A 72,089-nucleotide genomic window follows, 5' to 3' on the forward strand; every position below is an offset into this window, starting at 1 on the left:
GTTTAGGGGTAGGAATATGAAATATTAATTCATTTTTTTAAATAAAGAGAATAAATCATTATCTCTTCTACAGACACCTACTGCCTAACACTCTACATCTAACTCCTTTTTATGGGCATGCTGTTTGTGTACATGAAATAAAACACACTTTATAGAAACCAAATTCTTCTTGTAGTTTTCTAGATAACTGGTATCATAACCCCTCTCTATTTAAAAAAATCGGGATCTATTTCATCACCCTATATTACTAGTGTAATGAAATACTTTCATTTAATGTTCTCATATCCCCCCCCCCAGTCCACAACTGTAGATTGAGTAGTGTTAGAGAAAAAGTCCCTGAGGTCTAGTAGAGGGACATGTTGTAGACCGTTAGCCACTGTATATAAGAAAGCTCTAAGCAGCCAACTAAATTAGTTGAAGTATGAAACTGGCAAGCAAAATCTTCATCATTATTCGGTGATTGTAGTAAAGAGCATCTGTAATTTTCAAAGGCTACCTAAAATCAATGCCAAAGTGAAGATCAATGCTAGTCGTAGCCCTGAAAATGCAGCACAGTCCTATGGCTCCCTTTCTATAACAAATGTTTTATTATGCCTCCCTTCCTTACTTAACATGGAATTCATAGATAATTTAAAAATTTACACACACAAATTTAGGAAAATAAATATAATGCCCTAATTGTAATAGCAAAAGGGATAGAAACAAAATAATATGTAATAAACGTGTATTCCAGTATGTAAATCCATGAGCACGATTACACTGGAAGACATGATGATGTCATGTCATTGCATGTATACCGAGGAGCACACTGAATGCAGTAGCTAACAATGCAGGTTGTATTGTACTGATTGATACATTGAGGAAGCATGATGGATGAAGGTATAATTTTTCCAAATTGATGAGCAGTTCTTGGTTAAGTTCTGAATAAAAAAACCACATGTTTCGCTCGATTATGTAGTACCATGTATATGATCATTGCATAAAAGAATGCAAAAAATATTTTGTATAAAAAAAAAAGAAAAAAATACTTTGTATTTACATGTAAAATGGAATTAGTTTCTAGGCCTAAGTAATTATAAACAGGTTTTTACCTACACAAATCATGTGGGTTGTCATTTCATACTTAATTTGTGTAGTCCTGGTCCTCATATTGTGGTGTATCTGGCATGTCTGACCCCCACCCATTAAATGCCACTTGTGTCCCTTCCAATCATTTTGACAACCAAAAACATCCCCACTAACCACCCACTAACTACTAACTAACTAACAAACTAACTAACATACTCACCAACTACCCAGTAACTACTAAAAAAGTAGTCCTGTCTTTGTTGAAAACATTATTGGTAGGAAGAGTATAAATACATCAATTGCTTGTAGGTGTATGACTCCCACAAACAATAGGCTCCTCTTGATGGTTTTAACAGGGCTAATTTTCTCTTTTTGACTTTTTCATATACTAGGAACTGACTATCTTTAGGTCTTTAGATATTGCATCCTCCAAATGCAGCCAGTTTCTGAAAACTTCTGATAAAACCCCATCTCCTGGAAGTGTTTATGAAAAGGTTTTATAGATAACTAATCATAAAATAAAACCTCAGTGTGGTAGGCAGAATAATGGTCCCCCAAAATGTCCATGTCCTAATCTCCAGAACCTATGAATATGCTACCTTACTTGGCAAAAGGGACTTTGCAGATATGATAGAAGTAGGGATTTTGATTATTCTGGATTATCTGATTGGTCCCAATGTGATCACAAAGGTGGTAATAAGAGAAAGGGGGAGGCCAGAATATGAAGGGTCAGAGTCAGAGGGAGATTTGAAGATGCTGCTCTGCTGGCTTTGAAGATTGAAGAAGGGGCCATGAACCAAATAATGCAAGGTGCCCTCTAGCAGCTGGAATAGGCAAGGAAGCTAATTCTCCCTTGGAAATTCCAGAATAAATGCAGTCCTGATGACACCTTGATTTTAGCCCAGTAAGACCCATTTTGGACTTCTGACCTCTGGAATTGTAAGATAATAATTTCGTGTTGCTTTAAGTCATATACTCACTGATTCCACCTTAACCTCAAAGTCAACCAGCTTCATCCATACCCACAACTGTCTTTAGTTGCTGAGTATAGTTTACTTTAATTGGACTTTCCCTGTTTGTTGGGATTCAGCACCAATTCCAAACTGAACAGGCAAGCCAAATATAATGGTAGTTATGCTTTTCTTTTCCGAAGCAGGTATATCTCAGAATGAGAAATATGGGCTGCTCTTGTCCCTTGTTTCTATAATAGCCATTAGGAAACATTTAAGCATAATTTGAACGAAGTAACATAGTTTTCTTTATAGACAGACTTTATTAACAGCATTCAAATTAGCTTCATTGGGTCAGGGACTGTTTTATTTAACTCTGTATCCTCAGTCCCTCACAGAGTACATAGCACAGAGTAGGTTTTGAATGGATGGATGAATGAATGAATGGGTGTTATTTATAGCTTATCAGGGAAGTATCTGCCTTCTAGTATCTCAGCACATCACAAACTTATTTCTCTGAAATTATTTAATGCTCTTCTCTAGATTTTAGAGAGATTATATATAAAACCAATCAATTTGAACAATATGTTTCATTTACAGTCTTTAATTTGCTGGTAGGTCTCCTTATCTGATTTTTCTTTTTCCTTTGAGCCTCTGCTTTTCTCCATTTTCCCTTTTCTCCTTGAAGAAATGACCCATTCTTAGGGCTACAAATATTTCCTCTTTGTGGTTGATTTTAAAGCACAAGTATTAATAGAAAAGTTTCACTGATAAGATAAAACATTAAAAACTACAATAAAATATAAAGTTTTGGGTTGTTATAGATCCAATATTATTAAGTTTCTCCTGCTATACAACTTAAAACTTGTTTGTTCATTATAAAAAATTTATATTACTACCTTACCATTCTACCTAATCTCCAATATATTTGTAGTTTAGCTCAAAAGATCCATGTTCCCACATTGCAAAAACACATTTAGCACAAATGAATTGACTCCTTCCTTCATACAACCACTCTGTATGATTAATGAATTAGTCTACTAAACCTTGAATTGAAGAAGAACAATCAATGGAGCAAATATTTTTGATCCATTAGGTACAATGTTAACTCTCAAGCAAGCCTCTTTAGTGAAGCTGTATTTTCATATAATGTTTTCTGTGTGTTATTTGACAAGAAGAAAAATTCTCAGCAAGGTCATGGTACATGAGTATTAATAAGCATTGAAGGCCTAACAACATTGGCTGTCCAACCTGTGTATATTAATGTGAATTAATGAGGTTTTCTTCTCCTAAGAGGAAAATAGGTTGTCATAGGTTAAACAATGATGAGCAAAACACAGGCAATGTCAGCTTGATAGAAAGCCTTCAATTTAGAAGAGTGACCTTTAAAAGAGAATGCGTAAATAATCTCAACATAATCACTTGGTACAATATTTTGGGTTTACAGTTTAGGTAGCAATAAAGTATATTTATTGATTTGATTTTTTAAAATTTTGCCCTTTGGGAAATCACCTCAGTACAGAATTAAAACAAAAAGACAGTGATGACAAGAAAATATGAACAACTGAAACAATCATAGAATGAAATAATGGTTTGAAAAAGTCACCCTTTTAAAAGACATACTACTGTGGAAAGTCAAGTATTTTCATCTCAGCTCCAAATTACACAGAGCAAGTAGAAAGTAGTTGTTGGTGTGGAGCTATTAAACCAATATATTTTTATCTTTAGTAATCCCTAGTTCCAAGTTGATCCAAGGCTTCTGTTGCTTAGAATCATGCAAAGAGGATTCAGATTGCATATTTTCTTCCATAATATAGCAAAGATAACCATTCTTCCATCCAGACTGAGCATTAGGCTTAGTATCCCAAAGGAAAGGAGAATGTCATGCTCTGGAAGGCTGCCAGAGGAAAGTGGAAGACCTGTTTCTTCTGGTTCCAGAACATGTGGGAAAGACCTATGTCTGACTTCTCTTCTCCAGGCTGATAAATTTGTAAGAAAGCAAAAAAAAAAAAAAAAAAAGAAAAGAGTAGCTTTTATACATTCTCCTTTTGGAATGTTGTCATGAGGCTGCCACTCAGGGTGGCTCTGTGTCAGCATGGGAGACAGTAGTGTGGCCATGGTTGAGGAAGGTGGATAGAAAGATGAGTCTGGGGCAACATTCCTGGTTCCCATGATCCAACTGTATCTGGAAGAGATCTTGCTGGGAACTTGCTCAAAGTGGTTTGCTACACTGGTAGGTGATGCTGGACCCTCAATGAGAGTCACCTCCAGACTCCATGAAGACATCTGCACAGCAGGCAAAGTGTGATTAGGGGCTGAATCACTGAGGGTGGGCAGAGGTGGGGGGGTCTCACTAGAGAGTCTCACTAGACCATGTTTGAGTAAAGATAGGGGAACTTGTATTCTTCAGTCATACAATTTGGCACACCCAGATCACATCCGCCATCCCTCAGCACAAGAATGGCAGGCTACATGGAAGGGATAATCCCTTGAATTCTGTAATCTTTCCCATATACTCAGATGTCAGCTTGGGAAGAGGAGGGTGAGAAGACCAGCTCTGATAAGGAGCTAAACTATGAGTTGATTGAATATTTTTACATTATAGAGACTATTTAAACTGGAACTGTTAATTGGAAGTTTTTAGATAAATCTCTGTCATCTCACTTCTCCCCAAATGGGATGGAATATTGAGAAGAGTATTAAATGAGTTACAGAAAATAGAGAAATTAGACTTTTCTTTGCTCATTTCAGGAGCCGTGTAAATTTGAGAATTTGCTAGTGAATTTGCTGTACTTCTCCCCACTCTCAATCCCCTTCACTTTCAGCTGATATTTTGGCTTCCTTTTTCACTAAGAAAATGGAAGAAATCCAAAAGAACATCCACAAGTTTCCATTACTACAAATACTCACCTACAGACTTCTGTGACCATATAATCTATTTTCACTTCATAACTATAGAGGAATTGTTTGTTGTCTCATCCATGGGCACCACCTCTGTTAGGACACTAGATCCTGTCCCTTCTTGCAACAATTCTCACTTCTTTTTTGAGTCATCAGTTCTTTCCTTGCTATGGATTATTCCATCATAAAACAAAGATGGTGCTATATCTGTCCTGTCTCAGTCAGTTTTAGCTGCTGTGACAAACTATCATAGACTGGGTGACTTAAAAAAACGAAGATTTATTTCTCACAGTTCTGGAGGCTGGGAAGTTCAAGATCGAGGTACTGGCAGGTCTAGTGTCTGGAGAGGGCCCACTTCCTGGTTTGTAGATGACCATCTTCTTGCTGAGAACTAACATGGTGGAGAGAAGAGAGAAAGAGGGAGAGAGAGAGAGAATGCAAGATCTCAGTGTTTCTTATAAGGGCACTAATCCTATCATGAGGGTTCAATCCTCATGATCTAGTTACCTCCCAAAGGATCCACCTCCTAATAGCATTACACTGAGGGTTAGGATTTCAATATTTGCATTTGATAGGCGGGATGGAGAGGGGGACACAAATATTTAGCCATGCCAATTGGAAAAAAAACCCAACAAAAACAACAACACTATTACATCCTCTTAATGCAATTTCATCCCCTCCAGTCCCATATCTTTTCTTTCTTTACAACAAAACCTCTCAAATACCTCTAATTTCTCTCTTACAGTTATTTTTAAACATGCTGCAATATGTTTTCACCTCAAACATTCCACTGCAACTGCTTTTATGGAGGTAACCAATGACGCCCATGTTACTAAAATGAGATGGTTAACCCTCCGTCTTCATCTGATTTGACCCGTCAGCAGCATTTGGCACAGTTGATCTTTCTCTTTTCTTCTTTCTCTTACATTAATGGCTGCCCCCCTCTCATTCTCTTTTGTTTGCACCTCCTCATCTTACAACTTCTCAGTGATGTAGGTCCTAAGAATTCAGTGCTTTAATGTCTTCTCTTTTCTAGCTACACTTATTCCCTTTGTGATCACACCCAGTCTCATGATTTTTAATATCATTCTTCCGCTGGCATCCACATTTTTTGTCCAGCATGAAACTGTTTTCTGAACTCCTAACACCTACAGTAAATTGCCTATTCACCAACTCCACTGGGATATCTAATACACATCTCAAACTTACCATGCCCAAATGAAGCTCCTCCTTCTCAGGTGATGATAGCTCCATCCTATGGCTATTCAGACCAGAGAGCCTTGGAGTCATCCTTGACTCCTCCTTTTCTCTTAAAATTCATATCAAACCCATCAACAATTCCTAGAATCAAGATCTTTCTCACTATCTTCACCACCACCATTTCCCACTGTTTCCACCTTTGTCTCCCTAGAGTCTATTCTTAATATAACCAGAATGATGCTTTTGAGTGTGAGGTCATGTTACTCCTCTGCTCAAAACCCTTCAGTGGCTCCCTGTGTCCCTCAGAGTAAAAGCTAAAATTCTAACCCTGTTCCCTAGGCACATACATAGTCTTCCAGCCCCCTCTCTCCCACCTTTTTACCTCATCTTCTATTACTTTCCCCCTTGTTTACTCTGTTCAACCTCACTGGTTTCCTGTTTTTCAGACACACCAGGCACATTCTGATAGGGCTTTTGCATTTGCTGTTCCCTCTGTCTAGAAAGCTCTAACCTTAATATCTGCATGACTCAAACTCTCACCCTATTTGTTTTTATTTCTCAAATGTTGCATTCTCAGTGGCACCTTCTTTGACTACCCTATTTAAAATTGCAATCTCCAACCCCCCTAATCTGACATTCCCTATCCATTTTCTGGCTTTGTTTTTCACCACAGCTTTTATGACCTTCTCATATCCTCTGCAACTTATTTATTTTATTTTTAATAACATTCTACCTTATTTTTAATAGTTGTGTAACTATGTCAAGAAGTAGAGGTTGACTGTAATTTGCTAAAGAGAGCATTCGGTTCACAGCTAGACAAGGGCAAGGCTAAGTACACTTAGAAAGAACTCTTTTATCTGAGACAGTGTGAAGAAACATAGAATCTGTTTCTTGGGCAGCTAGTAGAGGGAAATTTCCAGGGGATCTAAGGAATACCATTCGTTTATATAGATATAAAACAAGAGGTGAGAGACCTCATGCAGAAACCTCTGCTGTCTTCATTCTACCTGGGTTAATTAAATTTATATTTACTGCAAATTTAAGTTTATTGTCCTGTTCTAGGAGTGAGAGTCCTATAGAAGTCCTATGCTCCATTTTATTAGTGATATCATACTCCATCTAGACCAGGGCATAGGAGGTAGTGAGGACTACAACTAAGACTCACCAAACCACAGTGGTTCTCCAAAATTAGTGTGGGTAAGAATCACTAGGAGTAGGCTGGTGGGTGGAGAGCCTTGTTAAAAATGCACAACATTTCCTGGCTCTACCATAAGTCCCTCTGAACCAGGAGTTTTGGGGGCTGGCTTGGTAACCTGCAGTTTTAACATGCTGCTACGGTGTTTCTGATGTAGGTGGTTCACCTACCTTCCTTTGTGAAACTGTCCCATTGATTATTATCACAGAATTGAATTATGTAGTCAGAAGAAATCTGAAAGAAATTTCTAGAGAATTTTATGTTTTGGTAGAACTTCGAAGGAGTCAGGGATCCAGATGGCATTATTTCTTTTTTCTGTTGATTATTATTATTTTTATAAGAGCAGATGAGGAAATGGAATAGCTGGAGACATTGATGATGCCAGAAATCTGGATTTCACTTCCTGTATTACTGTTCATAAAGTTGGAACAGAGTCCTAGCAGGGACTAAGTTTATTTTACAAACACCGAAAGAATCTGTTGGACTGAAAACTAGCACCTGATCAAAGTCAATATTTGAGATGGAGAGAGAAATTCCTGTGAAGACTAAAACTAGAAATTATGTAGTTTAAGAGAAAAGGAAGCTGCATAGTAGAGAGTATTTGTGAAATAACAAAACATTAGACCTTTCTTTTGTTTGAATTATTTACAACAAGCATATAACGCTTTTGTAGTAAAATATTTAAATGAATACACAGATAACTAAGAAAATAGGCGCAGGCTGCATTTCTGGTCAAGTGGGACAGTTACAGGGACGTGAAAGTTACCTAAGTTTTGGTTTGCTGACATGGCAACCCAGGTAGGAGCTGCTCCATCTTGGGCCTAGATAATTATTTCAACATGCTGTTTCTCAAATTCCTTCAGCTTAAAATATCCAATATGCCAAGGTGCCATATTTGGGGTAGCATGTCCTGAGCCCTGTCAAAGACATTTCAACTCTGGAGGCTTTCTATCCCATTTAACCAGATAGGAGAGCATTCTTATCCCAACTAACTAGCTGATTGAATTAACAAGTTGCTCAATCTCTCTGGACTTTATTTGCTCATCCGTGAAATCACAGAAGTGCATTATATGATCGATACAAGACTCCTACCTTAAAAACAAATTTATGAAATTGAAATATGCATCTTTAAAATTAACTTCCAGCTCAGAGACAGACTTTATTTCTGTTTCCCTGCCAATCAACTTTAAAAAAATATAATGTTCATTAAAATGAGACTGTTGGTTATTAAAATTCCAATTGTATTTTTAAGGAGAATCTATGTATCTTACTGAGATGTTTTTTAATTTTTGGCCTCAGGTTTTAGCTTGTTGACTTTGAATTTTCTATTTCACTTTTGAACACTCAATTCTACATATACACTTTGTATTTTAATAAAATTAAACTAAATGTATGTCACTTCACATGTAGGAATGAACAAGCAAATAAACAGTAGATAGCCACATATTTCAGTAGATTAAACTGAGCTGAAAATCCCTAATGCTGGCACTATAATAGGCTATTGATCTCAGATTGCATTTTTCTGTTTCTCTATAATTGAATTTTGTTCTCAAATGAAAGAGCGTGTTCATTTTCAGGTTGCATTTAGTGAAATAAAAACTGCATCTGGGATCAGTTTGATCACGTGCTCAATGGAGGACTAAGGCTTTCATTGAGTTAAGCATGGAACACTGTGACTATTAAGAAAAAAAGTACACCATCTTCCTAGAAGAAATTTTTTTCCAAAAGAGCTAAAATTTAGATCTTTACTGTTTAAAAAATTCTGCATAATTATACCCATAAATCAGAATGTATGCAAAACTAAAGAACTTTCTTCCATGAGTGAAAACTAATGGAAGATATGCTGTAATCACATAAATTAACCCATTTATAGGAACTAAAAGAAATTAAAACTAAAGGAAATAATTTAAAAATAAAAGGATTTTTAAGTAGAAAATAGTTGTCTGCCAAAACTAGATGTGATTTTCTGTCTTAAGCTAGACCTTCCTTTGATTTTTTTAATAGTAATGAGATGGAAATTTTAGGAAGCTAAGAGAGACAGATTATCTTTGCATGCCCTTTATTCTGTCACTTACAATGCTCCCAATAATATTCAGATATTATTCACACCACTTTGTCCTCTACCTGAAGGTGACAGTCTTCAACTGTCCAGCATGTATGTCCTGTTTCCCAAAGTTCTTAATTTGTTCTTTGGTGATTGTGTGCAGATAATAGAGGGTCTGATTTGCATCCAATGACCTGTATAGGGCATAGGGTTACTGTTGAAACAAAGTGGGGGTGTTTCTGACCGTTTTTATTACTTTCTCTTAGTGGAGGAGGGGAGAGACATGTCAATGGTGAAATTCAATTACAGAACATTCAGTCTCAGGACTCATTGTTCAGGCCTCTAGGAAAACTTCCCTACTTCTCTTGCCCAAAGTCCTTGAAACAAAATGCTGTGAAGGTTGTGTGTTGTGGTGTTGTTCACATTGGAAAGGACACATCTTCAGGGCATGGGGAGAATGCTAACAGAGGAAACACTTAAGTGAGAAGAAAGGCAAATGGACTTATCAAATACTTCCTAGCGGACAGCGTGAATGCAGAAGATCCAAGCAGTGCCTAGTGCCCTTTTCTTATTTCACTTGTGTTCCAATGTTTGGGTTTGGAAGTACTCATGAGTTAGTGAAGTATTCTCAGCGGTTGCACATGGTGACTGAGGGATATTTTGCAATGGTAAACAATTTGTTTTATTCTTAAATTCATATGCTTTTATGTTTAGATATAATATGCATTAAGTATGATACCACATTGACAACTAGATGGCTATTGAAGGCTAGCATTGGGAATAGTTTTATTTTTCTAAAGTATTTCATAATATTAATTAAATTTTTTAAAAATTAAACAAATCTATTGACTTTAAATAATTTCTATTTAAAAATTAATTCCATTAATAATTATGCCTTTTAATTTTAAGAAATAGTTTTGAATATTTTAAGATGAAAATAAACTATCTGAAGATATATGAGGAATAATTTAATTTTTTAACATTAACTCACATTTTTATACAAATATATCCACATTTGAATCCTTTGAAAACAATTACATTTACTTTTTAATTCCTTAAATCATTGGGGATGAGTACATCAAGATTGTGATAAAAATAGAAAAAAGTGGAGTTTTACTTTTTAAGCACTTCACTCGAAAGTGAAGTTCAGGAAAGAAGAAAACAGGGGAAAAAAGGAATAGAAAATTTACAATGAGGCAGTTTGCTTAAATTTTTAAAAGCTAGAAACAAAGCAAAAAGTTTCTTTTGAGTGTGACCCATATAAAAATCATGAGTAGGATTATACATTTTTATTTAATGATAATTTAATTATTGGCCAAAGCAAGGCAGATAAGCAAGAAAAATATTCTCATCAAATCCACAATTTGAGGGCTTCCCTGGTGGCGCAGTGGTTGAGAATCTGCCTGCTAATGCAGGGGACACGGGTTCGAGCCCTGGTCTGGGAAGATCCCACATGCCACGGAGCAGCTGGGCCCGTGAGCCACAGCTACTGAGCCTGCGCGTCTGGAGCCTGTGCCCCGCAACGGGAGGGGCCGCGATAGTGAAAGGCCCGCGCACCGCGATGAAGAGCGGTCCCCGCACCGCGATGAAGAGTGGCCCCCACTTGCCATAACCAGAGAAAGCCCTCGCACGAACCGAAGACCCAACACAGCCAAAAATAAATAAATAAATAAATAAAAGAGATGCTTAAGAATAGGTGCAGAATGGCTCCCCTTGAATTTAAAAAAAAAAAAAAAAAAAAAAAAAATGATGAAAAAAAAAAAAAAATCCACAATTTGAATAGGTTGTATGAAATCCCTGAAACTTCATATTCTTTATTAAATACAGATGGATTTAATTACTGGTTAAAATGATGAGAATGTATGTTAGCTTCCAATTGTACTTGTGTCTGGGTTCCTCAAACGTTAAGGATGGCTCTTTCTATCCCTTCTATTATCTCTAAGCTCACTCCTTTCAGGCTTTTGTCCCCACGACTTCCCTGAAACTACACCAGACGAGGTCACTAATATCCTGCCTCTTCCTAATTCCATGGTCAACTCTCAGTCCTCATCTTAATTGGTTTAGCAGCAGCTAATACAGCGGATCAATCACTCCCCTCCCCTTGATACACGTTTTTATTTTCTCCTAAGACAGCATACTTTCTTGTTTTCATTCTAACTTATTGATGAATCCTTCTCAGTCTCTTTTTCTCTCTGTCTTCTTAAGCCTGCAGCGCCCCAGTGCTCAGTCCTCAGCCATCTCCTCTGTGTCTGCTCTCATTCCTTAGGTGAGCTCATCTATTCTCATGCTTTTAAACACCATTTTTGCTGCCAACTTCCAAATTTATATCTCCTCTCCAGCTTTCCTCCTGAACTTCATATTCAAATATTCAACAGCTTAATTGACATCTCTCCTCGGGTGTCTATGTCATACTTAAAATGCCCGAAATTGAACTGCTTATACTAACCCCAAAAGTTGCTCCCTCTGCAGTTCTATCTCAACTAATGAATGATAACGCTATCCTTCTGGTTGCTCAGGCCGAGCAACCTGAAGTCAGTTTTTGACTTCCCTCATTCTCTTATACTCCTCGTCTTGCTCATCCCTCAGGAAATCCTGCTAACTCTATTTTCAAAATATATCAAGAATCCAACCAGTTTCTATTATCTCCATTGTTACCACCTTGTTCTACCCTACTTTCATCTTTCACTGCTTTAGTCTCCTAACTAGTCTCCTGTTTCTACCCTTGCCCTTCTGTGGTGGTTTAAAATATATTCACAAACTCTGACTCTTCAAAAGATAGAGCCTAACCCTCTCTCCTTGAGTGTGGACTAGACTTAGAAACTTGTTTCTGATAAACAGAATACGGCAAAAGTGACGGTGTGCATCTTCTGAGAACTGGGTCATAGAGGACATTGCAGTTTCAGCCTCTTTCTCTTGGATCACTTGCTCTGGGGGAAACCAGCTGCCATGCTCTGAGGACTCTCAAACAACCCTCTGGAGAAACCCCATGTCAAGGAACTGAAGCTTCTTGCCAATACCAAACAGGGAACTGAGACCTCTTGCCAGCAGCTGTGTGGGTCAGACTCTTGGAAATGAATCCTCTGGCCCCAGTAGAGCCTTGTGATGACTGTAGCCCCAGCTGACATCTCAACTGTGAGAGATGAGAGACCCTGAGGCAGAATGACCCAACTTAGCTGCTTCCAAATTCCTGACCCACAGAAACTGAGAAACAATAAATGCTTATTGTTTTAAGCTGCAATATATTTTGGAAATTTATGTAGAAATAGATAACTAATACGTCTTCTTTTAATCTACTCTCAAAACAGCAACTACATGGATGCTTTAAAAATATGTCAGATCATGTCATTCCACTTCTCACAGCTGTCCAATGGCTCCCCAATTTCCTTAAGGTAAAATCCAAAGTCTTTAATGGCTGTTATGGACTGAAGGCGTCCCCCAAAAGTCTTGCATCGAAACCCTACTCCCTGATGTCATGGTATTGAGAGATGGGGTCTTTGGAGGTAATCAGGATTAGATGTCTTTATAAGAAGAGAATCAGTGCCCTTATAGGAGTCCTGAAAGAGCTTCTCTCTGCCATGAGAGGATACAAGGAGAAGACACCATCTGAGAAACAGGAAGTGAGGCTTCACCAGACACTGAGTCTACCAGCACCTTCATCTTGGAGTTCTCAGTCTCCAGGACTGTGAGAAATAAATGTTTGCTGTTTAAGGCATCCGGTCCGTGGTATTTTTGTAGCAGCCTGACCAAACTAAAACAATGACCCACAAGATCCTACAGGATGTGACCCCTTCTCCCACTCTGTTTCCTTACTGACCTCACCTCCCTCTTATCCCCCTCACTTATTCATCTCTAGCCACCTTGTTCTGTTTGATGTTCCTCAAACATCCTAGGGATACTCCTACCTTAGAGCCTTTGTACTTGTGGTTCCTGCCAAATGGAAAGCTTAGATATCTGCACAGCTAACTCCTTTATTTTCTTCACATCTGCTCAAATGTTACTGTTTCAATGAGGTATACTCTGGCCACATTATTTAAAATTGCACCCCATCCCTACTCTGGGACTCAGCATGCCATTGATCCTGCCTTAACATATGGTACAATTTACTTTTTCATGTTTATGTTATGTACTGCTTATTGTTTTACTGTTTCTCTCTCCAAAGAGCAGAAATCTTTGCCTATTTTGTTCATTTATTGATATATCCCAAGTACCTAAAATAGTGCCTGGCCAATAGCAGGTGCTCAATGTATATTTGTTGACTGATTTCCTCTTTTTAGAGTCTCACTTTTTAAGTACTTCCTTCAATACCAGAACCCACTTAATTTAAAGCACTGAATCCTGAGGCTTGTATGACCCATTTGAAGCTTTTGAAGGATATATGCAAACTTCATGAACATGGCCTTCATCATTCATTCATTCAACAAATATCTTTTTCTTGAGTTTATATTAAATGACAGGCATTTTGCTTGGTCCTGGGAATGCAAGCATAAATAAATCATAGCTGTAGTCTAAAGAAAATTACAGTTGAATAAGAAGGAAAAGATAACAAACAGTTCATGATAAGAGACGGGATAGGGTGGTAATAGTAATTAGTTTGGATTTAGATATGTTAAATTAAAGGTGCTTTTGGGATATCCAGGTAGAGATAAATGGGTCTGGAATTTATGAGAGAGGTTTGGGCAAGACATGTAGATTTGGTATCATTGTCATATAGGAAGTGAATAAGTTCTCTCAGGAAGAATGTACATAGTGGAAAAAGGAGATTAAGAGTCTAATTTTGTAAAACATTTAGAGTGGGAGAGAATATAGTTAAAGGGGTTGTTTCTTTTCCTTCTGGACATAAGGTAGTATTGCATTTCTCTAGCCCCTGTGAAGTTATGGCCATACAACTTGCTTTGGTCAATGGCATGTGAGCAGAAATGATGTGTATCACTTCTTGGGAGAAGCTTTAAGAGGCAATACAGGAGTCAGCTGCTTCCCTTTTCCTTGCCCTGATGATTATAAAATGTGTTGAGATGGAACCTCCGTCGCGTTGATTCCCTGAGTGATTATCAATATTGAAGCCCCTTAAGACCTGTCCTGGACTCGTAGTGTGAGTGAGGACTATATTTTGTTGGGTTGTGCCAGTGTTTTGTTCATTATCATACTATAACCTGGTCTGTCCTAATGATTCAGAGAGGGTTTAAAGAAAAGGAGACTTTCAAGGAGATTAGGAAAGAATGATGAGAGAAGTTTTCAAGAAGATAAAGATATCAAATACTTCATTGCAAAATAAGAGATTGAAAAATGTTCATTTGATTTGGCATTTAGGAGGTCATTTGTAATTTTGCAATTTTTAAGTCATGCAATGTGAAAAAAACACAGTCCCTTTCAAATGGTTAACAATTAAAGAAAAATATTCAGGTCTGGACTGCAGGAAAATTGAGGCTCTTACTGTTGCCCTTCCTTGCCTCTCATTTACTTTGCAAATATCAGCAATTGGCTTATGAGTCCACCAATTTCTCCCTTCTCTTTTCCCTGATCACTTTGAACTTACGTATCTTCATACTCCTTCCTTCTTTCCCTCCTTCCTGTCTCTGTTGGGGCCCTTTAGATTCTATAATAGCTTCCTCCATCTTTTCTTAGTAGAACTTCTTAAAAGAGAAGCATGTAATTTTAATTGGCACTTCTTCACCTCTTCAGCCTATTGCAAATTGACTTTTGACCTCATCGATCTAGTGAAATGGCTTGTGCCAAGGAGATTTTTCATAAAAACCACATATAATTAGTTTTTAAACCTTCTGCATAAATCTCTTTAATTTTGTATTAGGACACAGTGCACGATTATTAGCTGAGTAGTTCATTTCGTCTTAGCCAGAGAGAAAATTGAACCTGTCAGTCAAACTGCATGGAATAAGAACTAACATTTTTATTAGCAGTAAACAGAAACTTGTACAATAACAATATTTTTGTGTCACTTGAAATATTACCATTGGTTTCAAGTTTTGAAAGTATGCAAGGTGTTTTCTGTCCTTGTTTATGTTAGTTGGGATTTTGATTGCAGGCAGCTTACCTTTCATTTTTCCCCCTTCTGGCTTATGGTCACAGTACTTGAGCACAATATAAAGAAGCCTTGTTCAATCTGAGACATCTCTGTAGTAATGCAGTAACATTACAAAATAACATTTCCCCCCTCTTTACAGATGGAAACTCAAAGAGGAGGATAAATTGCCACATTCACATTGCCACAGGGTATGAGTGTGTGTTTACTCAAACCTAGGTTTTCTGACTCCAAATTTAGAGCTGTTTTACTATCCCCAGCCACTTAGATGCAATACATGTACATAAGTAACAACATAGATACGGTGACTCTTCAAAGGAAATTAATTTTGTTCTTAAAGATTTATTTATTGATTGATTGATTAATTGATTGATTGATTGCTATGTTGGGTCTTCGTTTCTGTGCTAGGGCTTTCTCTAGTTGCGGCAAGAGGGGGCCACTCTTCATCGCGGTGCGCGGGCCTCTCACTATCGCGGCCTCTCTTGTTGCGGAGCACAGGCTCCAGACGCGCAGGCTCAGTAGTTGTGGCTCACGGTCCCAGTTGCTCCGTGGCATGTGGGATCTTCCCAGACCAGGGCTCGAACCCGTGTCCCCTGCATTGACAGGCAGACTCTCAACCACTGCGCCACCAGGGAAGCCCCCATTTGTTTAATTTTTAAATGTATTTCTTATGCACCAAACTATGAGCTCACTGAGGGCAGGGACTCTGTCTGCTTTGTTCACCAATGTGTCATCAGCATTCAGCACAGTCTCATGTGCACACTGGATTCTCAATAAATATTTGTGGAATATGATTACAGTCTTATGTATTTCCGTGTATTTCAATGATGGTGGCAGAAATATGAGCCTGAAGAAAATTTGTAGAGTCCAAATTTGAGATGAGTTAGAGATAAGGAATGTAAAATCTCAAAAATGGTGGAGGTGGGACTATGTCTTTGACAAGGCTGAACTCTATATTTCTGCCCCATTTTATTTTTGTACAAATTATTTTAAACAAGGAAGAAATTGAAAAGATCATCATAGAAGCAAATAACTTGTCTTCATGCAGAAACCAGTAGTGATAGTGAAGGGAATCAGAATATGCTACCCCAAAATATGCCACTTAATAAATATAAGGATTATTTTGAGCCTGAAGGCAATTAAGAAACAGTACATGCAGAAAGAGGTCTCTGCCCTTCCCCTTTCTGTCTAAAAGCATGACAAAAATTTCCCTTTTGGAAGATCTTCCTCTTCCGTCTCCTGTACCGGTAGGAGAAAAACAACTATTATCACTGGAGTCAGAAAGCACTGAGATGGATCTGCATGCACAACCCTTACTAAAATAACCTCTATTGTCCTTTACTTTCTTCCAAATGTTTACCTTTGCACAATTTACCATGCTAGAAACCCAAATCCCTTTTCCTTTGTCTTATCAATTCTCAACAAATTTATTGCCTTTTGTTAAACTGGTATGGAAGGACCCTGCCCCTCCCCCCCCAAATCTAACGGCTTCTGTAGGTTTTCATTTCTTTTCTACGAAGACCTCCATGCACATAAAAAATTAAAATATTAACAAATAAAATTTGTATTCTTTTTCTCCTGGTAATCTGTCTTTTGTCACTTTAATTCACAGGCCTCAGGTACTAAACCTAAGAGGGTAGAGGAAAAAAAAATTTTTCCCCCTACAATTGTAAGTCTTAGATGATTTCTAGCTGTATGAACAATTAGAATTATGGCTCTTACTTTCTGGATAAGGAGATGAGGGCTTGCCAGGTCTGGCCTCTTGCCTGATAGCCATAACTTTGAGATGTCTGTTTGCACTGCATTAAATTTCTTTGCTATGCTGCATGGGCTCCTTTGCTAGGACCTCCTAGCCTTTCACTGTTTGTTTCTCTCCTTTGTCTAATGGGTACATGTGGCTATTTAAATTTAAATTAATAGAAATTGGCTAGTGGCTACCCTATTGGACAGTGCAGATGTTGAACACATCCATCATTGCAGGAAGTTCTATTGGATAGCACTGCCTTAGGTTGTTCCTAAAGGACTTGGACTGTAAGTAGACATAACAGTACAGCTTCTTAGCCTTGTGTTCAGGTGGCTATATTACCTTCTTGACATCTACATGAAATTTACAGTCACATAGACTGAGCTAATGGAGCAATAATCCATATTTAATTGTCACATACTTTTGACAGATAATGAAACTGATAAAATATTAACTACCCATATAAAGCACTGAGGAGCAGAAGTTGTTTGGCTTAGATATAAAGAAAGAGGAGATGATATTAGTACAGTGTTCAGAGGAAAGGGAAATCAACTGTAGATATGTCATGCCACGGTTGAGTTGGCTGATCCTGGCTGGCCAGGTGGGTGTCCATTTCCTCCCATGCCATTCCTGACCTCCCCAGTGAAAGAGGTCTAGATGAAACAGCACAACTGTTTTGACAAAGATCTAGAAGCAGTAATAGTTGTTTGGTGTATGAGATTGATCTAGGAATTGTGTGGTTGATAGTGCTAGCTGCAATTACTAATAAATGAGGCTAAATGTAGCAAAATCATATATCTTTTGTTTTGCAAAACTTTCTTAAAGAAAAGCCATAGGTGAGGTTAGAGAGGTTAAGCCTATGGTATTTCCTCCAGCAAAATCTCAAGAAGAGATAAACTAGGTAGTTAAATAATCCTAAGGGTTAGATTACGTGAGCAGTCCAACTTGCTTTAAGTAACTATTTAAACAATTCTTGTTAAATGAATAATCTGTTTTCTATTTATAACTTTATTCAGGTTTACCACCATAGTGAATGTTCAGTCAACAACTTTTCACCCACCATGATGACTCTTGAAAAATGATACCATTTTGACCAGTGATTCTTCTTCTTTTTACCCCCGAAACAACTTGTTCACCAAAAGATACATTAAATAAATATACTATAAAAAGTGACATTTGAACATTATGGTATCAGGCAAAGACACGTTCAACAGTTTACTTGACATAATTTCTGGACAGAGGTTATCATATGGAACATATTTGAATTGCCTGCCATTTATGGATGAATCCAAAATATTTTGCTTTGTTGTGTAGGGGAGGGAAAAATATCTGTCCACTCTAACCTCCTAGGTTCTCTCTGGCTGGGGCCCTGACTCACAAAAGACAGATTAAGAAGGGAAAAGCATACAAGTTTCTTTCATATAAGTTTTATGTGACATGAGAAGCTTCAAAAGGAGTGAAGACCCAAATAAATGGTTAAATCTGAGTATTTTTATACTAGGTTAAATGAAGAGTGGAAAGTTATGGAAAAATGTGATAAGACAAAGGGTATGAGCTAAGGCTATAAACTGGGGGAAATTAGCAAGGGCTGTTCATTCACATTCCTCTCCAGGTCCTTCCATCTTTAGGGATAAGGTTGATCCATTCCTCTGGGTATAGGGAGGGCACCTCTCACATGAGGGTTACATGACCTGCTTCAGGAGAGAAAAGAAGGTCAAAGAGGCCTTTCTGGGCCTGCCATTTGTCAAAGTCCTTCAGTTTAAAACAAGCTGCCAAGGCACCTGATTTTAGGGTAGCATGTTCTGAACTCCATCGTGTGCATACTTTAAGGAGAGAGTTGAAGATGTAGTATCTTCTGTGAATCTTCAGTCTTTCATGCCCTCCCATACTTAGCCTATATTTTGCCCAAAAAGTGTTTTTTTTTGACATATAATTTTAAGTGCCGTTTAAGTGCAAAATAATCATGAGCCTCCAAATCTGAAAGATTGGTGAAGAAAATGTTTCAGAAATAAGAAAAAAGGACAAGTACAATAGCATTGCATTTTATATACAAGCTGTATTTGTTTCCTTTCAAATTGCTGTTTATTACTAATATAAAGACGTTTTCATTCAACTGATATATTTTTCTAGCTGTGAAAATTGAGTATCTTGTGTTGAGATGAAACACATCACAATTTTCCCATTAAATTTAATGGAAACACTTAAAAAATTTTTTTAAAGCTCTTTACTTAACGGCAGGGTTTTCAAGCACTAATGAAAATCATTAAGCAGTGGATAGGTGTACTTGAAAAACACTTTGATTGGGACATATAATGACTACTAAGCCCTGTAGAAGGTCCTGCAGTTTGAGAAGCCATCACTGTTAAGTGAGAAGTCTGGACAGTTTTGTCATCATTTCTGCCCAATATTTATCTAGGTTGAATTCTTTTGCCATAAAGCTGTCAAATTTTCCACTCTGCTTTCTATCTCCCACTTCTTATGGGCTCTGACAAGAGCTAGCAACTTCACCCACCTTTGCTAAATTAACATTATTCTCACTGCAATTCACTAACATTTATGAAATAATACAGATGGTTGAGAGTCTTCTCTTTTTTTCCCACATTTAAAATTATTCACCACAAATCCTTGTTTTATGTTATTAAGTCAGTAAAAAGTTTTGCTTTAAGCTATTTTTTTCTCAAGAAATGTTTAATAAAAGACCAAAATACTTTTGAAAAATCCTTTGCTATTCCTCAATGCACTTGTTTCTTAACATCTTATTTCTCAAAATAAAACAAGGGCAATTTAGATAGTATAAAGCTATACAACTATGTATGTACATATAAATATAGCTATAACTATGTATGTATATATTTTTCCTTTCTAAAATGTGTAGGCCATATTTTTCATATTGCTTTAAAAAATCCTGTTTAGTTCTTCTGATGTATGTAAATATGTCTCAGTAAATCTGGTTTCCTGAGCTAAATTTTGGGGGCTAAATAACTCAATAAACTTTTATTGTGGGTGGATACGAAATGTGGCCTGCTTCTCCATAAGTAACTCTTCTTGTATACAATGGAAGAACCCTTTATCAGTCAGGACTAGTGGTCATTTTATTGTGGTCATTTATTTGTACCTCTAATACTCTTAAGGAGAGGAAGACAAAGAGAAAATCAAATTATCTCACTCAGTTATTTATTTGATGGAGGAGGAAAGTTAAAGTTAATGACTAATGAGATATATATGACTTCCTGGTCATAGATTGTTGAATAGCAATTTTTAAGTCTAAAATGTGAGACATCATTAATTTCATCAAAAATGATTTTAATCAATGATTGTATCATGTTGCATTGCACAAAATAAGCTTTCAGTAAATACTAACATCAGTTTGTACAAACTTATATATTATCTACTTTAATAGGCATTTTATTGAATTTATGTATATAATAATATGAAAGACATTAATATTTAAATTGTGAACATTCTGTATCACATTACCATAAATATCATTGTTTAGGTACCAAAAATGTGTCTTCAAGTAGTTTCATCTAATTTACTTCTGAGAGTAACTTTTATTTAGGGGCATTTTAAAATATAAGAGCTTGGATTTTAAGTATTTAGGCTGTGCCTACATGAGTTAGCTAACTAAAGCAAGAATGAAAAATATTTTGGTTTTTATCTGGGTAGCTTTAGAGCAAAACACTTCCATTAGTAGGGAAAATTTTTTTCAACCTAAGCTTTTAGAGGGCTTATGTTGGCTGAATTAGCTGTCTAGTTTCTACATTCACTCATTTATTGTCGTTATATTGTACATTCAGAAAACAATATTAACTGTCTGATTAATCCTATGGAAAATCTCTAATATTTCTTAAATTTGTGGGTATAATTTTTCTGAATTAGCGCTTTTAAAAATTCAAGCTCATTCAATAATAACACAATAAATCATTATAATTAACTCCAGTGCAATTCTATGCTAAGGAAAATATTTTATTTGGATAAAATATTTACTCAAACTTATACATTATAAATTAAATATTTATAATAAAGTATAAAATAGATTGTTACCCAAACAAATAGAAAATTCACAGTTGTTTATTGAACACTCGACATGATACAATCTGATATGTTAAAAATAGAATTATTTCATTTTCATTGCTGTTTCCTTAAAGATGTTTGAATTGCATCATTAAGAGTTTTATAGAATATGAATATCTTCTTTAAGGATTAAAAAAAAACAACAGAAAGCAGAGTCTATTGCCTGCTATCTATAGGATAAAGTAAAAATGGGAGAGGGGATTTGACTTTGAGTTAAGACGGATTATGTGATAGTCACTGTCCTTTAGAGAGTAAACCTCAATTAATTTTTCCAACAGCCCTTTGAGGTAATTATTGTCTCCATTTTACACAGGAGAAAACAGAAGTTCAGTGTGGTTAATTAATTTGCTCAAGGTCGCAGAGTTAGTAAATGGTGGAATCAGCATTTGAACACAGTTATATCTGATACCATGTTTTTTATGCTGTAGGGGAGCAAAATTTGCCACCCCAAAATGTCTCTTTGGCATGAAGATTAATTTAGGCTGATTATTTTTAAGACCCAAAAGACTCAGGAAAAACCTTTGACCTTCCACCTAACGGCCTAAAAGAATGTAGATAGAGGACCTATTCCAGGAAGGGAGCTATCACCATAGATAAGTGCAGTATCAACTAGGAATGGTAGATGGGAGGAACCTAGCAAAGTCTAGTTTTAAAAATTTCTCTCTGTGTCCCATAGTCTCTGCATGCCCAGCAAACATTTGTTTACCAAACATGTGCTTTTCCATCTCTATGTGAATTGCCTATCTCCCTTTTGAAGTCTCAAACCACTACCCCCAACATCCTCTTTTGTTTTTACCTGAAGATGGTGTTTAAGATGAGGGTTTTAGGCATTTTGGTGAGTTACTTAGTTTTCCTGGGTCTTTCCTGTGTATACATGTTTTTAAACTTTTGTTTGATTTCTTCCTGTTAATCGATCTCATGAGTCAATTTAATTCTTAGACCAGCCAGAAGAACCTAGAAGGACAGAGGGAAATTTTTTCCTCCTTGACAACACCTTAACTTTTCCTTCATTCCTTAATTATTGAAAAGGGATCTTGAAATTAGCTTTTGACAGAACAGAATGTCATTTCAGTTTCACATAATAAAGAATTAACTTTTTAAGCACTCATCTAAGACTGCCTGGAGAGACTTGCCCCAAGTTTCCACGGCTACTTGTTTGATCCACCCTATTTCGCCACTGTGATCTCTTTTAGTCTTCAGCACGGCCCTGTGAATTAGGAACTATTTTCCTTTTAGAAACTGGGAAACAGATGGAGAGGGAAAAAAGTGGCTTGCCCAAGGTAGTGTTCAGACAAAAGGCAGATAACTAGGACTCTAACTGAAGTCTTTTGTCCTTACCTCCAAAGGCTTTTTCACCACACTTCAGTAAAGACACTGGGAGAAGTAAACAGATCCTATGAAATGCAAAAACTGAAACAAGGTCTAGATGATTTAATGGAACCCCTCTTGTTTACCTGTTGAATACTACTACTACTACTACTACTACTACTACTACTACTACTACTACTACTACTAGAAATTAGCATTTACTAAGCTCATCAGTCTACTGAATATCTTGTCATTATTTCTCACTTAATCTTTGCAACAAATCTATGAACTTCCCTGTTTTGGAAATGAAGAAATTTAGTCATTTAGACAGTAAAAAATTTCACACAATTGGAAGAGCTAAGTTTTAAATAAAAAACAATGCAACTCTAAAGTTCTTGCAAGTAACCACGAAACATATTCTATCTTTAACCTCTCATATTCATTCTTAATTATTCCCTCTTTAGCAAACTATTTCTAATGGTGCCAACTGGATGTGTTCCCCTTAAATCTATATAATGCCAGGTTTGTATCTTTATTTTGAAGTCATCTTCTTGTTTTTTGTTTTTTGAAGTTATTTACATATTTAGTGTATCGCCCATACTAGACCCTAATCTTCCCAAGAACTTGTCAGAGCTCTGAGTTAGCCAAGAGCCTTTATATATGCCCACCTCAATTTGATGAAAGGCTCCACTTCTTAGGTGCAATTTTGGGATCCTCAGAATTCAGCTGTAGAGACCTGTGACCCTCTTTAGCAAATGAGGATTTTAATAGAGTGTGACTGGATTGAAGAGTTATAAAAGGCATAAGGAGATTATTGTAAAATACTGTTGGCATTTGTTCTTACAGTCTTGTTAATCAAAAAATCTAAAATAACAAAAGGTAACTAACTCCTCAACTCTTTCTCATTCAGGCAAAGTCAATGATGGTACATTTTCTAAAAACCACCTGAGAAAGTTAAAAGGAGATGGATGGCTAACAAAGGGCAATCTAAAACCAAATTCCACTCTGACAATGCTATGAGTAATGCTTAATGGCTTTCTATTGGTCATAGGGTTGTGAACAAAATCCTTACCAGAACCTCCAAGTCTATGTATTTTCCAGCCTCTTATTTCTTCACCATTTTCTCAGTTCTTAAACTCTCCATGTGCTCTCTACCAACAAGGTTTGCACATTCTGTTCCCTCTGTCTGAATTCAACATGATATTCTCAGAAACTCACACTTCAATCAATTTAATTATTTTCTGTATATCTGTTCTATGCAAGGCAGTGAGAGATTTGGGACACAACAACATAGTTCTTGTCTCAGAGTAATTAATGTCTTGTTGGGGAAATATGTATAAATATCTTAAAAATGAATTAAAGAGACAAAATTATAATTCAGGGAACTAATAGAAGCAATATCACACGGTACTTTGTGATTTGATGTCCAATAAATAGTACTATTAGGCATAGCACTTAGTTTGGTAGTCTCAAGTTTCTTGAACTCTCTCAATAAAGTAAAAAGGTCACAATAGCCTACTTCACAGTAATACACGTTTGAATAAAATCCAGTTGGTGCCTGGCCCTCATTCTTCTTCTGTGGGTGGGAGGAATGTAAAGCTAGGTAGGAAATGTGACTGGGAAATTGGGGTGGATGTCTCTGAGTCCTCAGTTTTCTCCCCAGAATGGACTGATAGAATGGGCGTGAACTAACTTGGAGATTCTTGGAATCCCTTCCACTGTCTTGGAAATTCCAGATAGTCAGAGTTACCCCTTTTTATATTTAAGCTTGAGTTTATAACTACCTATAAGGTGTTGCCAAAGCATACTGAGACTAGAAGACTTTAGTGTGCACAATTAGGCTAATAGAACTCTTGGAGGGCTAGCTCTACAGGCTTACACACTTTATTAACCATTACCATAACGTACCCATATTTTATGTGATTGATTTTTTTGATGCCAGTTATTGCATTATGCCAGTATAAATTTTTTCATTTTTAGTTAAATGTAGTATTAAACTCACATGTTTGTTGCAAAGATCAAATGAAATAATCAGCATAAAGCACCATGATATAGCCTGACACATAGAAAAAACTCAGTCATTGTTAGTTTTTACTATTATTGGTAATGTTTGAATAGCTGGCTCAAAGCACATCTATTAGTGATGCTAGTCGAAATATTTAACAACTGCTATGGCATGGACACTGTCCATTCAAAACAAACATGGCCCAAGGCATTAACCCGTTATTCTCCCATCATGGGGAGGTTCATGAGATCCCATGGGAAGGGCTGGGTGGTTGCAGAATTTAAGGGGGATACCTGGAGGTTCAAGCCAGTGATTCAATTGGTACAGAAGTATTTCAGTATTTTTAATTGCTGCATTTTGCATTTATATATATATTACAGAGTATGAAAATATGTCTTTTCTTTCTCACCTTAGTTTTGGTATTGCACATTTTTATTTCTACTTTGGCCAGTTGTACCTGATTGGTCATGTTTCTCAAGTTTGAAGAATGTCCATATTCTTTTCTTTTTAATTAAAAAAATATCATTTTGAAATAATTTCATACTTTTAAAAAGTTCCAAAAATAGCACACAGAATTCCCATATATCTTTTCAGGCATTCCGAAAGTTAGCATTTTATGTAGCACAGTATAATTATAAAACTCAGAAAATTAACATCGTTATAATAATAATATCTAATCTAAGGACCTTTAAAAATTTTCATTGTTAGATAATAGTATTGGTATTGTCTATCATGATCTTGACACTTTTTAAGTATTGGTGAGTTATTTTAGAGACTGTCACTCAATTTGGTTTGTCCTGTTGCTTCCTCATGATTATATTCAGTGATGAGTTTTTGTCAAGAGTACCACAGAAATGTTTTTGTGTTCTTAGCGCATCACATCAAGAGGCAAATGATGACAAATTGGTCCCATTATGCCTGATCAAATTTTATCACCTAATTAAGGTGGTGTTTGCCAGGTTTCTCTCCCATAAATTTACTGTTTTGTTTCCATTTTTGAAGAGATATTTTGAGACTGTAAATATCCTCTTTCTCATCACACTTTTGCCCACAATTTTAGTATCAGTTGATGATTCTTGACTGAAAAAATTTTACTGTGGTATTTTACAAAGGGTGATTTTCCATTTCCATCTTCTTTGTACCTGTATTAATTGGAATTCTAGTTTAAAGAAGAGCTTTCTCTTGTATTGTATTTATTCATTACTTAATTTATTTATGTCAGTCTGTACTCATGGATTCTTATTTTATTCTATAGATTATAATCCATTACTATCATTATCTATGTTGTTCAAATTTGCCCATTACCCATAGGAAGTTGGGTCCTACGTCTTGACATGTTGTTATCCTCTCTGCGTTTGCATATGTGTGTGCATGTGTGTGTATAGTTCCTTGCTTTCTGGAACTACAAGATGCTCTAGGCCAATCTTGTGCTTTCACTAACCCAGTCCTGGAATCAGCCATTTCTCCAGAGTTCAGGTTCTTTTTGCTGAGGAATAGTACTTAAAAACCAAGATCTAGGTACTAGGTGTGTGTATTGGTATGGGGGTATCATTGCTTTTAGACCCTCTAAGTGGACAGAGTGAGGAAATATATGAATGTATACATACACATCTAAGTCTGTTTATCTGTCTATCTCTATCAATCAATCAATCTATCTATCTATCATCTACCTATCTACCTTAAAAAAAACCCCATGAATTTATATTTATAGCTCCAATTCCAGTCTAATACTATTTGATTCATTCTAGCTTTCCCTATTTCCTTATCTGCAGCTCTATTCTCTGACAGGAAGGAACATGGCCTTCATTATTCATAATATATTTATGAATTTGCTCAATCCTGAAATACTTAAAAGTAGTTTCTGAATTGCTAATCCATACACCTGTGTAAACAAACTTACTTATTAGAGAGTGATATTTGAATACTGTTTTAAGAATGTATAGTCAAAATACTGTTTTCCAAAGTTACTTGATAGTTTTTGTCCCTCCCTCTGCTTCCATATGGTTATGTTATTCGTTGGTAATACAGTTAAGATCATCTGTTTCTGTCTGCATTCAGTTGTAATCATTTATTAATACTTGTGATTTTAATTATTTATTAATTGGAATATGTAAAACATTTGAAAGGATTCTAAAAGTCAAATTGTAAACAAGATAAACTTAGAAAAGTGCCATTCTCTCCACACCTTCTACTCTGTTTCTATTTTTAAATTCATTTTACCCCATTTCCATTTACTCCTTGTGCGTAACCAGTCTCATTAGATTCTGGTTTAACTTTTCTGTGTTTTATTTTGCACAGATGGGTAGATACATGTATACGTTTTTATTTCCTCTTCTTTCTTACAAGAAAGTAGTATACTATTTAGTCTTTTGTACTTTGCCATTTTTCACTTAACAACATATCTGGGAAATAATTTGTATCAACACATAGAGACTTTTCCCCATTTTTCATAGCTGCATAATACTCCATTGTGTCAATGTTCCATATTTCATTATATTTCTCTCCTATATATGGACATATAGGTTGTTTCCAATATTTTGCAACTGAAAACAGAGCTGAGTAGAATAACTTTCTGCACTTGCATTTCTTTTATTTTTTAAATTTAATTTAATTTTATTTTATACAGCAGGTTCTTATTAGTTACCTATTTTATACAAATTAGTGTATATATGTCAATCCCAATCTCCCAATTCATCCCACCCCTCCACCCCCTGCTTTCCCCCCTTGGTGTCCATATGTTTGTTCTCTACAGCTGTGTCTCTATTTCTGCCTTGCAAACTGGTTCATCTGTACCATTTTTCTAGATTCCATATATATGCATTAATATACGATATTTATTTTTCTCTTTCTGACTTACTTCACTCTGTATGACAGTGTCTAGTTCCATCCACGTCTCTACAAATGACCCAATTTCCTTCCTTTTTATGGCTGAGTAATATTCCATTGTATATATATACCACACCTTCTTTATCCATTCATCTGTCGATTGGCATTTAGGTTGCTTCCATGACCTGGCTATTGTAAATAGTGCTGCAATGAACATTGGGGTGCATGTGTCTTTTTGAATTATGGTTTTCTCTGGCTATATGCCCAGTAGTGGGATTGCTGGGTCATATGGTAATTCTAGTTTTAGTTTTTTAAGGAACCTCCATACTGTTCTCCATAGTGGCTGTGTCAATTTACATTCCCACCAACAGTGCAGGAGGGTTCCCTTTTCTCCACACCCTCTCCAGCATTTGTTGTTTGTAGATTTTCTGATGATGTCCATTCTAACCCTTGTGAGGTGTTACCTCATTGTAGTTTTGATTTGCATTTCTCTAATAATTAGTGACGTTGAGCAGCTTTTCATGTGCCTCTTGGTCATCTGTATGTCTTCTTTGGAGAAATGTCTATTTAGGTCATCTGCCCATTTTTGGATTGGGTTGTTTGTTTTTTTAATATTGAGCTGCATGAGCTGTTTATATATTTTGGAGATTAATCTTTTGTCCCTTTATTCATTTGCAAATATTTTCTCCCATTCTGAGGGTTGTCTTTTTGTCTTGTTTATAGTTTCCTTTGCTGTGCAAAAGCTTTGAAGTTTCATTAGGTCCCATTTGTTTATTTTTGTTTTTATTTCCATTACTCTAGGAGGTGGGTCAAAAAAGATCTTGCTGTGATTTATGTCCAAGTGTGTTCTTCCTATGTTTTCCTCTAAGAGTTTTATAGTGTCTGGTCTTACATTTAGGTCTTTAATCCATTCTGAGTTTATTTTTGTGCATGGTGTTAGGGAGTGTTGTACTTGCATTTCTATTTCTCAATCTTTTAAAAGAAAAAATTATCCAGCCTTGTATTTACTTACATTTTTACAATGTTACAAAAATATGTGTATATATAATGGTAGACAGACTCTTAATTCTTGTAACTCTAACACAACTATAAAATCATAACAAATTTATACATTAAATATCAATCAAACCATAAAAGCAAATAAAATTCAAATTAGCAGTACCAATTTAATATGATAGAGGGTAGTGCTTACCTGAAATTGAATCATATTTTATAAGAAGAATTTTGGTAATGATGGCTATGGTGTCATATCTAGTTGATGACTCCCTTCTCCTACTATTTCTTTTCTGTGCACTGAGAAACTTTATTCGTATAGTAGCCCTGTGATTCCATTTGGCTTCACTTGGCATCAGTTTGGTACTATGTTCACTTGTGACCCTATGTTTTTAGTCTATAACAACTAAAGCTGTAAATTTTCTACTTTAGAATATATATTTTTTACATCAAACTCATCTCATTCTATCAAATACTTTATTTTTCTATAAAATTCTTTCAACTGTGAATGATCCTTACAAAATATAAATTTGACTTTATAACTAGTAAAATAATTTAATTCAATGCAGAATTAAAAGCAGGATGATTTCATTCTCACATGAAGACATGCCAACTTTATGGCAGCCAGACATGCTTATCAACTCATTAAGTGTTTATTGCTATTTCTGCTTCCAGAATGTTGGTGGAAATACCTATTACAAATACCTAGAAATGCTTGAGAAAATATAGCAAAATATTAAAAAAAAATATGCATGGATGGACTTAAAAGAGTATAACGGAAATCCTTAGATGCCAGAGCAAATAGGAATATGAGTGTTAGAGAGAAAGATAGAGACATGGACAATGAAAGCCTGGAAGAGGTCTTGGGCCAGGTAGCAACTAGAGCCTTGGGTTTGAACACCTATACTAGGATGTGAGGGTAGGCCTTGGGCTCTGAAGGTGCAGAATTGGAGGCAGGACCCATGCATAATGCCCTGACTATTGAAAAGGTATACTACACAAGAAAGGACTAAAAACATCCACCCATCCGGGTGGACACTGAAGGAGATAAAAAGGAAGATTTCCTCTTTTTTATCTGGGTGGGAGAGAAAGTTCCTATGAGAAATTTAAACCTTGGTTTATCCTTCAAAAGGATTTGGAATTTCAGGTATAGTAACCTGATGGTTTAGAAAATTCTAAACTGAGAAATTAACATAAAAATGTATCCCTGGCACAAAAAGAGACATATAGATCAAGGGAACAGGATAGAAAGCCCAGAAATAAACCCACACACCTATGGTCAATTAATCTATGACAAAGGATGCAAGAATATACAATGGAGAAAAGACAGTCTCTTCAATAAGTGGTGCTGGGGAAACTGGACAACTACAAGTGAAAGAATGAAATTAGAACATTCTCTAAAATAAACTCAAAATGGATTAAAGACCTAAATGTAAGACCAGATATAAAAATCCTAGAGGAAAACACAGGCAGAACTCTCTTTGACATAAATCGCAGCAATATCTTTTGATCCACCTCCTAGAGTAATGGAAATAAAAACAAAAATAAACAAATGGGACCTAATGAAACTTAAAAGCTTTTGCACAGCAAAGGAAATCACAAACAAAATGAAAAGACAACCTACAGAATGGGGGAAATTATTTGCAAATGATGTGACCAAGAAGGGCTTAATTTCCAAAATATACAAACAGCTCATAAAACTCAATATCAAAAATCAACACAAACAAAGAATGGGCAGAAGATCTAAATAGACATTTCTCCAAAGTAGACATACAGATGGCCAAAAAGCACATGAAAAAATGCTCAACATCGCTAATTATTAGAGAAATACAAATCAAAACTACAATGAGGTATCACCTCACACCAGTCAGAATGGCCGTCATTAAAAAGTCTACAAATAGTAAATTCCGGAGAGGGTGTGGAGAAAAGGGAACCCTCCTACACTGTTGGTGGGAATGCAAACTGGTGCAGCCACTATGGAAAACAGTATGGAGGTTCCCTAAAAAGCTAAAAATAGAGCTACCATATGATCCTGCAATCCCACTCCTGGGCATATATCTGGAGAAAACCATAATACCATAATTCTAAAAGATATATGCACCCCAACTTTTACTGCAGCACTATTTACAATAGCCAAGACATGGAAACAACGTAAATATTCTTTGACAGAGGAATGGATAAAGAAGATGTGGTACATATATACAATGGAATATTACTCAGCCATAAAAAGAATGAAATAATGCCATTTGCAACAACATGGATAGACTTAGAGTTATCATGCTAAGTGAAGTAAGCCAGACAAAGACAAATATCATACGATATCACTTTTATGTGGAATCTAAAAAAAAAAAAGGATACAAATGAACTTACCTACAAAATGGAAATTGACTCACAGAGAAAGAAAACAAACTGTGGTTACCAAAGAGGAAAGGGGGGGAGAGATAAGTTAGGAGTTTGGGATTAACGTATACACACTACTATATATAAAATAGATAACCAACAAGGATCTACTGTATAGCACAGGGAACTATACTTAATATTTTGTAATAACCTATGAAGGAAAAGTACCTGAAAAAGAATATATAGGTATATATATATATATTTAGTTTTATATATATATATATATATATATATATATATATATATATATATATATATATCTGCTGTACAAGCTGCAGCCCAACAAGACTGAGAAAAGAGAGAGAAGGCATAAGTAATAGTAACATCAAAAGCAGGACATAACTACAGATCTAGCAGAGATTTAAAAAATCCTAAGGGGGGCTTCCCTGGTGGCGCGGTGGTTGAGAGTCTGCCTGCCAATGCAGGGGACACGGGTTCGAGCCCTGGTCTGGGAGGATCCCACATGCCGCGGAGCAACTAAGCCCGTGAGCCACAATTACTGAGCCTGCGCGTCTGGAGCCTGTGCTCCGCAGCAAGAGAGGCCGCGACAGTGAGAGGCCCGCGCACCGCGATGAAGAGTGGCCCCCGCTTGCCGCAACTGGAGAAAGCCCTCGCACAGAAACGAAGACCCAACACAGCCATAAATAAATAAATAAATAAATAAAATTAAAAAAAAAAAAAAAAAGCTATTGCATTAAAAAAAAAAAATCCTAAGGGAAAATCATGTACAAATATATGCTAATGAATTGGAAAAGGTAAAAAAATGAACAACTTTGTAGAAAATTGGCTTATAAAGATATAAAAAATGTAAACATACCTATAACCTGTCAAAAAAGAAATTGAACAGTAGTTAAAAATTTACAACACACACACACACCCTCCCCACAACGCACATGCACACTCATCTAAGTCCAGATTGTCTTACAGGTGAATTTTAACCATCCTTCACAGAATAAATAACCTCTAATTTATAGGAACTTTTCTAAACTTTTCTAAATTTAAGGCTCTTTAAGTCAGTTTATGATGTGAATACACCTTGATTAAAAAATGCTGAAAAAAAAAATTAGAAAGAAATAGTATAGGATAATTTCCTTTATGAACATGAAGCCAATTTCTAAATGCAATATTAGAAATGATAAATTTACCAATGTATAAATAAGTCATGGATTTAGTCTTTCCCTTAGAAATGTAAAAATTGGTAACAGAAAATCTTTAATTGTAATTTATCATGTTAACCGTATTGTTAAATTCAATTATCAGGTTTCGACTGACTGAAAGCTCAAACACATAAACTGCCTAGGTAAATCAAATGTGCCTTACTTATCTATACATACAGAAGAAAGTCATCCTAAATTTGAGAAGGATGTGATTCAGTTTTAGCTTTTTAGTTTGAATTTTAAATAATATAAGGTTTGAAAAATAAATTTACAGAAGTGACACCTATTATTCCTTTGTCTCAAACGTACAATTTTTTGAATTTCTTTTTGACTCCTTCTAATAATATAAAAGTGATGATAATCATAATAGCTAATATTTATTGGGTACTTTTGATGGATCTTTATTATAACTCTTTGAACGAAACTAAGCTTCAGAAGAGTTACATAACATGTCCAAAGTTATAACCAGTGTTAGAGCAACATCACTATAAACTTAATGAATCTAAAGTTATACTTTCCATTCAATATTGTGTATTTATGCTATTGCATTCATCTATATGATCTCCATATTTACTGTAGTATTTCACAGAGTTGGCTGACAAGTATTTCTAATGGTTGGATAATGGGTTATTTCTAGGTTTTTCTATCATATGTGCCTTGAGAGCTTGCTTCCTCTCTCTTCACCACGTGAGGGTACTATATGAAAAGACCGTCTTCTGTAAACCAGGAAGAGTGAGTGCCTTCACTGGACACCAGTTCTGTTGGCACCTTGATCTTGGACTTCACAGTCTTCAGAACTGTGAGAAATAAATGTTTGTTTAAACTACCTAATTTATGGTAGTTTGCTATAGCAGTTCAAACTGAATAAGACAACAATAGACTGTCAGATTACTCTCAAAAAAGACTGCAGTGATTTACAGTGATCGTTTTTAAGCAAGCAAGATTTAAGGGCTGTACAAAAATTTACAGATATTAAAATTTGCGAAAGTCTATATGTAGTTGGCTACATGGCTCTGTATGAAATCCTAGATTGGTAAATGTATTTGTATGTATAGGCTCTGATGTAACTTTTTTCTTAAAAAGTGATAAGAACTGAGGATCGGTTTTTGTACTCCTCTTCTATAATTTTCTTATATTTTTTCTATTGAACAGAGATTTCATAAATAATTCATGAATATATACTATTATAAATATAAATTATTTTTACCTGTGGTGCACCATGGATATATGATAGCTTGTGTCTGTTATTGCACGTTCAATAGTCATGGATTTTCTTTTTAATTGCCTTTGCTAATATTATTTGTCCTAGAAAAGACATTTTCAAATGAGTTGCTTAATGAAGATCTGATTAATGAATACTAAAAATTATGAAAATTTTCAAATATGAAAAAATAGAAAAATAGTTCAATAAAATCCCTATACCTATCACTTAGATTATCAGAATTTTGCCATATTTACTTTATCTTCCTCTTTTCCTCCTTATTTCTTTATTGATTAAGTTTAAGGCAAATTCCACACATAATAGCAATTCACCCCTATAAACTTTGGTATTCATTTCTTAAATAAAAAAAGGTATTTTCTTACAGTTTCATTATCATAGTGAACATTAAAGATAATTCTTTGATATCACCTAATATGCAGTTCATAATTACATTTCTCCAACTTTTATTTTTTTTAATAGATCTTTAGTGGAGTATAATTGCTTCACAATACTGTGTTAGTTTTTGTTGTACAACAAAATGCATCAGCCATACGCATACATATGTCCCCATATCCCCTCCCTCTTGAGCCTCCCTCCCACCCTCCCTATCCCACCCCTCTAGGTTATCGCAAAGCACCGAGCTGATCTCCCTGTGTTATGCTGCTGCTTCCCACTAGCTAACTATTTTACATTCGGTAGTGTATATATGTCGATGCTACTCTCACTTCACCCCAGCTTCCCCCTCCCACACTGTGTCCTCAAGTCCATTCTCTATGTCTACATCTTTATTCCTGCCCTGCAACTAGGTTCATCAGTACCATTTTTTCTTTTTTAGATTAAAAGTATCTTTACACATTTTTAAGTAATATATTTATTTTAAAAAATTTTTATTGGAGTATACTTGCTTTACAATGTTGTGTTATTTTCTACTGTACAGCAAAGTGAATCAGCTATACGTATACATATATCCTCTCTTTTTCGGATTTCCTTCCAATTTAGGTCACCACAGAGCACTGACTAGAGTTCCCTATGCTATACAGCAGGTTCTCATTAGTTATCTATTTTATACATAGTATCAATAGATCTTTACACATTTTTTAAATTTGATGGTCTCTTTTCATATAAAGCAATCTCCTCATTAGCTTTTCCCCCATGCCATTGACTCATAAGTGCCCTAGTGATTGCTCAGGTCTTTTCCTCCTCTCCACATATTCCCTGTAAATTAAAGTCAGTTCTAGGGGTTTGATTAAATTCACATTCAACTTTTTTTGGCCAGACTACTTCCAGGTGGTCCTATGTGCTTTTTATCACATCACATCTGGAGGCATGATGTCAGGTTGCCCCACATGTATTGTAAGACTGAGTTTGATTAGTGGCTTCTGGTAGTGACAGCCTGGTGCCTCCCACTGAAGAGTTCACCATTAACTTGTTACTTAATGGTTTCGTTCATTGATGAATATTGCTTAAATCAATGACTTAATTTGGGTTGCAAAATTGTGATATTCTAATTTTATCATTTCTTTGACATTTATTAGCTGGAATTCTTCTATAAAGACAAACTTTCTCTTATGATTGAGTAGAATTTTCATGAATATTTCAATCCAATGTAGAGGAAAACATAATCTGATAATTTTTATTTCTATGGATGTGTTTATCAATGTTTATCTTCTGATTCAACATTTAGACTCATGATGGAGTCCTAGAGACTTACTTTATCATGAATTCAATTACACATTAATATTAGAATTTGAAATATGCATTAAAATGCTACCCAGTCTTGCCACATGGTATAGTGTTTTCCTCTAATGCTGTTTTTAGAACACTTCCAACTTTTTGCATATCCATCACTTTTCCTCTTTAAGGTGCAAGGTGAAAAACAATCATCCTTAGCTTATTGCCATAACGCTCTACAAAGGAAAAGGAAAACCAGAAATATTAGTTAGATTAGCATCTATCATTTTTCTGTTTTGCCTACCAGCTGTCTCCTTGTGGAGGGAAATATCCAGCATCTTTGCACTGCTGCTTCTAAAGCACCTCTGCTAACAGATGGTGACTTGAAGAAATCCCATAGTGCATCATTAAATGTGGATGTCAAAATTTCTGAACATGTTGGGAGGAAATTGTTTAATTTTTTCTATTCTTAGGTGCTACCTCAGTTAAAAAAGAAGTGCTGTAGGTTAGTGTTAAGGACATCTTAGGGAAAGAAGTGTGAAAAATATGTCAGACCTCTGTTCAGAGACCTGATTTTATGGTTCCAGGAAGTGCTGTTATTCATCCCTTACATGTCTACAGTCAAATTTTGAAGAAACTTCACTATTCCTTGGTGTCACCAGTGTCCTTAAAAACAGATGAATGTATGTGTGTTTGAAATCATTCCAAGGTTGCCTTGGATAAATGATATTTGAGATAGGATAATGTTTTACAAAAACTTTTAAGTGCAGGGCAGCTAACTGCCAAAAATCAAGTGACTGGCTTTTTAAGAAGTTAAATGCTTCCAGATAAATAAAAGGCTTTAAAATGAAAGTTCATGGATATTAACAGAATTGCTTACTTTTGAGGCAATGTTCTGATCTTCCTAATTCACTGGACTCAGCCATACTGGCCATTTGTGGATTTTCAACTATGTCAGGCATTTTCTTGTCTCATGGCCTTTGCACATGCTATTTCCTCAGCTTGCAATGATTTTTTCCAAAACATCATTTTGTCCCACATTTCACCTAGGTTAAGTGTCACCTCCTTAGAGAAACTTTCCCTGTGTCTTGTCATTCTCTATCCCCTTACTCTGCTTTATTGTTCTTCCCAGCACTTGAAATTCTTTACCTGTTTATCAAATGCTTTTGCATGAGAATGTGAGTTTCACAAGAGTGTGCTGTATTCACAGCACCTGGAACCTAGCCAGCACCAATATGAGTTGCATTGTGTTTTGGTTCTGAGTTACAGAAAATGCAGCCAAGAGAGCCTTAACTATAAGGATATTTACCGATATGGTAAAAGAAGCCTAAGTGTCGACTGTCACCGAGTTTTGAGTGGCATCTCAAGACTTTTTCTCTATATCTGCACTGCCATCTTTGGTGAGTTATTCTCTTGTGCTTGTGCTTTTTGACTCTCGGACATAAGATGTTCCTTTATCATGAAGGACTCAGTTCCTGGACTCAGTTCCAGGCATTATGCTTATAATCTAGGCTGAATGAAGAGGAAAAGGGTGGCACTAGCAACATTTGTCACTTTTTTTCAGGCAGCAGAGATGTTTCCACAAATTCCCCAGGTGACTTTTGCTTATATCTCATTGAATAGAACAGTGTCATATAACCACTTTTAGCTGAAAGGGAGTCTGAAAAGTGAATACTCAAAATATCCAAATGCTGTAGCAGAGGTAAGCAAAGGGGAAGGGTCCTGAGAGTGGCCATTGGGATAGCTAGCTAATGGTCTCTACCACAGTAGCCAACAACAGTTCATTGAATGAATGGATGTTAAAACGACAAGAGTTGCTTTACCTCAGGAGAGCAATAAATAGTTTAAGTTCCTGTTTATCAGTATTAACTTCTATGAGGAACTTGGATTTAAGTAGAATATAAGTACCCAGAATCAAATACAATGAAATAAAATGATAAAGATGATAAAAGCATGTAGTCATTTTCTGTGAAGGACAAAACTTCCTAGGGAGGTCATACAGACTAGTGATGAAATGAATCACCAAACCTAAGTTTAGATTTTAACTCATCTAAGTGAGTTACTTAATTTCTCTAAGCCTCAGTTTATCTTTAAAATGAGGATAATGAAGTATCTATTTCATTTACGAGTGTAAGTCTTCAACTAGAAAATACACGCAAAATGGTACAGTCTAGCACCTAGCACTTTACCAGAAAAAAAATTCCAAAATTTACATGTAAAACTAAGTAAAAAAAATACAATTATTCAGATTTACTTTTCATGATTTTAACTATTCTTTAGAAAATAATACTCTGTTGTGATACATAGCCTTTTTAACCTCTCAACAAAAAGCTGATCATGTTTTCATGTTCCTTGTATACTTATTTTCAAAATGGCAAAAAATACTTGAGTAGATTATTGGTAAGTCTCAAGATAATTCTGCCTAAAAGAACAAATGGGTTGAATGGTTTAAATTATGAAATTTTATGAGACTAATATAAAATTGTAGTCCGTCATTAGTTTTTCATGGTTTATTAGTTACAATGCTTAGAAGCTGAATGCCACCTGGGTAAAGGCATATTAGATTATTTTCTGCAGTCATGTCTATCTTGATATAGTGCTGACTCTGTTATTCTTGCATCTAATGTATTCAAGTTGGCGTAGAAGTGAAAGACATAATTCTCATTACATGTGCTAAGCCGGGCAGCAAGGGAAACAAGCCTGACTAAATGCTTGGATTTCACCCAGTGGTGCAGCAAACTAATGTTGTTTCTGAAAATGAAAAGTGTGTCTGTATTTGTCAGCTGGAAATGTCCAGGGATTTAGAGAAAGTATGCAATAAATGGAAGACACTGTTCAGTAAGTTAACCCCCTTGAATTCAAAGGCAGTGAGATGAAGTTCTCTATGAATAATAAAGGTGCTTGTTGTTAATAACATAGAACACTTTGGTGATTTCATGTTGAAGGACACATTGTATGACATTTTTATTTTAACTTGATACATTCCTTGGCAGCAGCAGCTAATAAAATTAGATTTTCTTTTTTAAGGTTCAGAAAGTATTGAAATAGCTCTTGCAGGTAAATTGTATTGCCTTTAGTTAAAAAAGTTGGTGTCTTCAAGAGTTTTAGTGATCTTTCCTTATCTATTATGATCTTTGAACTTTATCTATTTTTCTGTGATTAAAAAAATTATCCCACTGTATTTGTGGTTTAGATTACTCTTATTGTAAGTACTGACGGTTTTGAAGTAATCACTTCAAAATTACATATTTCTATTTTCTCCTGTGCTTAAAAGCTTTTCCATCTTGTTTTTCACTATCTTGCTCCCATTCACTGAACTAATAAAGTGCACAATTATTTATTAGAATATGTGATGGTTTAGATGTCTCTTATTAGCAATTACCTATTAGAAAAGTAGTAGATTTTATTTATAATCTCACAATAAAAGCTGACCTCCATCAAAAATTCCTTATATTTCCTTAAAATTTGGAACAATATCACAAATGAATATTGTGTGAGAATAATTAATTGTGCATAAGTAGTCAACCCTGTCAATAGGATTAACACTTTACCTATTTCTTCAGGGAATTTTCATCTCACATTCATTTAATAAATCTTTTCTTTTAATGTACCTGAAACTCTCTTTTCTAAATATTCTGTAATTTCATGCATAATTATGGACATAACGAATATTTGTAGCTAGAAAATGGGAAAGACACAAATGTTCTTTGACATCTTTAAAAAGAGTCCCCAATTTAAACTTTCATAGAACATTGTAAAGTGTTCATGGAATTATCATGACTGGTTGCCCATTCACTCTGGAAGTAAGTGTATGAAATAAATGGTTAAAGTGGTCCATAACAGTGCTTTGAAGTTGATTGAAAACCAGGATGAACATAATTATAGTGTGTCTGATTTTCAGTTGGGGCCTTTGTTCTAGAGGGTTGAAGGGATTAATATGACTGGTTTTGTAGTAGTGTCTTTATACACTTAGCATTCAGCAGTCTTTTGCCAACGCTTCTAGAATCTCTATTTTACGGGAGTTTGAGAGTGGTTGTAAGTACTCAGTTTGGGCACATACTTAGTCATCTTTATTCAATCACCTAACACTTATTGAGCACCTACACTCATCTCTGCTGAACCTGCCACTCTTCTTTCTCCCATCTATGTTTTATCATAGTGAATTCATGAAACGTGTATTTGGGAACTTGTGGTATACTGTGCCTGAGTTGGATACTTTAGTCTCCTCTCTGCCCCTAACTCCGGCTGATATGAAGGTCACAAGAAGAAATTGGTAAAAGTTATTGTATATGGTATGAATATGAGTTTTGAGAGCAAATACTTTTGAAGGTTTGAAGATTTTGGAGTTGCATTTCCAATTCTCATTTAAGATTTTGAGAAATAAGCATGGGCATAGAATCTACTATGTTTTACGTTCTCAAGAAGTAAATAAAGCTTAAAAAACCAGAATGCCAGTATCCTTCACAATACTTTTTCTTGTTTATAGGCTGGTTCTGGCAGCTACTGTAAAGCTCTTTCCCACTGCATCTCACCTTCTGTATCTCATTACCTCAGGGAACCTCTCCAGTCTCTGCCTCTGGGGCCCAATCATCCACTTTGCCTGTCCTTTGTAGACACTTTGCTTCAGATGCAGTTCTTTCCCTTTCTGCAACCTAGAATTGTCCTTTATTTCCCGAGCTCACCTTCACATGAACTCAGATTTCTACTTTTCTGGCAACCAGTCTGGGACAAAGACCTGGGCCTCCTCCTTTTCCTTGGAGGCCCATATTAGCCACAAAATAAGCTTCCATTGAGGGACATAAATTTGAAAATGTATTTATTATATACTTTTCATGACTAAGAAAAAAATGGATTAGTTCAAGTATTACTGCAATAATTAACATTAATGCTCTGGTGAAGAATTTTGGCTTTACCAGATTTTTTTATACTCATTATCTTACAGTTCTGAAGAGCTTAAAGAGAAAAGTTATTCTTTACAAAATGTCTTCTCTGAGATTTTAATGTCTCTACATCAATTTTGAAGAAAGAATCTTTTAGAAAATGACCTACCTGTAGTTTGTCTGTGTGTGCCAAAGTCCATTAAAATGATATCAGGAATATGTGTGAAGAGCCAAGTTTCCAAGGGCTTGTTGTTGTGCAGTATGAGCCAAAACACAGCTTTTTGAAATGAAACAGATTTATTTAATAATAGGATGAACAGAACAATAGGAGTCACAGCAGGAGACAAGTGGGGAACAGGTGGCCCTGAATGGTGTAATCAGTATGCCAAACGAAGGTCAATGATGTTACTAAATCACAGCTATCAATCAATGTGGGAGCCACTATAATATATCACACTCCTGGAGAGGAGAAAAACCCTGTCAGACACCCTTCTGTAGGAGGTGTTGCTTACTTGCTGCACACCCTCTGGCCACAAAATATTGACTGTAATTGTCAGTAGGGAATGCTGGGTACAAGTACTTTTTTGTTTATTTGTTTCACAACAGCTTTACTCAGATAAAATTTACATGCCATAAATTTATCCATTTAAACTGTACAATTCAATGGTTTTTAGTATATTTACAGAGTTGGGCACAATCAATTTTAGAACATTTTCATTACCTCATAACAGAAACTCTGTACCCATTTAGCAGACATTCCCCCTTTACTCCCAATTCCCCAGCCCCAAGCAACCACTCATCTACTTCTTGTCTCTATAGATTGCCTATTCCGGAAGTTCCATATAATGGATTCATACAATATGTGGTCTTCTCGGTACTGGCTTCTTTAATTTATGTTTTCAAGGATCATGTATGTTGTAGCATGAATTAGTAGTTCATTCCTTTTTATTGCCAAATAATATTTTATTGTGTGGATATATCACATTTTATTTATCTATTCATCAGTTGATGAATTTGGGTATAACTGCTGGACAGGGATGCAATCTTTCTGTAATAAAATTTTTAAAGTTGTTGTGCTGCAGCTTGTACAGAAAGTGAAATGGTTGAGCAAATGATTGGAAAAATTGGAAGCTGAGTTGTGAAAAGTCAATTTTTTTTTTTAAAGAAAACTAATGTCTAATACTTAGTTAAAAATTTTCCACAATGTTAATGTGCCCTCCCCCTCACTGTTACTTCCAAATGTCTGTTGAAAGTCAATCACTGACAGCTGACTCACGTGAGTTGTGTTGAGAGCAGGAGCAGGAAATCAAAGAGATGGGCAATGACCCTCATGTGGGTTGACACCAGTGAAAAAGACTTAAAGGAATCACAGAAAGCAGAAAAGAGAAGAAGCAGAAAAGAGAATTCAGAAGCAGGAAATGATTCAGAGGTACCTCGAAGAAAACTAAGCCTCGCAGACATCATAGAGCTCTTAGGGAGGGCACTGGAAACCCCACAGGCCACAAACAAGGATTCCAGTGGTATTTATCTACATCTGTAGGTATACGGAGACCCTAGTTGGCATGCAAGGACCACAATGAATGAATCTCTGCTATGAAATATGGCTAAAATTATTTTAAAAAGTTTGTAAATAACTGGGGTCATTAAAAAAATTGTGTGTTTTTCTTTCTTTTTTGAGTGCATGGTCTTGGTTGGCCTTGAGCATCCACAGGCCTGGGTTTGGTTTGGGAAGAATAGGAATAGATGCAAGAAGAGCAAAGATAATATTTAACTGTTCGTGTTCAAAAGTAAGACTTTGCAGGATTATTATCTTCAGAAAGGATTCTCTGAATTCCATTATCTTTCTCGTTAGCTTATCAAGGTCTAGGCTTGGTGGATTGCTCTAGACCATATTGCAAGAAGTTTAGGTAGGAAGTGGAAGTGGGCAGAGCCTGCCCTTTCAGACCCTGGTAAGAAAGGAAGGTCCAGGGAAGAGGATGTTGATGGCTGGACTTGGATGTCCTAGGGAGGGAGGGAATTAGATATGCGGGGGTAACATCAAGGGAGGAGGGAGCTCTTAGAAATATACTGCCTTCCCCTCTCTTTGTTAGGGCTCTATAAAAAGACTGTCTCTTAGGTTCCCCCACAAAATACTTGAGGCACAGCCACATGAAAGTAAACTTGATAATAAAATGAGATTAAGGTAAAGTAGGGATTTGAGGTTTAGATTTCCCATGGGGTGTGGACTCTGGAATTCTAGCCAGCCTGCCAAAGGACCCTCCACGGTGGGGTGGACCCATGGGCTAGGAGCCTGATGGAAGATGAGGCAGTGGATCGTGGGCCTGTAGCCAGCCAAAGCTGAAGAAACACAAAGTCATTAAGGGGGATCTGGGTCTGAGATCACCAGCCACATACTGCTGTTTCAGAGCAGTTTGGTGCAGTCATATGAATTGGCTGCTAAGAAATTGTTTTAATATATTAAATGAGCCTAAGCTTTATACAAGATTGGACATTTAGCAAATCTATCTATTTATCACTATCATCATCCATGTACGTATTTTTTTGCTTACCAACAGGTAAAAACTTAGGCTAGAGTCATTACAGATGAAATGAAGAAATTGTTTTTTCTCTGCCCATCAGACTTGCAGTGAGATTTAAAGTTTGTAACTCATCTATAGATAAACAACATTATCTGTTATTAGAATATACCATAGTTCTGGTACTAATCAAATCCTTCTCACCAGGTATTTTGAAACACTGGGATGATGTAGCAAAGGAAAACCTGTCCACCTTGTTATTTTTGTCAGTCATCATATTTTCCTCTTTCATTTACTAATTGTTGTCCATTGCTGTCTAGAGTCTAAAGAAACAGGTGGCTGGCAATGCTGGTGTACTGGGTATGAAAAGGGTATTCCGAATGAGATAGCTCTCCATTCTGAGACTGACTCCTCATTTCTATTATAGCTTGAAACACTCTGAGGATACTAATTGGAATTTTATTTTTTTAAGATTGCATCCATGTATTATTTTTTGTCTACACAGGGTAAGTCTTTCCACATCACTCTGTTAGTTTTCATTAGATATCTGTTGAGTTTTGGTTGAACAATCATATTTTTGAAACAGGGAGTATATTGATTCATATAAATACCTAGTATGGAATCTTCTTTACAAAAAAGTCTTTCTTTGAATGGCATGATTGTCTACAGACTTTTGGCTCCATTGATGGCAATTGGTGGGCTAGCTTGGAAACCTCACAATTTTCAGAGTAGGAGAAATTTTACTGGGGGTGGTTTTACTGGGGGTGATTGTATTAGTTTGCTATAGCTACCATAACAAAATACCACAGACTGGGTGACTTAAACAACAAAAACCTATTTTCTCACATTCCCGGAGGCTAGAAGTCTGAGATCAAGGTGTCAGCAGGGTTGATTTCTTCTGTGGCTTCTCTCCTTGGCTTGTGGATGGCATTCTTTCCCCTTTGTCTTCACATGGTTTTGCCTTCTATGGATGTGTCCTAATCTCCTCTTATAAGGACACCAGTCATGTTGGATTAGGGCCCACACTAGTGATCTCATTGTAACTTAATTAGATCTTAAAAAACCCTTCCTCCAAATACAGTTGCATTCTGAGGTACCGGGGTTAGGATTCCAACATACGAATTTGGGGAGGATACAATTCTGCCCATAACAGTGATCTTTAGTGAGTTTTACTCTTTGGAGGAACTGTCATTCCTGTTTTACTCTTCAGGTCCATAGAGTTATTTTGGAGTTCTTGCAGGCGTGCTCTCTGCCTGTGTCCCCAGCCCAAACACTCACACTAATAATCTTTCCCAAACAAATCTTACACTGTTTTTCATGAAAATTTCTTGGGGCTCCAGCTGGAGATGAATGCTACAGCGCTCCTGCATGTGTATCAGTTTCAACAGAAAGACAACATCCCCATTCAGCCTTCTCCTGTATGTAAGCTGAACTGCTTTGGTTTTGTAAGGCTGGGTTTATAAATATAATTCCTTTCTCTTTCCACCTTGCAGAAATTTGTGAAAACATCAGAATATCATATTTGTAGAATATCATATCATTTGATATATGATATATCATATCATATCCTTTCTTGACTTTACAGTGCCATGGATTTTAAAATCTACCTTCACTGTTTATTTCAAAGAGAATTTGGGAAAGAAGAGGAATATGTGTGCTTTGTATGGCATATTGAACCAGCAGCTAACTATACAATTTTATACTATTATATTTGTATTTCTAATTGTGGTTTATATAGAAACGTTGTATATATTGTTTCTTTTTCTGTTTTTTAAAAAATATATTTATTTATTTATTTATTTTTGGCTGTGTTGGGTCTTTGTTGCTGCGCGTGGGCTTTCTCTAGTTGCGGCAAGCGGGGGCTACTCTTCGTTGAGGTGTGCAGGCTTCTCATTGCGGTGGCTTCTCTTGTTGGGGAGCACGGGCTCCAGGCGTGCTGGCTTCAGTAGTTGTGGCACGTGGGCTCAGTAGTTGTGGCTCACGGGCTCTAGAGCACAGGCTCAGTTGTCGTGGCACACGGGCTTAGTTGCTCCGCGGCATGTGGGATCTTCCCGGACCAGGGCTTGAACCCGCGTCCCCTGCATTGGCAGGTGGATTCTCAACCACTGCACCACCAGGGAAGTCCCTATATTGTTTCTTAATCCTCAAAACAATCTTGAGAGTTAGCTGTGACCTGGTCTGACCACCGTCAGTCCCAGGCCCTTTATTGATAGATTAAAGATGATGATGATACTCATATCACAGAGCTTTTAGGATACAAAGAGGTCAGGTATTTAATTTGGATATAGCACCTGGCATATAGCAGACTCTCTGAAAATATTAGTTTATTTTTCTGGTGCTAAGTCCTATAGCATTTTTAGGCCCCAGGCAACTATGCCCACAGCATAGTTATGCCATTACAGTGGACTGCAAGGCCCATTCATCCCTTGCCAGAAATGTTCTTGTGTATAGCTCCCTGTGCTACTGGCTTATTTTCACGGTACTAGTTTGTAAAATCCCTCTCCTAAGGATTCACTTATATTAAAAAGTTAATAAAATTTCTGAGATTGGTTGCTGTAAGACACTGTTAAATAAAATATGATCAAAACTTTTTTCCTTGTATAGAGGTATCCCTTTAAGCTGATTAGATGTATTGTTTGTGGCCATTGAACATAAGAAAAAAGCTCTAGTTTCGTATTGTTTCTTAGGCTAATCAGATTTGATTCCTATTGTTTTAATGTGCAGGGACCTTGCAAGATTGAGAATTGTCGACTCACAATTAGTGCAATAAAATCCTTACGGTGCTCTTGTGCCATTTTTGTTTCATTTGCCTCTTTTGCTTCTTTTTCTCTTCCCCTTTACTTTCTGATGTGTCTTTTGGGCTTGGATTACAAATCTGAATATACAGTATGGATTTGGTGTATCAGATCTTTTTATGTGCCCGTCACTGATCTGCTGTGATATGTGCCTAGTGCTTCCAGGCTGATTCATAATCCTAGGTGAGGGAGAGATCTTCTTTGTTCAGGATCATTGAATTTCACAAGAATGGAGAATTAAATGAAAGCTCAAAGTACATTATCTGTTAAATTTTAAAACACTGAGAATTTCAAGGGAAACATACTCCATATGTATCTCATCTGTTTACAACTTTCCTTGTCAAAATGTTTTCCTGTTAAGCTCAGAGATACCGATGAATGTCAGTTAAGTCTTTTAAAGGCTCCTCATTTAATTGTGTAATAGGAAATTGTGTTCTGGCAAGTAAATGAGGTCCTGTGTCTCTTCTAAGTCCTCCATTCCTCAACAGTTAGTTGTTTTTATCAGCCCCAAATCAAGGGATTTAAGACACAGATCCATTTTCAAATGGTCCAATGCTATTATAGCCATATATTAGATAAGAAAAGAGAGAGAGAGAGCGGGAGGGGGGGGGGAGAGGGAGAATCTCACCACTGTTTTGATTTAGAAATCTTTAGAAATCTTAAGGAAAAGGAGAAGACTGTAGAAAAATAATTTTCCTTTATTTCTAAGATGAAGAACTTAATTCTTCAATTTGTAGGGATGCAGCTTTTATTGAGGTTGGAGGATCTTATTTCATAAGTGGAAAAAATGCTAGAAAGACATTAAAATTCATGGTAAAATCAATAAGAATTTTCATATTTTATAATTTAAAACTGATTTGTAATAATTTGAACGCCTTCCCCCTTTTTTGTGTTCTCTGATGTCAAATAAGAGATGCATTGTATTTCTAGATGAAAGTTATCCTATAGTCATTGAGATTGCTTCCAAAAGGATTCTCTCATATCCATTGCACCTTACTGTCAATACAAGTAAAGAAAATCAGAATTAGAATTCCAGAAAACGTGTGGTCTGCTTTCCTAGAATTCCAGGAAACTAGTGGTCAGCTTTCAAATTTCTACTGTAAGTTGAGTCCACTCGATAATTTTTTTTGCATAAATATTTTAAAAATCTTTCAAGTGATATAATATATATGAATGAGTTAAATGGAACAAAAATTCTTTTACATAGATCAGATTATAGTAAAAAGATATATTCTAACATTTTCAAATATGAAGATAAAATTCTCAATAGTGTTGATAACTCTTTATCAGATGACTCTTATGAAACCTTTGAATTTTGTTTTTTATCCTATGGAATAGCTTCTCTGTATGATTTTATTCAAAATTCAGAAAAATGGGTGTTGGGGTAAATATTTTCACTTACTATATTGTCTTACAAAAATATATGCTCAAAAACTGCACCAGAAGAGATGGTGTCATTTCAACTGAGGCCTTTTCTTCCAGTCTCTTGTTTTTGGTAAAAACATAAAGATTTCAAACAGTACAGGGTCCAGGCCTTACTTCTTGGATCCAGGCCTTCCAGTTATACATGAGTTTTCATTTTGTCTCTGCTATGTGACATTGGGCTTAAGCAACCTATCTGTCCCTGTGTCCTAATGTATAAAAAAGGAGGATACAAACTTTATGCTTCACAGTGTTGTGAAGCTTAAATACATTCTCCAGATCTATACTGCCTGGATCATGGAAAGGTTTCAAAGGGTAGCTATTGTTATTTCATTGTTGCTACTACTACTACTGATGACAACAAATTTCCCCTTCAGAATGATTTCAATGGCTGTGTTTGCATTATCATTGAATGTTCATTGCTACCTGAATGTCACACCATTTCTTTGAGATCAAAATATCATCTTGCCTTCTTTTCCAGAGAATGTTTTTTAGTAATTGTTGATTGTTTTTACATTGTAGGTGATTAGAAAAAATAACTTCTATGATAGAATCAAACTAAAGTTTATCATTATGATGAAAAGATTCAAATATAGATTGAAAGGCAATACCATTTTTAAGAGTATCATTTCCATTTTTCTGGGTTGTAACACAGAGAAGTGAACACAAGTGTTCCCTGTCAACACTGCATGAGTTCCAAGAAGTTAAGGCCTTTTTCTCCTCTCATAGCTAAAGGACAATTCAAAGGGAAGTGTTAAAGTGAGAATTTTTCTTTTTATAAAAGCAAAGGAAAAGAAAAATCAAATTAAAAATTGCTGCCAAGGGAGAAAGAGAATTGGAGAACGGTGACAAATCCCTCTGGGGTCCAGAGTGTTGGTGCAATGACGAGAGGTTAAAGTGAAGGGAACAATGGAAAATCAGTCATGAGCCTGAAGCTAATCATTTGGCTTCTGAACAAAAGGAGGGAAGAACCAATATTTTAGAAAGGGAAGAAAGCCCAGGGAGCTGGTGCAGAAGTAGTTCCTTTATCCAAGAAAAAAAAGTCAAAGAGAACTAGTAGATGATTGACTGGAGCCTGAGTGGCATCTGAGAAAGACTTACATGTTATAAAGAGGTTTCCTTTCCCAGGTAGTTGGAACGATGTTATAAAATGTTGTCTTTAAGAAAACATTTGATAATATATTTTCAGACTTTTGAACATATTCTTTAATTTTCCTCTTTTCCTTCACAATTATAAACACAGGGGTCTCTCTAAGCCCAATGAGTATCTGACTGAAGCTAAAGATGTGTTGTTTTCAGTGAACCTCAAGATTGCTGTTTTTTCCCTCAATTACATTAATAATACTCGAGTTGTGTATTTTTATTTTTCCATTTCCTATACTGTCTGAGAGGAAATGTAAATAAATCTTTAATGATTGTACCATTATAAAGAAATAAAATCATTGTTTGAAAAGCTGAACTGCCATTAGCTTACTTGAAATGTTCATTTGAATATTTGTTAGAAATCTGGATTCTATGAAGGAAGGTATTTTAGAGGGGTCAGAGTATAAAGTAGGGAAGTGTAGGATGAATGAAAGTTGAAGAATCCCTTAGTGGATCACTAATGTACTGTAAAACCCTTTTTCTATAAAATACTTCAGTGAATTGCTTGCTAGATTTGGAAGTCAGCATTGTTCAGCTGCCAATAATGTGTGATATTTCCTTTATACTAACATTTAAATGAAATAATTGGGAAAGGGTGGGTAGAGATGAGATTTAAGTTTCTTACTAGGAAACTCTGGGAAAAGACAATGCTGAAAATATCAGATTTTAAAATGCCCTCTCTTTTTGCTCAAGATGGAGTGCTCATCTGTTTGGTACCCAAATTAATGTCACCAGCTTTATGGACTATTTTTTTTCCAGACGCTACACTGGAGCAAGAAGAAAGAGAAGGAGAAACTAAGTCAATTCATGGCTACCTCATGCTGCACCAGGCATAATTATTAAACATTTGGTTAACTCATTGGGGGAAAAGTAACTTAAAACTCTTAGTTGACAAAGTTTGCCATTCAACTTAGGAAAAATATTTAACCACTAGTTCCAAATTGGCACCACTCTGTATATAGAAAGAACAGGAACCTAGGATTCTGGATGGAGCCTGGCATCTGGCCTTGATGCTACATCTACTCACTGTGCAAATTGGAGTATATCACATAATTTAATCGAGCCTCAGTTTCCCCATTTGCAAAGTAGGTTGAATGAAGTGTTTTTTGTGATCTCTTTGGACTCTAAAATTTTGTGAATCTGTTTTTCATGTTCAAAATGTTAGAAAGTGCTTGTCATAAATAAGTTAAAAATAAGGTGCTATGAAATTTCAGAGGAAGAAATTGCTTCTAGCTTTGAGCTTCATGGAAGACCTCGTAGATATTTTCACATATGGAGATGAAGGAAAATGCCTTTGGGTCAGGGGGAATGGCAAAGATGTGAAGCGGAAAATGGTGAGGCCATTGCAGAGAACAAGTGGTTAAACTTTTTAAAAGCCTCGTTCCTTTTTCTTTTCTTTATAAAAAAAGGAAAAACAAACACAACAAAACCCCTCTAATAAAAAGTCTCAAGTAAATGGGAAACAAAGATTAAAGTAAAAAGATTTATTTCTGATATTCAAAAAGAAGCTCACTGAAGAAAATTTGTACAACATGAAAATTATAAGAAAATAAAACTCACGTGTAATTCTAACATGCAGAGATAATTGCTGTTAATATTTTGACATTTTGGTGTACTTCCTTCTAATCTTTATTTTACGCATAAATATACATATATTTGTATAATTATGCTCCCATTGTACACATTGTTTCATTACCTGTTTTAGAACTTAATATATCATGCAGGATTGCTCCCGCCTGACTCCTTTTTGGGAAAGTTTAATTCTGTGCTCCTCAGTCTGCTTTGTCAGGGATCGGCTTTGGTACTCTAATGGGTCTCCAGAGGAAGTAGATGCTGAGATGTGGTCATAATAGGAATATTTATTAAGTTATGGTGGGTACTTTTCCCCCCAGAGAATCTATTCATTTGGCATTGCACTCTAGGTTCCTGGAGGGCAAGGATGAATCTTTGGTACCACCAGGGCACAATATTGGAATTGACATGAAGTAAGTTCTCATGTTTGCTGAACTGCACTTTTAGTGTAAATGGTTCTTTTAGAGGAGGGTGAAACGCAGACTTGTCTTTCTTGCTGGGGACTGGAGAAAAGTTTTGTGCATTTGGCAATTCCTGATCAAAGGCAGCATTTCTCAACTTGCTGGTGCTTTCCTATGTATAGGACTTTTATACATATCACTAGAGGTGTGTGTGGTGATTTAAGCTGAGGCATGGAAAAAATAAGACAAATCAATAGAAATATATTTTAATGTGTATTAGTAAAAGTACAACTCAAACTTGTGATTCCAAGTATGTTATCACATAGGAAAAAGCTAAATTCAACTTATGGAAAAATATTAAGTAAATAATAGGACACAGGAGTTATGAGGATATGGCAAAAATTGTGAAGATTGAAATGGAATGACAAATGTTTGGAAACACAACCCTGCCAGACTTCCTGGACCAGGCAAGGGGTGTCAGTACTTTTCCTACTTTCTTTCTTATTTCCTTTCATGCGGGAGGAGATACTTAGTATCTGTATGTGGATTATTCCAGATTGAAAATATCCTTTGCATTCCTGGTTATTCTCTTACTACTGTTGAGCGGATCTGAAGGGCTCTTTTCCAAAATCCTCTGAGGACTCCACCAGTTATTGTCGACATATTTTCAAGCACCATTTGCTCTTATCTTGTTTTATTTGTTAATTATGGTACTATAATTGTTTTTGCATTTCTGTTAAGAATTGCCAAGTGTTCTATTGGAAACCTGTGTTGTTCTAGTAGTTGAAAATATTTAGCAATATATTGCAGAGCCGTAGGTTCTAATTCAGGCTCTGCATTTAACTAGCTATTAGACTGAAGACAGGCAGTTCTGTTACTGATAAAATGAAATAGATAATCTCTCTGAGGTTGCTTATAGCTCTAAAATAATCCTATGTTCCTGGATTTCTGATCTCTGTGTTTAAATATATTATGAGGTTAAAGTTGTCCTTCTTTGTACTCTATGGTCAGCTGTACTGGGCTACATAGAGTTCCCAGAAGTCACTATGATCTGTGCAATTTCAGTTTTGCTCCATTTCCCGCGGTTTGTGAATGTTAGATTGAAATCCCATGAACACAGAGCATTGGTTTTATTGTTTTATTTACTTTTTAATTTTTAAATATTTATTTATTTATTTATTTGGCTGCATCGGGTCTTAGTTGCGGCACTTGGGATCTTCGTTGGCACTTGGAATCTTTTGCTGGGTCACGCGGGTTCTTCTTTGTGGCGCATGGGCTTCTCTCTAGTTGCAGCGTGTGGGCTTAGTTGCCCTGCGGCATGTGGGATCTTAGTTCCCCGACCAGGGATCGAACCCACGCCCCCTGAATGGAAGGCGGATTCTCAACCACTGGAACACCAAGGAAGTCCCAGAGCATTGGTTTTAGATGTGAGATATTAAATACTCATCATGCACAATCACCCTGCCCATTCTGTGCTACGAAAGATTCATTCTTAGACTCTGATAAAAATAGCAATCAGGGTTATAATTAACCCTAAAGATTGTAATTCCTCAGGAGGAATTTCCCAATGTCCACACTTTAGAGTTCCTGAGTCCAAAATGCTTTATGTGAAACTTTTGGTATTCAGTCTGATTTTTATGGGCAGAGACTATTATTCAGAAGTTTACTTTTAGCTTAAAAATTCATAATACCTAGTTCTTTGTTAGGCTTTTAAGTTTAGCTTGCATATTTTGTCATTTGGTTTATAAGTTCAGAAGACGTTAATCACATTTAAAGAGGCTTTGGTGGATATTTGGCCTAATTTAGTTAAACGCATTCAAATATTATAAAGTGCCTCTATATATTTAATATACTTTATTTTCTTTTTACATGCTCCTTTGACCTAATAAATCTTCCCAAATACTGACAGTTGTTTGTAACTCTAAAAAGTTAAACTTAGAAATATGGTGAACACAGATGCTCAATGCTTTTTACAAAGTTCATATTATATCAACTTAAAATCATTAGTCTAAATCAATCATTCAATTACATATTTTAAATTGGAATCACAAGGCTGTCACTCTAATAGGCCTAATTCTTTTAAACATTACAAGTACGGAAAATACCAAGTATGGACAGACTCCTTTCTAATGCAAAAAAATTAATATGGTTTTGATTCTCTTAAACATTTCCATACTTACTTTTAAATCTTCTTGGGGTTGAAAAATGTGAAATCCTTAAGTCAGGCGTTACTATCCCAGTTAACTCAGGTTACTTTGACCAGACATTTGTGTCTGCTCACTGTTCGGATTCCTGTTGGAGACTTGATGGGACATATTGAGCCACATTTGTAGTTGCTAAATCAATAACTCAGTGACTCAAGCAGGATGATCATATAGCTCATGACCATGGATTTGAGTTTTACAGATTGCTTAATTCTTCAGTGTGTTCAGAGAAGTCTACAAGCTTTAATCAGGGTAATAACTTGATAGATTTTACAATTCTTTATCTTCTGAGATATGTACATATCTTTCCCTTCTAACTCACTTTTAAACTTAATCTCTTAATGAGATTCTAAGGTATAAAATATCTTTTCTGAATAAATTTAAAGAGATTTAAATCTGATGAAAGCTTAGAATCTTCATTTTTCCTATTTTTAGCTGCTCAGAATATTAAAATGGTATCTGATTGACATTGGATATTTCTCATGCTTTTATTTGACTTGCAGTCCTAACGTAAGAGATCTATGAGTGGAAAGGAAAGCTCTGGCCTGAGTTTTGTGGACCCTCCCTAACTTAGTTAAATGACCTTTAGTTTGTTCCTACTTGGGGTCAGACAGGATCAATACTGGATACTGAGTTCATTCTAATCACCTAGGAATCCAGACACCTTTAATTCTTCTTGAGTGTAGTATAGAATTCAGACCAGGTCTAGAATGAATCCTGGGAATAAGAGAAAAATGTGATCTGTTGGCGGAAGCTCCAGGCTAATAATACCTCTCCTCTCACTTTAAACTGAAGCTCTGTAGAACCATGTTGGAGTTATTGGTCCTACACCAGGGCAGTTAGGCACTCACATTTTCCATTGTTTCTTTAGAATACACTAAGTAGGAAAAAAAAAATGTTAAAATAATAGACAATTTTGTATATTTCTCAGATGCTTCTTGATGCTTTGTAAATGATGAATAAGGTTATAAAACTTTATTTTGCTCTAACAATAATTAGTTATTATTTACACACTAAGATGCTGCTTTTGGATTTTGATGAGGACTAAGTTTAATTATTTCTTGATGACAGCATTGGGCTTTACTCTCTTTTAGCAACCTACATGTGTTGGTAAGATGGTTGATATGGTTGGGATCTAGTCTGAGAATGTGGAGGAAATAGACTGACCTGAGAGAGTGAGACATCCAGCCTTGGTCATATTAGCATCAAGGCCTATCCAGCCAGACTCTAATGCAATTGTGTAGTCGGTCAGAACACAACTCTTTGTCTAGACTGATTTTTCTTCTTTCTTACAGTTTTCTATTCTTTATTTTATGCCCTTACATTCCTTGATTTGTCTTAGGTTGATAAGAAGCTATTTTCAGAAGTCAGCTTGGAAAATTTGTCTTTTCTAATGTGGGACTAATCTACACTCCATTCCACCCATCCCCTACCCTTAAGGGAAAACATTTTCTGTGCTTTACTCAACAGTTTTGATGTCTTTGAATTTACATTCCATAAGCACAGGAAAAATAGGATAAGTCTAAATAAAGCCTCACCTGCAGTGAACACATTTAAAACTTTCCTCTTAATGTGGATAACATTTTGTTCTAATAAAAGGTAAGGCTTCATTTCAAGGGCGGTCTCTGGGTGATGCAGATTCTTGGATTCCTCTGTGTTTTGCTGAAACTCATTAGGTGCCTGAATGACTAAAGGGAGAATGGATGTTTTTATATTCCTCAATGGCTGTCAGTTGTAATCAAGTTCAAGTAGGAAACAAAGCTCAAAGAGAATGAACACAAGGGTGTCATCTATCAGTGGCATCTTCGTTTTTGAGCTATTGTGCCATTCACAATAAAGGCAACAGACAGACTCTATTGTAAGCAAACACTGAATATATCAGGTTAGTTCATTCAGGTTGTTGTGGATGTGTCATTAACATAGGAGTGACCTGGAAGGGAGCAAGTTTCTCTGTTCTGTGTCTAAAAATGGATCACTGTACTGCTGAGAATACTTTGAAACCAATGTAGAAAATCATTTATTGTGAAAGGATACAGTCCAAAAGGCTGAAAATTCTCAATCTAGATATTAGACAGAAAATGATTGAGGACTTGTTTGCAAAGCCTCTTTGATTGAACGAATAGTTTTCTTTCCCTGGTTTCTTTTTCAATAAATGACATTCTGCCCATTTTTTGGTGAATACTTTATTATCGCTGACATTGATAAGAATCAAAAGTTAACATAAATAATCCTTTCCAGGAAAGACTCTTATTTGTAAGCAAATTAACCTCTTCAAATAGCTCAACTGAAAATTATTCACTGAAAAATACAAAGAGCTTGAGGAATCTGAGAAGAATAAATGAGTAGAGTTGAGCTTCTAAACCTGAGGTCAAGAGATGAGATTCCTTGCTATGTCTTTCCTTCTCTGTGGGTGTTTTTCTATTCTCTTCTCTCAGAGTTGGCTTCCTGTGCTTATTTATCTTGCATAGGGACCCATATGGCCATCTCAACATCGATTTTACATGATCCATTAGCTCAAATGCCTACATCTGATGGGCTCAGACTTCCAGTGCCTCAATTCCAAAATCCTAACAGATAAATCTGATTATTAGTAGTACACTGGCTTGACTTAGCTCAGGGTCCCATTCCTGACTCATCAGACACATTCAAGAATTGTGGAGGATGGTCATGTAGACTTGAGTGTGGTAGCCTCCACTGTAGCTGTGGTTGGAACAGGCAATAATAAGCATTCTGTTACAGTCTATATGGTGTGTCTAAATCAATGGCCTGAAAACTTTTCCACCATGACCCACAGGAAGAAATACATTTTTTTCCGTTTCATCCCAACATTCATCTATGTGTTGATTCTTGAAGCAGTACTTCTGATTATATGTGATATACTCTAGTATTTCCTTGTCAGTTTCTTTCTATACCAATTCATCCCATTAAATAAAAACATGCTGTTCTTGTCTCACGAAATTGATTTCATGCTCCACTAATGAGTTGCAACTTTAGTTTCAAAAGCACTGGTCTGTATTTTTCTTTATATTGTTTCCCTTTGTAGCATTTATTATAATTGGTTCCCCTGGTATATTTTGTAGTTTCCTTTGTAGGAGATATCACAGTTAAACTGCATCCCTTGTTAAACTGTAATCCACATTAAAGCAGAGACTGTGTCTGTCTTGTTTGCTACTGCATTCCCAGCACCTAACAGAGTTCCTGGCACATAGTAGATGCTCAACTGAGTAAATGTTGATGAATGAGTAAATGAAGACCCAAACAGATGGCACCCTTAATGGGCTCACCTGGTTCTTTGCAAGGAGGAGATTCAGATACATATAAAACTGGCTAATCTGGTGTAGCCCTGTTGATAGAAAAAGCAGGTGGAAAGGCCCAGCAGGAGACCCAGTGGAGTAAGGAGGGCAGGCCAAGGAGAGAGGTTTCCACATAGTCACTGACAGCCGCCTGAAAGTATTCCACCAGGGAATATTTACTCTAATGGGGAAGAATCGGTGTCAGGTCTGAGCTCAGACCTTGGTTCTTCATCTAACATTCATTCCACAAAACTGCAATGCCTTTTTGGTTGGCTTTTCAAAATTTCCGTTTTGGTATTTTCATTTTTATCTTTATAGCTCATAATAGAGAAAAGTAGAGAAAGAACCACACAATATCTTGATAAAAAAAACACCCTGGTACCTGTTTTCCAAGGAGACAAAGACATCTGGTTGGGAGATGAATTGCACACAGAGCTCTCTTCCCTCTCTTCTTGGTAGCCTCCTCTTGGCAAATCACCGACTCTCATCACATCAAGATTCATTTAACTCACTTCTGCAATTTATGGCTCCTATTTGTCTCTAGCAGTTGTTTCAAAAACTACTTCTTATGAATGGCTATTTTTAATGGTGTCACATATTTTCTTTTCCCATTTGCCAAGATCTTAATCTGTAGGACAATCAAACAATTACAGTGGTTTCATTTATAAACCTACTAAATGATCTGGGGGTACAAAGCTGTATTTACATACAAAGTGATTCACAGATTGATAAGCTTTCTATCATAGCTCACTGGCACCCACAAAGCAAGGCTGAGAGGACTATTATTTTAACACTCAGCCAGTTCCATATACTCCAAAATATTAATTGACAAGGTGAGAATCCTACACTTTTCAAAATAGTCAACTTAATATTGAGTTAAAATTGTCAAAGGACAATTTAATTCATTATACATGTGATCTGATGCATAAATTTATCATCTATATGTCATTACAACTCTTTTGGGAAGGAGAATTCATATCTTAGGTCAGTATTTCTCAACCCTTTTTTGTATGCTATATGAACTTGCAGGGCACAGTAGAGGGAGGAGGGAGTTTCCTTCTGCCATTTACAGCCATTCCAGCTTTAATCAAATTCATGCGACGGGTATGAATTTTGTCCACAGTACTTGAGTGAATGCAGTTCACTGGCACTCTGTGGGAGTGGGGTTCTAGTTTCTGCTCTATAGTAATCCACAAAACTCTGCTAATCTATGCTACCATTGAGAAAAAAATACATGTTACCATTTGTCATTCACGATATATTTTAAGTAAATAGGTAACGACTACACACACATGCACAAAACTATACTATGCTCTTTTTCTCCCTGTATACATACTCTCTCTCTCTATACGCTACAGATAATTTGTCTTTGAAGGTCTGTTTAGCTAATGAGTTTCTTTATGTCTGAGAATTATTTATTGAATATATAAGACATATATTAGATATAGAAGTCATGTAAAAATTAGCATCTAATACTTTAAATAATCTTTTGATAATTTTATGTTTTATTTTGAAAACAGTTACATTTTAGAGATATATACAAAAATGTTTACACAGAAAATGATTTGATGTATGGAATTTGCTTCAGAAATGATTTGGAATAGGGGTAATAAGAGGGGTTACACATGAGACACACTTGGCTATGTTGCTTATAATCTCTTTTCTTCTATATATGTTTGAAGTTTTCCTAATAAAAAGTAAAATACATATATATTTGAAATACATCACTTTCTGCTCTCCACTCCCACACTCACAGGGAAAATTGATGGAAATGTGATGCAGATTTCATGATCATGGAATGCTGCCAATATATGCCACACAGTGTAAATGTGGGGGCCCTCATGCCCTAAGTTGTCAAACCTCCCAATCACTTAGTGGCACTAAAGTGCATGCATTTATTTCCAGGAGTGTTTAGCACATGTTTCTATTCCTTTCCTCATCATTAAATCTCAATTGCAACATCACCGGGTGCCACAAGCTGAGAATCAGGTGAAACTTCCTATGAAAATAAATGCAGAAATTACCAATTGTGTCTATCCTAATAAAAGCAAAAGGAACATCTAATTACCTACTTTCTTTTAGGAAATAAAGTCATTGACAGGGTTATCGCCCTGCTATCCAACATACCTACAAATTACTTTGGGTACAAAGCAAAGCCAGTTTTTTTCCCCCGACTAACTCCACAAGAATTTGTCTCTACTGCTTTTTTGATGCTGTTTTTAATTACACTAAAGTTTACTCCATGGTACCTAGTGATTCTTTCAGGGAACACCCCTCTCCCCCAGACTGACCAGGTACAGAAAACTACAAACTTTTATATAATGCTGTTGAATATATAACATACAAAATTTATTTTATTTTTTTTAGTTGTAAAAATTTTGTATTTGAAGACATGTTTACTAAAAGGTATTTAATTGATGAAGCTTTAAACTTTCCTTAGTTTATCAGGAGGCTTGTTTTATATTTAACATTACTAGAAAATCAGTTTTCCGTGTAGACCTTTTCATCTGAAATGTCACAGGAATTGGGAATTGTGAAGAGGAAACTTTTCATATTCTTTCACATCTTGGGTTTTTCACACGCTTTTTCTTTGTCTGAAATCCCGTCTTCATCTCTTCTTCGTCAGGGGGTGAACTCCTGTCCAGCTTTCAGGAGCAAGCTCAGCTCTAGTCTCCTGCTTTTTGATATCTTTCCCACACAGTAAAGGCTGCAACGATGGCCATTGCACTCAGGATGTCTCCACTGTTGTTCTTACCTCATTGTAAGAGCTGGTTTTGCATTTTTCTTTCTGTTAGATTATAAGCTCGTGGAAGGCAGAAATTTAGTAACATTTATTAAATTGTTGGGCTGAATTCTGTTTCAAAAAGCTGTAGAAATAATGGAGAGATTTCAAATAAAAAACACAAAAAAGTAAGAAAATGTCAGAATTGAGGAAAATGTTGAGTGAAAAAATGACTTTTCCCCCAAAGTAATCACTAACTATAACTTTCTTTTTGGGAAAGATGAAATCATCTTGAAAAGAATCATTGACAAGAATATTTGTCCTCCATTGTCACATCCAGTTGGAAAACTGCATCTAATAGAGCATATTCAATACAAAACTTGAACTCCTTCAAAAGATAAGTTGATTTTCTTCTTTGCAACAAGATACAATTTACTTTAGTACTTCATAGTAGAATAGAAAAATGATTCAAGTTCACTACATGAAAAATATGCTAGGAAAGAAAAAGATTTTACAGATACACCACAATCCTGCATTAAGTGAAAGCCTCACAAGACAGTATTACTGGGTAAAGAGTAATGTGCTCCTTGTATTGAATGCAGTACAGTTGATGAGTTACAGTGGCATCATAAACAACAAAACCCAAGTTCAGATCATTCATGTGAACTTGTATTTGAATTGTTCAAGGTGTGATTTAATGTAGGAAAGGAAACAAGGATAAAATGTTTCAAATATGTTTCAGCTATTGAACAAGAAAGAAAAATTAGAAAAGATTTAATATTAATACAGGGTAGGTTTTTTAAAATTGAATTTTATTTTATTTCTTTTTTATACAGCAGGTCCTTATTAGTCATCAATTTTATACACATCAGTGTATACATGTCAATCCCAATCTCCCAATTCATCACACCCCCCCCCCACCCCCTGCCGCTTTCCCCCCTTGGTGTCCATACGCTTGTTCTCTACATCTGTGTCTCAATTCCTGCCCTGCAAACCCATTCATCTGTACCATTTTTCTAGGTTCCACATATATGCGTTAATATACGATATTTGTTTTTCTCTTTCTGACTCACTTCACTATGTATGACAGTCTCTAGATCCATCCACATCTCTACAAATGACCCAGTTTCGTTCCTTTTTATGGCTGAGTAATATTCCATTGTATATATGTACCATATCTTCTTTATCCATTCATATGTCGATTGGCATTTAGGTTGCTTCCATGACCTGGCTATTGTAAATAGTGCTGCAATGAACATTGGGGTGCATGTGTATTTTTGAATTATGGTTTTCTCTGGGTATATGTCTAGTAGTGGGATTGCTGGATCATATGGTAATTCTAGTTTTAGTTTTTTAAAGAACCTCCATACTGTTCTCCATAGTGGCTGTATCAATTTACATTCCCACCAATAGTGCAAGAGGGTTCCCTTTTCTCCACACCCTCTCCAACATTTGTTGTTTGTAGATTTTCTGATGATGCCCATTCTAACCAGTGTAAGGTGATACCTCATTGTAGTTTTGATTTGCATTTCTCTAATAATTAGTGATGTTGAGCAGCTTTTCATATGCCTCTTGGCCATTTGTATGTCTTCTTTAGAGAAGTGTCTATTTAGGTCTTCTGCCCATTTTTGGATTGGGTTGTTTGTTTTTTTAATATTGAGCTGCATGAGCTGTTTATATATTTTGGAGATTAATCCTTTGTCCGTTGATTCATGTGCAAATATTTTCTCCCATTCTGAGGGTTGTCTTTTGGTCTTGTTTATGGTTTCCTTTGCTGTGCAAAAGCTTTGAAGTTTCATTAGGTCCCATTTGTTTGTTTTTGTTTTTATTTCCATTACTCTAGGAGGTGGGTCAAAAAAGATCTTGCTGTGATTTATGTCAAAGAGTGTTCTTCCTATGTTTCCCTCTAAGAGTTTTATAGTGTCCGGTCTTACATTTAGGTCTCGAATCTATTTTGAGTTTATTTTTGTGTATGGTGTTAGGGAGTGTTCTAATTTCATTCTTTTACATGTAGCTGTCCAGTTTTCCCAGCACCACTTATTGAAGAGACTGTCTTTTCCCCATTTTATATCTTTGCCTCCTTTGTCATAGATTAGTTGACCATAGGTGCGTGGGTTTATCTCTTGACTTTCTATCTTGTTCCATTGATCTATGTTTCTGTTTTTGTGCCAGTACCATATTGTCTTGATTACTGTAGCTTTGTAGTATAGTCTGAAGTCAGGGAGTCTGATTCCCCCAGCTCCTTTTTTTTCCCTCAAGACTGCTTTGGCTATTTGGGGTCTTTTGTGTCTCCATACAAATTTTAAGATAATTTGTTCTAGTTCCGTAAAAAATGCCATTGGTAATTTGATAGGGATTGCATTGAATCTGTAGATTGCTTTGGGTAGTATAGTCATTTTCACAATGTTGATTCTTCCAATCCAAGAACATGGTATATCTCTCCATCTGTTGGTATCATCTTTAATTTGTTTCATCAGTGTCTTATAGTTTTCTGCATACAGGTCTTTTGTCTCCCTAGGTAGGTTTATGCCTAGGTATTTTATTCTTTTTGTTGCAATGGTAAATGGGAGTGTTTCCTTAATTTCTCTTTCAGATTTTTCATCATTAGTGTATAGGAATGCAAGAGATTTCTGTGCATTAATTTTGTATCCTGCAACTTTACCAAATTCATTAATTAGCTCTAGCAGTTTTCTGGTGGCAGTTTTAGGATTCTCTATGTATAGTATCATGTCATCTGCAAACAGTGACTGTTTTACTTCTTCTTTTCCAATTTGTATTCCTTTTATATCTTTTTCTTCTCTGATTGCCGTGGCTAGGACTTCCAGAACTATGTTGAATAATAGTGCTGAGAGTGGACATCCTTGTCTTGTTCCTGATCTTAGAGGAAATGCTTTCAGTTTTTCACCATTGAGAATGATGTTTCCTGTGGGTTTGTCGTATATGGACTTTATTATGTTGAGGTAGGTTCCCTCTATGCTCACTTTCTGGAGAGTTTTTATCATAAATGGGTGTTAAATTTTGTCAAAAGCTTCTCCTGCATCTATTGAGATGATCATTTTTTTTTTATTCTTCAATTTGTTAATATGGTGTATCACATTGATTGATTTGCGTATATTGAAGAATCCTTGCATCCCTGGGATAAATCCCACTTGATCATGGTGTATGATCCTTTTAATGTGTTGTTGGATTCTGTTTGCTACTATTGTGTTGAGGATTTTGCATCTATATTCATCAGTGATATTGGTCTGTAATTTTCTTTTTTTGTAGTATCTTTGTCTGGTTTTGGTATCAGGGTGATGGTGGCCTCATAGAATGAGTTTGGGAGTGTTCCTTCCTCTGCAATTTTTTGGGAGAGTTTGAGAAGGATGGGGGTTAGCACTTCTCTAAATGTTTGATAGAATTCACCTGTGAAGCCATCTGGTCCTGGACTTTTGTTTGTTGGAAGATTTTTAATCACAGCTTCAATTTCATTACTTGTGATTGGTCTGTTCATATTTTACATTTCTTCCTGGTTCAGTCTTGGAAGGTTATAACTCTCTAAGAATTTGTCCATTTCCTTCAGGTTGTCCATTTTATTGGCATACAGTTGCTTGTAGTAGTCTCTTAGGATGCTTTGTATTTCTGCGGTGTCTGTTGTAACTTCTCCTTTTTCATTTCTAATTTTACTGATTTGAGTCCTCTCCCTCTTTTTCTTGATGGGTGTGGCTAATGGTTTATCAATTTTGTTTATCTTCTCAAAGAACCAGCTTTTAGTTTTATTGATCTTTGCTACTGTTTTCTTTGTTTCTATTTCATTTATTTCTGCTCTGATCTTTATGATTTCTTTCCTTCTGCTAACTTTGGGTTTCGTTTGTTCTTCTTTCTCTAGTTTCTTTAGGTGTAACGTTAGATTGTTTATTTGAGATTTTTCTTGTTTCTTGAGGTTGGCTTGTATAGCTATAAACTTCCCTCTTAGAACTGCTTTTGCTGCATCCCATAGGTTTTGGATCGTCGTGTTTTCATTGTCATTTGTCTCTAGGTATTTTGTGCTTTCCTCTTTGATTTCTTCAGTGATCTCTTGGGTATTTAGTAACGTATTGTTTAGCCTCCATGTGTTTGCGTTTTTTACGTTTTTTTTCCCTGTAATTTATTTCTAATCTCATAGCATTGTGGTCAGAAAAGATGCTTGATATGATTTCAATGTTCTTAAATATACTGTGGCTTGATTTGTGACCCAAGATATGATCTATCCTGGAGAATGTTCCGTGCACACTTGAGTAGAAAGTGTAATCTGCTGTTTTTGGATGGAATGTCCTATAAATATCAATTAAATCTATCTGGTCTATTGTGTCATTTAAAGCTTCTGTTTCCTTATTTATTTTCATTTTGGATGATCTGTTCATTGGTGTAAGTGAGGTGTTAAAGTCCCCCACTATTATTGTGTTACTGTCGATTTCCTCTTTTAGAGCTGTTAGCAGTTGCCTTATGTATTGAGGTGCTCCTATGTTGGGTGCATATATATTTACAATTGTTATATCTTCTTCTTGGATTGATCCCTTGATCATTACGTAGTGTCCTTCCTTGTCTCTTGTAACATTCTTTATTTTAAAGTCTATTTTATATGATATGAGTATTGTTACTCCAGCTTTCTTTTGATTTCCATTTGCATGGAATATCTTTTTCCATCCCCTCACTTTCAGTCTGTATGTGTCCCTGTGTCTGAAGTGGGTCTCTTGTAGACAGCATATATATGGGTCTTGTTTTTGTATCCATTCAGCAAGCCTGTGTCTTTTGGTTGGAGCATTTAATCCATTCACGTTTAAGGTAATTATTGGTATGTGTGTTCCTATGACCATTTTCTTAATCGTTTTGGGTTTGTTTTTGTAGGTCCTTTTCTTCTCTTGTGTTTCCCACTTAGAGAAGTTCCTTTAGCATTTGTTGTAGAGCTGGTTTGGTGGTGCTGAATTCTCTTAGCTTTTGCTTGTCTGTAAAGCTTTTGATTTCTCCATCGAATCTGAATGAGATCCTTGCTGGGCAGAGTAATCTTGGTTGTAGGTTCTTCCCTTTCATCACTTTAAGTATATCATGCCACTCCCTTCTGGCTTGTAGAGTTTCTGCTGAGAAGCCAGCTGTTAACCTTATGGGAGTTCCCTTGTATGTTATTTGTCGTTTTTCCCTTGCTGCTTTCAGTAATTTTTCTTTGTCTTTAATTTTTGCCAATTTGTGTCTTGGCCTGTTTCTTCTTAGGTTTATCCTGTATGGGATTCGCTGCGCCTCCTGGACTTGGGTGGCTATTTCCTTTCCCATGTTAGGGAAGTTTTCGACTATAATCTCTTCAAATATTTTCTCTGGTCCTTTCTCTCTCTCTTCTCCTTCTGGGACCCCTATAATGCAAATGTTGTTGCATTTAATGTTGTCCCAGAGGTCTCTTAGGCTGTCTTCATTTCTTTTCATTCTTTTTTCTTTATTCTGTTCCACAGCAGTGAATTCCACCATTCTGTCTTCCAGGTCACTTATCCGTTCTTCTGCCTCAGTTATTCTGCTATTGTTTCCTTCTAATGTAGTTTTCATTTCAGTTATTGTATTGTTCATCTCTGTTTGTTTGTTCTTTAATTCTTCTAGGTCTTTGTTAAACATTTCTGCATCTTCTCAATCTTTGCCTCCATTCTTTTTCTGAGGTCGTGTATCATCTCCACTATCATTATTCTGAATTGTTTTTCTGGAGGGTTGCCTATCTCCACTTCATTTAGTTATTTTCTGGGGTTTTATCTTGTTCCTTCATCTGATTCATAGCCCTCTGCTTTTTTATCTTGTCTATCTTTCTGTGAATGTGGTTTTTGTTCCATAGGCTGCAGGATTGTAGTTCTTCTTGCTTCTGCTGTCTGCCCTCTGGTGGATGAGGCTATCTAAGGGGCTTGAGCAAGTTTCCTGATGGGAGGGACTCAGTACAGGGTAGTTTTCAAGCATCTTGAGATAGCAGAACTCCTCACCTAATTTAATAGTGAGAGAGAAAAGTATAGTACCAGTTTCAGAAGGAGGACTAGTCAGCAAGGAAAATATGGGACAACTTTCACATTTTGAATGATAAAATGAGTGATATTGCTGAAAGCTGTTAATTATGGATTTTTTTTTTTTTTGAAGAGTACTTGATTAAAGCTTTGGGGGTAATAACTATGAAGCCCAGATTATAGGTAGAGAGCAACACAGGCCTCCAATTCCAAATCTGGAGACTCTTTTTTTTTATTAAAGTGTATTCAAACTTATTACATGTTATTCAGCATCAGGTTGCTGAAAAGATTTATAAACTTGCTGACTTGTGAACTTCTCTTACCAAAACATGAGCTGAGAGTGCTGTGAGCCCAGCAAGTCTGTTTGTGCGAATGACCTTTGGATTTTCCAATGTCAAATTTCAGTATTTGTTGTGGTGTCTGGAGTATGAGTTTTACTGTTTTCTGATATGAGTTTTACTGTTTTCTTTTAATATGTCAGTAGCAGGGCAGAAAAACACTTGGTAAGATGAGATGCATTTGAACTCCATTAGTGCTACAATATCAAGTGCTTTCTAGTGGACCCTGAAGGCTTTGAATGGGGTGGGCTGACATTTTTTGCTGTATGCTGGGTGTAGCTTTTTTCTGAGCTTTGGAGGTGGTTCTCAATTATGACCATCTTTCTTTGGAGTTTAGAATTAGAGTTGTTTCCAAATACAGCCAGCAGATGGAGCAATTTACTTTATTTATACTCCAACTCATACAAACAGGTATTTGACTATTCTTTATCTCCTTATCTATCTATCTATCTAATCTATCTATCTATCTATCTATCTATCTATCTATGTATATATCTATTCAAATTTAACTGCGTGTTTTAAAACTTTTCACATATTTGGATACAACTTATTAAATATAATTTATTTCATTTTAGAAAAGCAACATTCATTTGTTAGGGTCTTAATCCAGACTTGCATTTTTATTAGCTTTACAGACATTTGTAACAGGAAGACAAAAGAGGAGAACATTGGTGTGGCAAGAAGTGCATCACTTCTGTTTCATCAGTTTCCTTCTACAATTCATAATCACATATACTGCAAGATGAGGGTGAAGCTGGTTTTGATGTGCCCATGGAATTCAGCAATCCTTAGCTATAATTCTGACAGTCTTATAATAACAAACTTTAAAACTCTGATTTGGGTAACAGACTTCAACAGAGCTTTCAAGTTGAAATTTATGGAATCGTTTCAATGATTAGACTATTCATCCTATCTCTTGTCAATGGAAGATGGTTTCCTGTAGAAGATAACTAATAACTTTATAGAATTTGGGGATGTATTAGAATGATATTGTCCCCTGGAAGTCACACTTACCAACCAAAGGGTAATAACTTTTAATACAAGCCTGAAATAGTGTATAAATATTTCATTAAGTCCTTAAAAATATACAGTTATTAATTCTCCTCCCTCTTTTTGATTTCTGAATACCACACTAAGACAGATGTGTTATGCCTGGGAATCTGGAAAATGCAATTGTGCTTAATTTATCACCTGTAATATTTCCTAGTGGGATTATCTGAATACATGTGGATTTTAGTAAGATTCTTCTCAGAAAATTTCATTATTATTTAAAATGCCAGGCTCTGCATCTAAGTTCTGCCTTACTCTTTCCCTCTCCCAACATGTTCCTACTGATTTTCCCTGCTTAAGGCAGCAGGTGAAGTGGGGAGGAAAGATATTGCATTTTCTGTCTATCTCAGTCGATTCAAAAGCATTTATGAGGCATCTGTCTGTGCAGGGCACTGGCGTGGTGCTGAGCTGACTGAGTTAAAAAAGACATAGACAATGTTCTTGAGGCAGAGAAGCTGCCAGTCACTGACTCCAGGGAGAAAGATTTTTATTTCTTCAATATGGGCAAAGTTGCTGTTAAGCAGGCTATGTGTATGTCTGAACAGGTATGCGATGCCCAAACCATTCCTATCGTTGTAGAAAACAGGCAAAAGTTTCACTTTATCAGACTTCAAGGAAACAGTGTAAATTTCTGAGAAATTAGAATTATAGAATACTTTAAAACAAAATATAGTTTTGACTTTCAGGTTAACACTGTAACTAACAAAATATTGCAAAATCGAAGTCTGTTCAAGGCTCAATCTAATGGATAGAGAACTGAATTTGAAAAGATAATAAAACAGATTCTCACACAAAAGGTGCTGGGATTTTGCATCTGAATAACACAGTTTTGCTGTCACCCAGAGCATCTTTTATCCTTCTTAAACCATGAAAAAGGACCTTGGCCTTTTGCTGTTCACTTCTCTTTAGCATCATGACTATGCATAATATGTCATCTGTACAACAGTGGTGCATAAGCAGTGAGCAGGAAGATATTTTGGGTTTGACCCATTTTCTTAAAGGAATTGTTCTATTCTAGGTTCTTTGGTTACAAGGAACAGGAACCCAGTCAAATGGTTCAAGAAAAAAGGCGTTATTTCAGATGAACAGAATCTCATGTGTGTAAAATACAGGAACAATAGCCAGTCTTATAACAAGTGTCCGAGTGCTATTTTCTTTCTATTTTTCTTATATAAATTACTTTTAATAAGTGGTCCAAGGTGAACTTGAGGAGGTCAGATGAGGTCAGTCAAAGCTGGATCATGTAAGGCCTTCAGGATGTGAAAAGGGATAATTTAGTGGCCATAAGTGACAAAGGAATAAAACACTCAATTGAACTGAGCTGATTGGATTCTCTCTCAAAAATGTGACCTGAGACACCAGTTAGTTTGTGGCTGGCTCCTGGAATACTGATAACATCTAATATTTGTCAGGAACTTAGTGTCCTAAGCTATTGTTCTAAGCTTTTTTCATGTTCTAACTCATTTATCCTCAAAACTATATGCTATGGATTAGTGTCATTCCCATTTTACAGATGAAAAAATTGAGGTACTGAAAAGTAAAATAACACGCAGAAATTGACAAAGGATGTAACAGAGCCGGTATTGAACCCAGACAGTCTGACTTCAGAGCCCATACTCCTAGCCACTACATAACACTGCCTTCTGGAGCTGGTTCTGTGGCAAGCTGAAACCACATCAAGTCAAAGGGTAAGGGTAAGGGGGGCAGAAATCATGAGTGAGCAGAAACAGCATGTGGAAAAGAGTGTGGAGCAGTTGATCATGGCAGTACCCCCACTGCCTAGATTGAACAAGGCTTAGTACACAGCAAGCGCTTATGAAATATGCACTGAATAAGTGAATGAATGTTTTCAGCAGGCACTGTGGGTGTGACATATCCCCTGAGAAAATTGTGTGTGCGGGGCAGAAATCTCCAAGTAATTTATTTTAGTCTGCTTTTTTAAAAAAAATTTATTTTCTTCATTTTTTGATTGCATTGGGTCTTAGTTGCGGTACACGGGGTCTTTGTTGAGGCGTGCGGGATCTTAAATTGCGGTGCGTGGGCTCTGTTTTGGCACGCGGGCTTCTTTCTAGTTGTGGTGTGCAGGTTTTGTCTCTCTAGTTGTGGTGTGTGGGCTGCAGAGTGTGGGCTCTGTAGTTTGTGGCACGTGGGCTCTCTGGTTGAGGCGCATGAGCTCAGCAGTTGTGGCGCTCGGGTTTAGCTGCCCCACAGCATGTGGGATCTTAGTTCCCCGACCAGGGATTAAACGCGCGTCCCCTGCATTGGAAGGTGGATTCTTTACCACCAGACCACCGGGGAAGTCCCTAATCTACTCCTTTAAAAATTAATTAAATTATACATATACTACACGAGGACATTGTCATTTTTTTAAAAAGTAAAGCTCTAGGATAAAGGAAAGGATAAAGTACTTTAGGATCACCTCCCTATCCTTGTGCCCTCCTTTCCACTTCCCAGAGATTGTCCAGATTTTGATACATTTACATATGTATATAGAATAAATTAGAAATATAAAGTATTATTTTGTAATGCTACAATATTTACATAATAAGTATCATAGTGTTTTATATTTTCTTTCCTCTTATCTTAAAGATCCAGCCATATTGTTATGACATTCAAATGGTTTCTGAACTACTCACTATTATAAATTATGTTGCAATACATATTATGTGTGTGTGTCCTTTTACACATGCATTTCTATTGTGTACGGAAAAGTGAAAATGGCTGAGTCCTTGGTTACACACATTTTTTGATAGTGCTACATGGCTTTCCATATCCTTGAGGTTATTTATTATTCTACTTCTTAATTGTAGTGTGATATGTAAATAGTTGAATCTCAATATTGTTTTAACTTCTAGTTACATGTCAGTTTCATCATCTTCTCACATATTTATTGGTCATTAGTACTTTCTTTTGTCATATGTTTTGCCTACTTTGGTTTGTTTCTTTTTTAAATTGATTTACAGAAGTTGTTTATATAGTTTCATAATGATCTTTCAGAGGATTTTTAATACACACACAATCTTATTATTTCTGAAATTTCTAAGTTAGAAAGGAATTGAAGTGGTATCTGAGATATTACCTAGTGCAATGACTCTAAACTAGGATGGGTGTGGTCGAACTGTAATGGGTTTATCTAAGTCACTTGTGAAGTTCTTTTACATTACACCCTCCTTTTCTTCTGGAAGAATTCTGGAATGCTGGCCATGTTACAGTAGCAAGGGGAGTGGGGAGTTGGGGTGAGCAAGCACTTTTGCATTTTGATAAACTACTTTCCCAGAGGATTCTGATTGGTAACCCCCATCATTCCCCAAAGCACATAACTAGTTGAAGACAAAACCAGCATTTGATGCAAAAACTCCCACTAGTTTTAGTCAAGTCTTTTCCTAATTGCGCCAAGCTATTTTGCTTTGCCCTGACAATTCATTTTGATGGAGTCTCCATGATACTTACTGGGTCCAGACAGAAACTATCTTCTTCGATTTACTTAAACTCCGCTCTGGGAGCTCCCTTGCTTTCTTCTCCTTCACTTAAAAACAAATAAGCAAACAAATTAATGAACAGACAACAACACGAACTAAAAAAGCTTTAGGCAGAGGGGACTAATTGTTTACTAAAAATTCATGTTCCCTTTTCATGGCCTGGGTCTATTGCTGGTTTTCAGATTCTCATCCAGGTGTTATATTCCTTAGACCTTTTTGCATCCAGGTAGGGCCATGTAACTAGTTCTCACCAGTGTGAGTGGAAGTGATGTATATCATTTTAGGGTTGGAGTGGAGGCTTCTGCACTCTTATTCACCTTCTCCTCCTGTATTCAGACAACCTTTAAGGCCTTATGCCTAGATGATGGTAGAGCTCCAGTTAAGGACACTGCATCTTTGCATAACCTCATGGAAGAGAGTTGGCTGACAAAAATATTGAACTGTTATTCAGACAAAAATATTGAACTGTTATTCAAGGTGAAATCATGTTCTATTGTGTTTAGCCACTAAAATTTTGGGAATATTTGTTATAGTGGTTAGGCTTCCTCTAGCTAATATACTCATTAATGAACTATTTGGTCATCAACCACCAATGAAACAACTGTCCTCTTCTCCATGGCTAATCAGATGGGTGGTCATCTGTCACAAGAACTAACCAATCACTGATAAGATGCCTAGTACAAAAACTCTGCTCAAGTAGAGGTGATGCTCACCAATAAAATTCTACTGTATTGAGCATTTGAAAATGAGATATATTCAGAGGTGACATATGGCTGTGGGAACAGAAGCAAAAAGAGACATTGAGAGACCTGAGGTAGGAGACAAAGTTATGAACAAGCATATTATGAAGCATATTAATGTGGAGGAAGTTGGTCAGTAGCAAGAGTAGCAGAATCAGGGGCAAAGAAGACTGAGTCATAATAGCATGCGTTCTATTGCCTCTTGCTGCTGAGGGGCAGTGGGATAATGTAAGCCTGGAAATATGTTGGAGCATTTTAGTTTATGAACAGCATTCCATCCTCTGAAGTTCAAACTCTGTGTAGGGTTTCTGTGTGATTCCTGTTTTCTCTTTTTCCATGTGTTTCCTTACAACAAATCTACTTTCCTTGAGGTAGTCTGAGTGAGTTTCTAGCAACCAAGCTTGAAGTCAGAAAAGACCGACAAATTGTTATTCTAAGTTTTCATTAATTAGTATGTGTTAGATTTGTAATAAAATTAAACATTGAAATATTAGTTTAAAAAGTAGATATTGCCATTACGATAGATTTTTGACACATTATATGATTATAAAATTATGTGCAGTTTATTATGTTTTGGTCTTTAATTTTTTCAACAAACATATATTAAGTACTTATTATTTGCCAGATAGTTTTTGTTAATAGAACAGAAAAGAGAGTGAGAATCAAAATTAGATTTGAGTCATTCCATTTTTAATTTCAATTATTCTCACAATATATTCCTTATTCATTATGTCCCTACTTGATTTGGGATCATACACACATTTGTCTATATTTGTCTTAGGTTTGGTCCTCCAGAAGCTGTACTTTCAAGATGTACTCCCAGGATGCTCTCCTGGCTTCTCCTGGTACATATTAACCATGTCCTGCAACTCTTTCAGTGAGTGATCACTTTCTCCCCTTAGCAAGGCCATGCTAAGCTTTGACTCTGTTATTGTCTTGACTAGAAAGGAGAAATGGGCCAGATCTTGAGGAAGGCAAGTATTGTCTTGTGAAGTGTCTGGCTCAGTCGAGGCCTCTGCATGGTCTTCAGGCAGTGCAGTGGGGTCTTCCATTCTCTAACAAGGGGGAATGGGCTTCTTATGCAGGCCCAGAGGGTTCTGGGGTGTCTGAGCGTTCAAAGTTCTTGAGTGGATATCCCTACCCTTAGACTCCTTGGATGGGTCCCACTCCTTTCCTGATTGTATAGAAGACTTGCCAGGCTGTAAATTCAACCTTATCAAAAATTCTCTACTCTTATAATTAGATTCCAGGCCTGGTCTTTAGCATGGTCTGTCCTGTGAGTGTAGGAGAAGAGCATTTCCATAAACATTGCCCTGGGAGTCTTCTGACTTTCACATTTTACCTTAAGTGGCCAATTGGCTAAATTGAGCCTGTCATTTTCTCTCTTCAATGCATCAATATCACTCAACAATAACCAAATAAATCTCCCAGTACCGATAATTACTATTTCTTCCATATCTCACAAATGCCAATGATATCTCAGAGGCCATTGCATCCCTTCAGCAGTAATCTGTTCCAAGTCACCACAGGTGAAATCCTTGGCAATTGCCATGTTGCAGCACACCAGAAGGCTTTAGTACTTACTTAACCCAGAGATGGAGTCCTTGTTGCCATCTGGCAGGGGAGTGATCCAACTTCAGAATCACATCCCAGTGCTGCTGGCTTCTCTTTCTCTGCCCAACCATTGATTTTGGTGGGCTGGGGAGTGAATAACTGGTGAGAAATTACAGCCAGCTTAGCTTTGAAAGGAAGGTAAGAAGTAGGGTGGGAGATAGAAGGGAAATGAAGAGCAGGGCCTGGAAGAAAACTAATTAGGTTTTATAGCAGAAAGAAAACAGCCAATAGAGAAAATGGGGTGAAAACACAAGAGCCTGAGCTAATGAGAGTAGATGGAGTACTTCTCTTGAGATGGGAGGGAGGAAAGGAAAGAAATACATACAGATAAGTTTGTCAGTGGTAATAATATAAAGAACTGAGCCCTTTCTATGTGCTTGGCACAGTTCTAAATGTATGGGCAGAAATTAGTTTTCATTTGATAACATCAGAAGACAATTTTAAAAAGTTTTCCATCAGATCTTTGACATCATTTAGTATAGTAAAATGGGAGAAAATAACTCAAGTGTTAAAGCATAATTTTCTTGCTATTAAGCCCCATTTCCTTCTGTACTTTTCTTAAAAGAGTTGGATTTATATTTTTAATTTTTTATAGCTAAAGATTAGAGAACACCACTCATTGCATAAGGTTCCTATTGTTTCAATCTTTTCTCTTCATCATTATCCCTTTACTTTAAATTTAACGGGCAGACCTAAAAAAAATTGTCTAGTATACTGCACATCGTGTATGGAACGTGAATGAAGAGCTGTGCACATTTCTTTTTCACAAGACATCTTGATTTGATGGCTCAGTAGGCAGCGATTTATTGCAGTAGTTTCAGCAGAGATCTTTAAAAAAAGTGAGGCTTTGCCCTGAGTGAAAAGGGCAAAGTTAACAAGCAGCTATATAGTGTCTCACCACTGCAAATAAAGGTGGAAGGATGCAAGAGATAATGTAATGAGACATGTTCAGTTTGAGAGGTCTTTGGAGTATTCTGCTGTGATGGATACTGAGCAGGATCTTGTCATTCCCTATATCCCTATGTAATGCCTTTTAACTAAGGTCTATGAGAAACTCTCTATTACATATTCCACTTTTTTATTTGGTGAATGAATAATCTCATGATCATTGCAGTTGAATTACTGCAAGTATGAAACTTTTTTCCACTAATAAAAACAA

Source organism: Balaenoptera acutorostrata, chromosome 8 (genome assembly GCF_949987535.1).
Source record: "Balaenoptera acutorostrata chromosome 8, mBalAcu1.1, whole genome shotgun sequence".
Lineage (NCBI taxonomy): Eukaryota > Metazoa > Chordata > Mammalia > Artiodactyla > Balaenopteridae > Balaenoptera > Balaenoptera acutorostrata.